At 34.9% G+C, this 72,089-nt stretch overlaps 1 protein-coding gene and 1 pseudogene across 1 annotated transcript; one reads left to right on the forward strand and one right to left on the reverse strand.

Annotated features, from left to right (window-relative positions):
• Positions 1-32,443: 32,443 nt before the first annotated feature.
• On the forward strand, positions 32,444-34,229 carry LOC149190898 (aspartic proteinase nepenthesin-1-like). Its single transcript, XM_089413463.1, has one exon. The coding sequence runs from the start codon at positions 32,577-32,579 to the stop codon at positions 33,930-33,932; it is 1,356 nt and encodes a 451-aa protein (XP_089269589.1). The 5' UTR covers positions 32,444-32,576; the 3' UTR covers positions 33,933-34,229.
• Positions 34,230-35,093: 864 nt separating this feature from the next.
• Positions 35,094-41,232, reverse strand: LOC149190899 (RNA polymerase II C-terminal domain phosphatase-like 3; annotated as a pseudogene).
• Between the last annotated feature and the right edge of the window lie 30,857 nt (positions 41,233-72,089).

The following is a 72,089-nucleotide window of genomic DNA, read 5'->3' on the forward strand; positions in this document are numbered from 1 at the left end:
GGGGCATCAATTACCAATAATAATGCTTTACTATGCCATTTGAATTCCTTCAAACCAATCTTATGCAACAATTTAAACAAAAAACTACACACCTTTTTTCACTTTGTAGAAGACTGATATTGAATATGATGTATCTCTGTAATTTCAAATCATCCAGTTCTGAAATTGTGACCTGTAGTAGCCTTCTGTGTCCTCTTTCCAATGCCACTAGTCTGATCCAAATTGGATTCTCCAAGAAATAGTTATGCGCAATCTCCCGCAGTGACCTGATTATAGACTAGTTCAATAGAGAGAACTTGTATGAAGTGCCACGGGTCACTGTTTTGACCTTTGACTCTGAAAAATATATACAAGAAAACTAAAGTCCGTCCTCTTTCTGTACCTTCTTATGAAATTTCAATCCGATGCTCAGAAAGAAAGTTATGACGATTTTCCCCAGGTCACCTGTTTGGAATGTAATTCAGGAGTCTGCAAAAAGACGAACTTCCTTAGATCATATCTCCGCAAATATAGTGCTAAAGGCTATGAAATTCGGACTCGAGTTTCAGCGCGATTTCTTCCCAAATGGGTTTTTTTTGCAACTTCTGAAACGTCGCAGAAAAAAGTTATAGCGAAAATGCCACGATGACCAGTTTGGAGCAGCATAACCTTAGAATCCAAAGCTCTGATACCAAATGTTATGAAACCAGCTCAAGAAAAGATAGAAAAGATAGATCAATGCCTTAGAATTCAGCCTCTTCGAGGGGAAACCTCCTTTACATTACATAAATGAAAAATTCTTGGATGATTCAAATGACAAAACCTTCTTTCTATATATAGGAGTCTAAGGAGTCACTGTATAATTCAGCCGACCTAACAATAATAATATAAAGCCACAAAAATAACAATAGAGGGATTCTATGGGGCACAGTAATAACAATATGGGGGCAATAGGGGCACAACAATATTAATAAGGGGTATAACTACAATAGTAATGGGGTAATCCTAGTATTATAGGGACCCAACATCTCTCCTGCCACTTGCATACTCTCATTACTAGCCACTTGCGAGTTCGTACTTGCCACTTTTTTATTCATAGGATTTGTTCATTCACAGAATGAGATGTAGATATATTTCTTTATCTAACACGATGGTATATATTTAAACATTAAATGCTTGAAAATTAATGTAACTTGCATTAGTTTATCACCAATTTACCAGTGTCTAAATGTGAAGAAATTTATAAATATAGCTTATGGTTTTTCTTGTTTGCCTCAGGAAGAGGCCAAATAAGATGGCGAATTGAAATGCGACGCAAATTTATAAATATAACCTATGGTTTTGCTTGTTTCCCTCAAAAAGAGGCCAAATAAGATGACAAAATCAATTGGGTCTAAAAACTTTGTTTATTAGTGATGGTTCATGATAATAAGCACCAGAATTAATAATAAGTCCTACCATTTCGATTACTAGAGTCCCAACCATACCTACCTCTAAGACTAATAAATACAAATATCATAATATTAAAAATCCAATAGGTAGTTGACAGATTTGCAATTGGTTTAAAAAATATAATGATTTTCTTTTATTATAAAAATAAAATTATGTAAAAGTCATTTAAAAAATTTATATATGTAAAAATCATTAAAATGATGATGACAACACTTTTAGAAATAGTTTGAAAAAATAAATACGGTCCTTTTTATTATAAAAAAAAGTTATTATATATATATAAGAACCGAATAATATTATGTACATATTACTCTTAAAAAAATAATTAATTTAATGCAATCGATAAACTTTATCAAATATGAAATAATTGTATGTAATTATGATTTTCTTTTATTTTTTTAGTAACGATTCTATTTAATATTTTATCATTGTTAAATAATAATGGTATATAATTATATGAAATTTTTAATTGTTTGTAACAATCCTCCTTAATCTATTAAATGGTTAATTTTCATGTTTAATAATAATGTATGTTAATTATTTGATATTTTAAATGTATAGTGAATCAATTTTATGCAGTGGGTTTATCTACCCACTACATATATACAATGGATATATATCAGCGTTGTGAAATCACATGTGCCTTCTTTGTTCAATGTACATGCACCTCTTGAACATTGAACATGACTTTTAAATATGTATTAATAATAAAAATTTAAAATATTGAGACCAAACAAAACATTGAGTGGATGGATATTGAATTTTCAGGATTAAAACTTGAGAACTTTAGTGCCTCAGAAAAAATAGCACCATACGTCATTTTTTTCCTAAATTATAGGTTATTTGTTTAGTTGCAGGTTTGCATTCATGGCTTAAATACCAAGAATTCCTTTATTTTTGCAAAATAAAGAGTCATATTTTAATTATCCCTTACCCCTAAATAAATTGAGAACCGTTTCATCCATATTTTATTAGGTTTCCTATAATATTTAACCACACAAGAGGCAACGATTTGGGTGAACCCTATCGTGAAAGTATTAAAGAAGACTAGATTTCCAGTTTTATTAGTGAACCATATGAAGGTTGAGGTCTTGTCAAATGGAGAAGCTCAATGTGTATAATTCTAAAGACTTTGAAAAGTGAAAGCAGTTAATGAAATTTCTATGGTCTCATTGGAAGAAATAATCATGCTTTGGTGTAGGTGAACTTGTACCAGTCACAAAATTTAGTGGGATTCAAGGAATGATAGAATAAAATGAACTACCCTCCCCTGTGCAATATAAGGAGGTCTTATACTCAATTGACAGAGATGAACACACTATTGTCACCAAGTTCAAAATGCTCAAGAGAGTTGGAAAATCTAATGAACTAGAACAATTTAAAGATATTGAAATGCTCACATGTTTATTAGAGAATAACACTTTAGTTCTATATATAAACCCTACCATATTTAATCATAATGGGAAATGAAGAGATTTTATACATGGTGGATCTCGTAACACTTCAAAAAAAAGTGGAACTTCTATAAATTTCAAGCATGCTGACATGTTTTCCAAACCTCTTCTAAAAATGCAAAGTGAACATCACAAAGAAATATTTCAATGAAGAAAATAAATTTATCAAATTTAAGTGCAAATGATGATTTGGAGAAATGAACAAGATGAAGATAAGATTAACAATGTGGGAGAATATTTAGGTGGATTTATTATGGATGACAATTTAGAGTTAGAGGCAATGCAGAAAGTTCAATTCAGTCAAAGGGAAATGACTCTAACACATCAAACATAGAAAATAAATTTTAGAAATATCAATGACAGAGTGATTCAAACCTAGAGGATCTAGATGAAACCTTTAAAAGGCTGAGGTGACAGAGAAAAACCATTTTCAGATGGGAATATGAAGATGACATGCATCCTGCGTTTGCAAAGGATCCTCTCCTCTGTATGGGGGTCATTTTTGCATTGTTCCAACAACAAACCAATGAAGCAAAATGTGGAAATATTTATTTCTATTAAAGTTGTCACGGATTTGACAAGTTACAAGCATTGAGGTTAGCCTACAACACCCTAGAGGATGTGAAATTAGAGGACTTCTAACAATCGAGACAAGAGAGGCCAAGCTAGAGACCTTTAAGGAATGTTAGCTTCAATATTATGTAGTAGTGAGTTCAATGTAGTGGTAACAATATTCACCATTATTTCACATGGGAAGAAGAGAGGTTGATTAAAAATGGTAACATTTAAAGGGATATTCAAATGCATAGACGAAAGCACACTGCTGATTTATGTGATTTGCTTGAATCCCATTTAGCTTAAATTTAGGATTTCCTCTATAGGGAAATTATTTCAAAGAGACGTCAAGAATATGTGAGCTAGTGCAATATTACTTTAAACCATTCTTTCCTAAATCAAGGTTGCTCTGCAATGGAGGAAGAGAAAGGAATTATAGATTTGGGGTTCCACAACAATTTTTTTGGATTTTGGTATGAAATTATTTCTCTTTTTAGAGTGCATTATCCTTAAGCATCCCAAGCCCAATAAGAAAAACATTAGAGGTGAGTAGGTCAAATAGATCAATCGAGTAGTGTGTAAGGCCTATGTGGATGCAAGTGTGTTAAAATTGAATATGATTATGCAATTTAAGAAAGGGGTTCTAACATAGTTCTAATTATTAATAAGTTTCTATTGATATGATTGAGGTGGTAGCATAATCAATCCAAAGCTAGATCTCCTTGATCAACAACATTTTGAGTGGATGACAATGATCTCTTACAACTTTGTCCCTTGTCATGGTACTATCACTTTTCAAGTTGGTGAGAATGATGCTATCCTTGATTTTAGCCATAGATGAAATTTTGGAAGGTTGATTAAGTTTCATTTTCTCCATTTCCTACCATAATAAGAATGGTCCTTATTTAAAAAAAAAAAAATTAGAGCCAATTCCTTAGCGGAGAGGTTACTGAGTGAAAGTTGCATTCATGTTATTGCATTCTTCTCCCTATATCTAGCAATAAAGTTTGAAAATTTGCATATAATAGTGCTAAATGGATGTTTAATATTAGTGAAAATAAGAAAATGGTTAGAAACACTTCTTCAGACTAACTTACTATCTATGAACAAAGATAGTTAGCAAAAGTAACCTCTAATTTCCCAACCAAATAAATCCTATATACACAATTCAATATGAACAAGGTAGGATCCCTTTTCTTTAATTCCCATTTAAAAAAAAAATTACTCAAAAATCATCTAGAAATAGTAACAAAACTCTACTAACTCCATTTCCACAGGAAAAAATTGGTAACCTTTTATTTAAAAAATGAAAATTTACACAAGCAGATGCATTGAAGCATTTCCATAAGTTCCCCATTAGGCTCAAGTGCTTTCGCACCCCATGCAACGTTACAAAATTAACGTGCATTTAGAAGGAGAAAAAAGAAAAAGAGAGAAGAAGGGAGAAAGAGGCAGAAAAACTGAATTCCGGTAGTGAGAAAAGGCTCATACTTCAGGTTTTTCTCCCCTTTTTCTTTTCGACCTTGCGCCACTCTCCTTGAGTGGGCTCGATCGAAGCTATGACTAACTATGTTTATGCTTTCTGTGAGGTTGTTTCCTTGTCTGAGTCTGAAGTATTTGAGTGGTGATGTTGTTTGATCCCTCCTATAATCAGATCCTCGCTTGCCTTCTCTGCCTGATTTGAGTGGAACTGTGAAGCCTTGCTGTCTGATGTGGTTTCCTTCTGAGTCTCCACTTCTTGGGAAACCTCAGCATTCTCTGTGGGGGTGTCTTCCTCTTCTGCTTCTGATTCTTCGTCCTCTGAGTCTTGGGGTGGGGAATTTCCATCCTTTCCTATGCTTCCCTTTCTGCTTCTTTTTACTGTTTGCTTTCTTGGCTTCTAGACATGTGCTTTGCAAGTGTACTGTCAGCCTACAGAGCCTACATCTGAAAGCAGTATTTTCATAGTCTAGTGCTTGCAGCCAATTTTGTTGTTTGTAGATCAGCCTTATGTTGTCCGGCAGCCCTTTACTTAGATCTACTTCCACACAAATGCGTGCAAAAGTGTAGACCCTTTCATCAATCCTTTCCAGATCTATTTTGATATATTTCCCTATTATGTTCCCAATTCATTCCGATACTTGTTCACTCCAAAAGTGAAGGGGAAGGTTATATAGGCAGACCCAGACCGGCACTTTGGATACAGTCATTTTGTTTGGATCGAAATCTGGAAACCATGAGGTCATAAACAACCCCGATGTTCCCCAAAACCAAGGCCCAACACTGATGATTGTATCTATGACTTCCGTGGATGCAAATCTAACTATAAAAAACCCCTTGGAGCATAAATGTATATCACATTCCATGGTCCAATTGGTGAAAATCCAGTGAAATAGATCCATTGGTTTTGGCCAAAAACTATTAAAACGACAGATTAGGGCCTGCGTTTCATAGGACTTAACAAAATCATCAAGCCTTGTAGAATCAAAGTTAAGGGCTGGAGTTTGCCCTAGCTGATCTAATATGTATGGCCTAGATGTATATCCGCCTTGATCTGGAGAGGACCCTGAATCTCTGTTACCCTGTAAAATGTTTTTGTAGGAGGAGCCTCCCTTGGGTTGATGCTGAGGTGCTGTCTTTTTCCCCTTGTCTCCTCCTGAGGAGCTTGGTTGTCCCTAAGGCAGAGCCCCTCCTCTCAGCCTAAGGTTTAAAACAATGGTTGTTTCTGGACTAATCTCATAGCTTTTTAGGGTTCTACTATCCTGGAGGGACCACCTACCACTGACCAAATGTTGGATCTGAACAGGGTATCCCGTCAATGCCCATATTTGTTGTTTCAGCTGCATGATGGTGCTTTCTGCATGTACCCACACTAAACAGGTTTTCCCCTCAGGGGTTTTAATAAAAATCTGAAAACGAGTTGTTGTTACCTGTAGCCGGGGTTTTGACTGAGTTCTTGATCCGCCTGAACTGGTGACGTGACTAATTTCCGTGTGCTCTGGCTGTAAACAATCTTCCATATCTGACCTCGTATTGGGTCGTTCTTTCATTTGCATGTCTCTACTAACTCCATTTCACATCAAGAAAAATGAACATTCTTCTAATAGTTTTTAAACATGTAATTAATGGAAATGGAATGAGATGATTTTTGCAATGGCACCTTATAGCTCACTTCTTGAGAGTGTTCTAGTGACATAGGAAAAGAGTACTAAATATTATCAGGGAAAACTTTAAGAACCACCCTAAATTTATATGTATAATAAATGCGTGAATCCCCATGATACATAGGAAAAATGGGAGGCGATTTTATCAATAATATAATATGTATATATAATTTTTTTTGGCGAATCTCTCACCGTATTATATTATCTTGTAAAGTCATGGTGAATATTTCACTAAATTATAAAATCTTTTACGATCTTGATAATAGGAAAAAATATTCATTAAACTGTAATATACTAACATACATGTTTGGAAAAAAGAAACATAATTTTCTCTTCCTACAAACAATGTCACAAGTTTCAGTGGCCATGTTTGTCAAGGTTCTTACTGTACACTCTGCATATCCTTCTATTAGTTTTGATAATATTCCACAACAAATTTCTTGTTGGTGTTGATCTTGACCACCAGTTCTGTCAACGTAGGAGAGATTAATCTTTTCTCTACCACTTTTGTCAAGCTATAAAATTTATTTCTTATTCCATAGACTCCAATTGTGAGATAAAAAAAAAACACATCAAGTCTGTTTACCCCAACACACCAACAAGTAGCAAGCCCCAGCTATATAATATAAGAAATTAGTAGGTATCCCAAAGGCCTAAAGGGGATCTAATGGAAAGAAGAAATCATTGTCAGAAGCTTTCCAATCAATATATAAATGCATATTTATTATCATTTTAATTGGAAATCTTCTATTAAATAATAAAATTTAGTTTCATCTCTCCTAATCTAAATTGCTTATTAGCATAATTCACTACCTTCATATGTATTTCATTTTTTAACATCGTTGTAACATGTGAATTAATTTCCTTTTTGGTGGACCATAACTGAAGACACTTGAAACCACCATAATGAACACTGGGCGAGCCCATCCTTAAGATCTTGGGAAGCCTCACCACTCTTCAGGAGCCACTATATGGTCACTAATCACCTCCAACAATAGAAAATCGACCTGTCGCTTGGAGAACATGTATTAGTAGACTTGACTCAGTTAGACACCTATTAGAGAATATCCATAAAAAAAAAATTCAGAGAGAAGACCAGTGAATAAAACAACTAGCATGAAAGATATCACATCCAATTACCATTAGATCAATCAACATCTTGAAGTGACATGCAGACATTGAAGCAACTCAAAAATCACCAGCTAGGCACAAGTATGGCACTCCTTGCCTCTTTTTTTAAGTCCATAATGGGTAAAAAGTGTTTTTAATGAATGAGGGACAAATTTTATAGGATGGAGGTGGCGAGTAAAATTTCTACCCTCAAATAGTTAATGTACAATTCACTAACCCTTCCATACAACGTGGAAAATTCAAAACGAGAGGGTGATAATTACGAGGACTGGGGCCAATGGTCTGGAAAATGAAATTTGTGTATGGGCTAGCTCACAAAGCATGCTAAGCGCACTATCATAAGAGGAAATAAAAAGGAAAGCCCTAATTTCATTTGTATTGAGAATCTCATTCCAAAAACAGTTAGAGAGGCCTACTAAGACATCAAGAATTGAGATATCTACAACTAGGGGTCATCTAGGGTGATATAGAGAAGCTATAGGATTGGCTAGTAGTTACTACAAGATATTAGAAGTTGCTACAGGATAGCATAAAATGCTACATGATTGTAGAATAGTGCTACAAGATCGGGCTGAGAGGTGAAAAAGGGTTCAAATCGGTAAGAATTTTCCTCCAAACTCCCATAATATTAAAGAAATAATATATGGAAGGGTAAGTAATGTTTTCTCATCACTTTCCATGGTAAAAAAGATGAAATATTTTGGTTGTAATTCTACATGTACAAACATCTTGTAGCAAACCCTTGTATAATTGAATTTCTTTTAAAAAAAGGTCCATTTTCATATGAGGGAGTATAGGTGGAAGTAAATGTATTTTAGTTGAAGTTTGGCATATAAATGTCCTCCCTCTGACTAGAAGAAGAGTACCAACCCTCTCACCCCTATCTTGAAAGCCTAGGTTGCTCAGAACACAACCCTTCAAAGAAACTTCTTTGAGAAAACTTGAGGAAATAGCAGTAGGAAACATGGGACAATGTTTCAATAAAATAGATACCAAAGACACTAACAGAGTACGTCAACATCCTCCTGTCAAAGATATCTTCCTAATCCACTAATGTATTGGGTTCTTCGAAAAATTAAAGGGGTCTGATGATGAGATAACCCATTAATTTTCCATGCCTTCTCACTCTCAAGGGGAAGATAGTGTCACCACTGTTGTAAGGGGAAATGCCATCCATTTGCATGCAAATAACATTAGCCTAGTTACCACCATTCCTTCAGGAGTTTGAAGGGGTAAGGAAGATAGTACAAAATCCATCCCAGCCAAAAAAAAATCTTCCGCCCTCAAGAAAAGCTAGTTGAAGTAAAAAATGAGTTAGAAGGGAAAGCCTTCCTTACCCTTGGGATGAAGTGGCCTATAACATCCTAAATTACATATATTGTGAAGGAATGATGATATTTTTGTATTCCTATCAGTTTATACTACTCTGGGCTGAGGTTCAAAAAATGGTTTCCCACCCTAAGTACGCTTAGTATTCCACATTTTCTTCTTCAGTCCATGGTTGAAATGAGCGACAAGGGAAGAGAAAGGAAACACTAGTACATTTCCCATCATGGTCACACAAGGCTCATTATTATGAATGGCTTATGTCACCTTAAGAGCTCTGTTTTATGGATTGGTTTTTTGGGCATGGATAGGGAGGCCTTCATCGAGACAGAAGCCCAATCTTTGGTAGAACACGAAGAGACCACAAAATCTAGTTTTGGTAAGGAAGAAAATGAAAAAGAGGAGGAAGAAGCGGTTGAAAAATAGGAAGAATAAGTTGAAGATAAGGAAGAGTAAATTGAAGAAGAATCTAGAAAAGAGAGAAAGGAAAAGGAATGGAAAATAGAGGTAGTAGAAGAGACCCTTGGGGAGCCTTCTAGACCTCAGAAAAAGAGAAAATAAAAGTAGAATGTAAGCCTCTCAGGAGGGGATGCAAAAAAATAGGTGGTTGCTACCCTGGAAGCCCTTAGCACACCCATGAAACCCAAAAGGAGGCATCCAAAGCATGGCCCCTTATACTTCAAAAGCCGGAAAAGAACTAGGATCAAACAAGGGAAGCCTCAACCTCCTTCAATAACCCCAACCACAATTGAGGAATCTATCAGCCACCAAGAAGGAGAATTGGGATTAGGAAAAGGAAAAATTGAGGAAGTCACCTCCTTCAAATCCAATGGAAAGAAACCTTAGTCATGCCAAAGGATGCCAACCACTAGGGTAGCTAAAGTTAAGAAGTCACAAGAAGAAACTACCCTGCTACAAGAAAAACCATAATTGCTACAGGATATGGAGAAACTGTTATAGGAAGTGACATCAACACCCGAGGAGGGAGAAGGAGGTCCATAATGACTCCAAGAGCCTGATCCACAAACCTAACTTAGATCTTATTATATGTTTATTGAATTAGGAATAATTAAGTCGAATAGTTTGCAATTACCCTCCCATTTTAGTTAGAAAAGGAGAGAATTTGAACTCACTGGTGGAAGTGAATTTCCAAATCAAAGAAAGTGGAGGATGTAGGCTTCATGGTGGAAAAGATGTAGAAAATTGGTCAGGAAATGAAATGGATGACTCGAGGTTGAATGAATAAATAATAAGGGAGCAATTGAAATTAGAAAATCAAAGGTTAAGAGAGAAGGTACAGGAAAAGGAGGAGCAACTTGCCACCATGGATATCTTATCCATGGAGGCAATAAAGTGTAGGAAGCCACCCAAATCATATGCCATCTTCCTCAAAAAATAATGGTTTCAATTTAAAATCAAGACATTCAGAAAATATGGCTCTCTCCCATTTTAGTATTATAGGAAGTTCATTGACTTTTTCCAACAAGCAAGCATTGAAGACAGGGCCAAATTGGTTGAATTCTACATGCACAACATTATCCTCACAGACATGAAATTTTGCGACCCTAATTCAAGGTTGGGAGATGCACAAATGATAGCCCTATCGTCTTGGCTTGTCCGTGAGGAATCAAGGGTTGAGGAAGTGAAACAAATTATGGCCAAGTAAGCAAGTGACCCTCTATATATTAGAGAAAAGCTAACAAGTCGCAAGTATACCATAAGCAACCATAGATCGATATTTGCAGACCCTAAACTAGCCCCTTGCTACTTGGACAAGTAAGAGCAAGCCATCCTTCATTTTGAAGACATTTTTAGGCATTTGGGGACTAAGAGTTTGCAGGCCTTTGAGAGGAGATTCCATGCTCTACCCCACAGTCTACAGATCAGGGAATACCACCCCTTTGAGAGGTGGAGTAATGCCCTAGAAATTACCCCACTCTACAAGAGAGTTGTTCAAAGAGTGAATATCAATTATATATGGATAAATCTCAGTCCTTTCTTTATCTTAATCTTATAAAAGAGAATAGATCAAGTAGAGGAACACAAGGAGTGGTTAGCCATACAGGAAAATTATTCAGCCTTTTATCCACAAGAGGGCACAGCATCTGAGGTGCCCTGGAATGTTAAAGAGGCCACCAGGGCCATGCATGAGCTACGAATCATTGATTAAATTTCTCAGAGGCTGAGATACACCTTCAACGATGGGTGATGATGGGACCCATCAATAGGTATATTAAAAGGCTCATTCATCTATCCTCCAGTTTATAATTTCTTATTTTCTCACATTAATTAACATATTTTTGGGCTATAATGTTCTTAATAGGAATATTAAAGGATGCTTGTCAAACTTTGTGGCCTAATGTGTTTAATGTGTAGGAAAAAGCGAACTTTTGAACGAATTTACTATGTAGAGGCATGTTGGAGGCATCTAGAGTAGATGTAGGAGGCTTGTCACCTCCATTTACTTTCCTTCAACTTGACTTGATCCCTAAAATCACACATAAACAACTCAAGGTCTACTAGCAGCCAATGAACTGAAGCAATTGTGAGGATCTAAGGGATCTAGATCCAATTTTTTCGATATTCTGGAGGGAAGTAGTCCTATTTCCAGGAAGACCACCCCTCAGTCATCTTTGTGTTGGGAAAAATAATTAGAGGTGGGGTGAATCAGTATTTTAAAATCAATAACTTTTTCATTTCATATTAATATTTCTATACGTGAATTTACTGAAATGAATGTGTGTGTGTACATGACTAGTCTTAAGACATCTAGCGTACATCCAATAAACTTATGTTTCAGTTAATTCATCATATGCTTGTCTTCAACGAGTGCATAAATACCTTCTTAAACTTTAGATAAACAATAATCATGTGCTTTAATATCAAAATAAGCCATCACACATAAGTAACACACATGAACACTAGGATTTAAGGTGGAAACCCAATGTAGGAAAAAAACCACATGTTGTTGTCGTCTCTGTCATTTTTTAGTATAAACAGTTTTTTTTTACAAACTTGTTTTGGTGTATACTTATACCAAAACATAAGCATCCACCTGTAGAAGGCTACAACCTTCGATCATTCTCCATCTCCTACTAGAAGGGACCTTCAACCCCCTAGTTCTTGTATTGGCATAAACTTCTATCAGTATGCAGGCACCAACCTACAGAAGGCTACAACCTTCACTTGTTCTCCAGATGCTACTAGAAGGGAGTTCCAACCCCATGATCTGATCACCAAATACTACTGGAAGGGAGCTTCGACTTCCTCACTGAAGGCTCCAACCCTCAAAAACATACATGGACCACGTTTCATGAATTTTCACATTGGATCCACCGATTCAACACATCATAACTTGTAAGCCACGTTCCATCAAATTTTTAGCCTTGACACATTATCCACACTTAAGTTAAATATAAATAATTAAACTGTAACTCATTATTGTAACACAGTCATCAATCTCTAACACAACTGATCAATCAATCACTAAACTAAATCATCAAACACTAAAATTAAATCATCAATCGCTGACATAACTGAAATCCCATCATCAATCTTTGACATAATTGAAACCCAATCATCAATCTCTAACATTTCTGAAACCCAATCATCAATCTCTTAATCAAACAATCACTAAAACCTCTGACATCAATCTTTGACACAAATGAATCCACTAATGAGTGAAAACCTAATCAACTGATACTTAATCAAAACTCAACCAATCAACTAGAATAATCAAATCACTGTAACCAATACATAGAACTGAACCCAAAATACTACATCAATACATAGAATCGACTACAGTCCTAACCATTCAAATTACGAAATGCATACGCTACTTCACTTTAGGCAACCTGCGTGCATATGCACTTTTTTATAGAGGACCCCACGTATAGTTCTTAAAATATTGACAACTGAAAACTTTGACTACTCCACTTCTAAAAATGAACACCGAATCATACTCATATCTACTACAACACTCTGAACTAATCACATAACTATCTCTCATATTCAACCACAATCGGCATGTAATCTTAACATTCTTCAATTAACCCGTAACCACGTTCAACTTCATCATTCAATCATTTCTACTTCAAATATTCTCACCTAACTGAGATCATCATGAGGAAATCATTAACAGGGAGTAGAGAAACAACAACATTGATTAGATTGATCAGTCATTTATGAACATAAACCCTTACTTTGTATACACTACTTTGAATAAGCGAACCCGGGTGTATATGCAATTTTCCCGAGACCAAGGAGCCTATAGATCTACATATTTTTCCCTAAAATTGTATAGATCTTCAAAACTTTGGAAATACCCAGATCATTATATTCAAAGATAAAAACATGTGTCAATACTGATATCTAGTCAATCTATGAGTAGATCATACAATGAAATCCATTTCAGGTCTCATGATCTTAGCCCATCATTGTATCCATTAGTGCATAATTATTTCAGATCTATTACATCTCATCCATCATCAAAATCTCAGGTGCATACTTATTTTAGATCAAGCAAAGCATAAAAAACCATAACATGCATATTTTCGTTTGATCTAGCTCTTCATAAGATTTCCATCACTTGCACACCCACACACTTTGATCTTCACCTCCTTATATAGTTTTAGCATTTTTCAATACCACGGGTCAAAACCATAGTTATTTCGATGATATTCTTTGACGAGATCAATGTTCTTTGTCGCGCTCACTACTATGGGCCAATATCATGGTAATAACCCATGGTGTTTAGAATACCATGGTACAGAAGCCATACGATGCTATTCTTCATTGAAATCATATGCATATGTAACTTGGCTTAACAGAACCTGCATACAGTTCTTGAACTTCCACCTTTACATCAAATGATATGCATGATATTTATAACAAATACCAAAGTCAAGAATCAACAACTATCATAGGCCATATATGATCTGCACCGTAAGCATTTGTCAGCAGCATCAAGAACAACACCCTGTATATGTTCATCATCAATTTGGAAGAAGAGACAATGTAGCTATAATATCATCAACCTATGAATAATTATGGCGCATATATATTTTCATATATATCTACTATGAAATTCATCCTCTTGACCTTATCAAGATTAACTTGCTCTTTTTCTTTGGTAGAAAAAAAAACTATATCTATGTTCATAAAAAACATAGTCTTTCATGAATCAACTAAGCATATGCCATATCTCCAAGAAGTAATGCCTATTTCTTCACAAAACTCATCATATCATATATGCATGAAAGAACCATAGTCATCATCATCATCAAATCATCGTAGCAAGAACTGCATGTTCTTTCCTGAATATATTAAGCATGTATCATCACTAGGAAGTTTTCCAACATCACATGTCTGATAAGAATCAACCATGATAATAAAAATATGTGAGAACCAAGCCTATAATCATAAAGTAAGAAGCCATTATGTGACTAGTAAGCCATGTCTCCAAATAGCCATGTCTTCAAATAGCTATGTCTTCATGAAACTTGCAATAACACCATTTTTTTGGCCAATTTTCTTCGTACAAGAAGATGTTTTATACCAACATCCTTTACCAATATGCAACTTAAATAATCATCCATGTGGTCCTTTCCTATAATGTATCCATCATACAGATAGTAATATGTATATAGCTTCTCATCAATGTAAAAAGAAAACCATGAGCTCAGAGTCATTTTTCAAACCTTCTTGATACCATCAAGGGCAACAACCCTAAAACGATATACCTTGTGAGAGCCAAGAACTATAGGAATCCTCATTCATAACTGCACCATATGAATTTTATGCATATTTGAAAGCATGATGAAAGTAGAATAAAAGAAATGATTGACCCTTATCAAATAATGAAGTTGTGTACTCAAGCATTTTTCTTCTCCTTGAACTTATGAAGATCACCATAACATATGTACTATATGCATCATAAAAAGAATCATCCATAAATATGATCAGTAGCATCAAAACAACTACGCGGCTCAAGAAATATATAAGTATCATTTATGATTTCATCATAAGCAACCCATGACCGCAGCATAGTAATGATGCATCTTTTAACCACTTCAGCAACATAAGCCTCATCACCATTGATAAGCCTCATTACATACCAAGGAATTCTAAAGAAAACATAATGCCAATAGTGCATTATTCGAATCATAGCAAATGCTCCCCCCTAAACCCGTGCCAAATGTTCACTACCGAATCTGATCATTGCATATATCAGTAAGAATCATGAAGGCATCATTATCATCAACTAGTTATACATCAAGTCATCAACAACTTATGAGGGCCAAAAGCACTTATGAATAGCTTCAACAAACTATAATCATCAACCATCAAAATAAAAAAGATAATTGGTAATTGACTGAACCATATCATACCATTTTTTTGAGTCTATCCCACTATTTCTTCATCAAATAAAACATATACGTGACTATTGAACTCGCGTATATAAGTGACTTGTCTTCATAAGATCAACATATGAAAAGTAGAATAATGAAATTTCATACTTTCATTTCCTCCTAAGTCTGTTCTGACTGTACCTGGTCTTAGAACTTTTTTTGAACCATTAGTTCCAAGAATACCATTACCATGATGGTTCTTCATCAGAGACTCCATTTTAATCTTGTCTCTAGTCATGTGATGAGAACATTAATCTTCGTTTTTGAAAGAGTAGAGAGCAATACCACACCTTATCCGATATTGCTTTTCTTTCTTTTTGGTGGATCCATCTTTTTCATATTTTCTGATGTCAATGTTCTTATTTGGTTGCTTACCATACTGTTTATGGCGATCCATAGATTTGTTCCTACATTCTTTTGCTAGATGTCCAAACTTGTTACAAGCATAACATCTTATATGTTTTATATTCCTTCTCTAACAATCAATGGCTTTGTGACCAAACATGTTGCAAGAAAAACAATATCCCTTAAATTTCATGGAAGTTTATGATCTTTCTGTGAGACAGTTATTTTCTTGAAACATTCTACTTCTTCACCTGGCTGCAACATGTCCAAAAGTATGACATACGGAACATTCAACATTATTGATCAAAGGAAAGAATCAAGTAACACTTTTATAGTTAGGAGAAAATGATTTTCTTTGAAGCCTTTCTTTCCTTGGTTGTTGATGGGGTTGACTTCTTATCTCCTTGTTGAGAATATCAGATTTTGCATTAGAATTCTTTTCCTCAACTTGTGAGCTAGATTTTCCTTTAACAATTTCATGAAAACCAAGACCAGATTTAATGGCAGGAGACCTTTGACTACTAAGAGTATTATCCAAAATCTTAGTATTATCTTGAAATCATAAAATTTTATCCTTTTCTCCTAATTTACTTTTTAGGATATTTACCTCAACTTGATATTTCTCTTCTGATTCTAGATACTTCTTCTTCAAGATTTCTTCAAACTTTATTCCTTCCTCCACTTGTTGTTTTAATTTGAGAATCTCATTTTCTTGTTCTTCAAATACTCGAAGTAGTTCTTCATTCCGCTTATTTGATTTTTCAAGATCTTCTTTTAAAGAGACGACCTCATCTTCAAGACTTTCACAGTAACTAGTTCTTTCTTTAAGTTCCTTGGTTGTTGTATCTTTTTCATTCACTTCATTTTTCAATGATGTTACTTCTTCCTACAGCCTTTGACATTTATCTTCCTTTTCCTTGTATTTATTCCTTATTTTGTTTCCTTCCTCCAATTGAGATTTCAAGCTGGTAACCTCTTCTTTGTAGGTACATTCCCTTTTATTAGATAGATCTTGTTGATATCTAATTTTATCTGTGAGCCTTTTAACTTCTACTTCTATTAGATTTGTTTCACTTTCACCCATAAGATCAAGTTTATTAGTTTCACTATCACATTCATTATCTTCAATATTGCATGAACAAAGAAAGGTATCACCATAGGACCAAAAATCAGTACCTAATAATTGTTTTTCTTGTTCATCTTCATTCTGAGGTGATTTTGAATCTGAATATTTTCTTCATCTAATAGCCAATCGTCTCTAGCACTGCCATTGTTTCTTTTAGATGTATTCTTCTTTTGAGGTGCTTTATTCTTTTGCTTCTTTCCCATTGTCTCGATGTATCTCCTTCAAGTGATCAAGCTTCTGCCAGAGGACTTGCTTTGATACCAATAGCTGGGAACAATACTAAGATGGTGGGTGAATTAATATTTTGAAATCAATAACTTTTTCATTTCATACTCAGATTTCTATATGCGACTTTACTGAAAGCAACCCGTGTGTGTACGAGATTGTTCTTACTACAAATAGCATACATTCAGTAAACATATGTTTCAGTTAATTCATCGTATGTTTGTCTTCATCCAGTGTATCAGTACCTTATTAAACATTAGATAAATAGTAATCATTTGTTTTACGATCAAAATAAACCATCACAAGTAAGCAACACACATGAAGACCAAGATTTAAGGTGGAAACCCAATGCGGGAAGAAAACTAGGTGTTGTTTTCATATTTGTCCTATTTTAATATAAAGAAAAATATTTTTACAATCTTTTACTAGTGTAGACTTATACCAATACGTAGGCACCCCCTACAGAAGGCTAAAACCTTCGATCATTCTCCAGCTCCTACTAGATGGGAGCTCCAACCCCCTAGTTCTTGTACTAGTGTAAACATGTACCAGTACACAGGCACCATCTTGCAAAAGGATACAACCTTCACTTGTTGTCTAGTTTCTACTCGAAGGGAGCTCCAACCCCCTGACCTGATCACTAGCTACTATTGGCAAGAAACTTCGACTTCCTCACTGAAGGCTCCAACCCTTAGAAACATCCATGGACCACGGTTCATGAATTTTCACATTGGATCCACCTGCTTCAACACATCATAATTTGTAGGCCATGTTTCATTAAATTTTCAGACGAGACCCATTACAACCACTTAATCTCAATATGCATAATCAAACTGTAACTCATCACTGTAACACACTCATCAATCCCTGACACAACTGAATCAATCAATCACTGAAAAGAATCATCAAAGACTGAAACCCAATCATCAATCTTTGACATAACTGAAATCCAATCATCAATCTCTGACATAACTAAAATCCAATCATCAATCTCTGACATAACTAAAACTGAATCATCAATCTCTAACATAACTGACACCCAAACATCAATCTCTAAATCAAGCAATCACTGAAACTTCTGACATCAATATTTGACACAATTGAATCCACTAATCACTGAAAATCCAATCAACTGATACTTAATCAAAAGTCAACCAATCAACTGGAGAAATCAGATCACTATAACCAGTACACAAAACTGAACCCAGAATACTACATCAAGACACAGAATCAACTACAATCCTGATAACTCAAATGCCAAAATTCATATGCTACTTCACTTAAGGAAACTCGCATGCATATGCGCTTTTTTTTTTATAAGCCCCTGTACATATCTTACAATACTGAAAATTGAAAACTTTGACTACTGCAATTCTGAAAAGGAACATTGAATCATACTCAGATCTACTGCAATACTTTGAAGCAATCACAAAACTGCCTCTGATCTTCAATGACAATAAACAAGTAATATTAACATTCTTCAATCAATCCATAAACACATTCAACTTCATCATTCAATAATTTCTACTTCAAAAATTATCACCTAAGACAGATCATCATGAGGACACAATTGATAGAGTGCAAAGAAACAACAATACTAATAATATTGATCAGTTACTTATGAACAAAACCCTTACTTTATATACGCTACTATGATGAAGTGAACTCCCGTGTATACCCGCTTTTCCCGAGACCAACTAGCATATAAATCTAAATATTTTGACCTAAAATTGTACAACTCTTTAGAACTTTAGAAAGACGCAGATCATAATATTCAGAGATAAAAATATGCGTCAATACTGAGATCTAGTCAATCTATGAGAATATCATACAATGAAAATTCATTTCAGGTCTCATGATCCTGATCTATTATTGTATTCATTAGTCCATACTTATTTCAGATCTATCGGATCTTATTCATAATCAAACTCTCAGGTTCATACTTAGTTTAGATCAAGAAAAGAATCAAAAACCCATAACATGCATATTTTCTTTTTATCTAACTCTCTATAAGGTTTCCATCACTTGCACACCCACACACTTTGATCTTCACCTCCTTACATAGTTTTATTCGTTTTCAATACCATGAGTCAAAACCATAGTTATGTCGATGGTATTGATTGATAGGATCAATATTCTTTGTTGTGCTCATTACTATGGGCCAATACCTTGGTAATGACCCCTAGTATTTAAAATACCATGGTAAGAAATCCATACGCTATTTTTCTTCTCTGAACTCGTGTGCATATGCAACTTGGCTTAACAAAACGCACGCATATTTCTTGAACTTACAACTTTATCATTCCTATGAACTGATTCCTTTGAACTACCATTCATTTTTTCACATTTGTAAACACAACTACCATGCATTCTGTAATATCAGAACTATCATGCATTTTGTCACATCTGTAAACACAACTTCCATGCATTCTATCACATTTTTAAACACATCCTGTTTATAAATTTAAGAAGTAGATCAATAGACAACTTATCAAGTAGCATTCCATTTCATAAAATAGGTTGTCATCAAGGACAACTCATCAGGTAGGTTTCCATCAAGGACAACACCTGATTCATAATGCCAACAATCTCCCCGTATCAAACTTATTATTCTGAGATGTAAACCTTTGACCCATCATTATATCACCTCTAAATTGACATATGGATTCATCTACTTACCATATGCTTTTTTTGTTAGGAATGAGTTTCCATCAAGGACAACACATGTATCATAATCCCAACACTTTGTATAAATAAACAAGCCTAAGGGATCACTAGGATTCAAATTTTTGGAGCAAGGGAAGAGATATTAAGAGCTAAGAGCTTAAGAGTGTGGCTTTCATTTTCATTTGCATGATGTGCTTGATCTTTATTTTATTTCAATGAAAGGTTTACTATTGTCTCACATATGAGCTTGTTTTATAGGGTTGAGTCCCTTTGGGTTAGGGCCCAACCCATAGGTTCTAGTGTCTCTTTGTGTATCCTATCTATGCATTATTTTTGGTAGTAGAATTTCCATCATTCTTAGTATAATTTTACTCACAAAATTTGTTGTTGTAGGTCTAGTCACCACCTCTCTTGTGGGAAGTATGGTTAAGGAGTCTACAGTAGCAACCACAAATAGGTGGTTGTTTTCCTTTGCATATTGTTGGATTTTCGATCATTGCTCTTTTACATACATTGTTTCTACATCTGTAGGAGTTAAACCACATTCTTCTTCAAGCTTTCATGTATGTAGGTTAGATGCATGCTACAAGATATATTAAGTTTTGATGAAATAAGTTCAACTCATCCTTTCTTGTCTAGTTCATTTTTTTGCAATTTGATCATTAGTTTGGCATTGTTTTCAAGTGAAAAAAGGGATTATTTGTTGGTATGTAGGTAATACTAGTAGCTTGTAGAGTTGACACACTCATCCTACATCTCTCTTGTCATCATTGACCTAATGTTTTTCATCTCACATTTCTCTCAAAACTCTTCCACGAAAACCATACGTTTAGGTCATTGAACGACACCATGTGTGTTTGATTTTGTGAATGATGGGCCTCTCATAGGTGTTAGGATTGGAAAAAGCCTCATATAACCTTCATATACCCTCATCTACCCTTTCCCACCTTCAAAACACCTTTTCCACCCTCACGATGGTCACGGATCCAATCCTATAGAAAAACAGGGCAATCATGTAGCATCTTGTAGCAATCCTCTAACATCCTGTAACAATCATGTACCATCCTCTAACACTATCCAAAATTTACCATATTTGATCTAAAAGCTATATTTTTATCTCTTAGGCTTGAATAATGACCCCCAAGCTTTGAAACCATGATTAAGGAGGACCGAAGACCACTTTAGACATAAGTTTTCTTCACTGCAACTACAATTATGCAATTAGAGTTAGAGGACCTATTTCCAAATTTGAATAGTAATGATGGTTTTCTTATGAAATGCACATAGAATCTATCACTAAATCTAAATTTATTTGAAAATAGTTATAAATTATGTGATTCTTCAATGCAAAGTAGATTAGGCCTGTTTCTTGAATTCATGTTTTCTTAGGGTTTTAGTTACAAGCGATGTTATTTGCACAAGTTAATTTCATTTTCAAAGAAATTTCTCACATTCCACAATTAAACTAGTGATTCATAATTTCGCAAGTAGCATAAGGTTTACATTATTCAAGTAGATGATTAGTTTTCATTTATGAAATTAGAATGGTATTTACATTCTTACAACTAGAGTTATTCTTTACATTTCTCTCTCTCTCTCTCTCTCTCACTCTCTCTCTCTCTCTCTCTCTCTCTCTCTCTCTCTCTCTCTCTCTCTCTCTCTCTCTCTCTCTCTCTCTCTTCTTATAATTTCCTTCCTTGAGGTATCTGAAAAAGTGGTCTTGTGTGCCTTGATCTAGTTCATTGCTTGAAGGTGGCATAAGTATAACCTGACCTATTGTGAATATAGCACTACCACGTCTTAATTTTGTATGAACCCCAGGTTGATAATTAAAGTTGGCAACCTTGGGAGTCTCTAAATTCTTGTTGTGATACTGAGGCTCATCACACTTGACCATCACCAGCTAGGAGTGACTACCCCTTTAAATAATATTTATGGCCACCACCATTTAGGTAGTCTGTACTCACACTTTGTAAGGCACCACTATTAGGAGCCACCACTTCCAATAAGCCTTTCCTAGCTACCACTAGATTATCTAGCCACCATTGGATGGAGATACCACTCCCAATATATTGTTTTTTTGGCCACCACTAACAAGGATCCATCACACCTATCATTTTCAACCACTACTAAATGGAGGACACAACCTCCTCAAACTCTGAAAGAAACACTTTCATTCATTTTCAAATTAGACTCCAAGGAGAACTACACAACTCAACAACAACACATCAGTCCTATGCAAAATGATAAATGTGATCAACAAAAACACTACATAAGATAATTTGATAAACACATCAACAATAAAAAAATACTCTTGGTAGATATTCAATACTCCCTCTGCAACATATCGTTGCTCTGTAGTCAAGATTCTAGCTAAAACATGCTTCTCCTACCTTCTACAACTCATGCAAACCACTTCATTTTTCTACATAATTTTCCTCATAGCTCACACACTCTTCTCCTCTGATACACTTTCTCAATCAACAATACAAATAACATCAACTCCTCAAAACATTCTATCATAGATAACTTGCTAAAGTTATTAAAACAATAATTGCAATCCGAGTAATGGAGCACCCAACATCTCTGTTCATATAATAGAATTGATCTCATAATTTGAAAATTTCTCATCCATTACTTGATCCTCCTTAATCTACAATGAATGAAGTATCCTTTCAACTTTGATCAACTTCTAGATGATAAGCGAACTATTTTGGACTCTTTGACAAAATACTACGGGCAAAATCCAAAGGAATTTCCCTTGGAATTGATTAGATGCACAGACATTCTGGAATTCCACTTACATAACTCTTCGCAGGGAAAATATAGGCATCCTAGAGAAGATCTTCACTTGGATAACATAGGAATCTTAGTGAAGATAAAAACATCTTCGCTCCATGTGCAACGACTTCCCAGAGAAGATAACGTGAGACTTGAAGTTTGTAACCTTCTTGTGCCTAATTTGCGGATCATCTTTAGGACATCAATAGGAAACCTTTAGACAATATTAAAAACATTTAGGACCATCAATTTGACCAATACAAGGCAAAGAAATGATGATTACAAAGTTGAGAATTGGTTGAAATCAATGGAAAAACTATAATGCCAATAGTGGATACTCATTGGATGTGGAATTTAATTCCACATCTAACATTTTTTTACATATGTTGGATGTTGAGCCTTATTATCTTCCTAATTCATAGGTCTTGTTTCAGCCATGTTTGGATCCCAATCCCTGATGGGGGGCATGGGACAGCGTGGGGCGGATTTATCACCCAGTATTACTACCTAGGGGATCTGGGGGGGAGGGCGGGGGGGGGGGGACTACATGTTTGGAGGCCCCCCCCCAGCAGGGGTTCAAGGGCAGCACTCTTGAATTTAAAAATAGATGAAAGTTTTCCTTCTAAAATATTGTAATTTCATAGTCAATCTAGATCGTTCATTAGGTGGATGATCTGACAGTATAATTTATGCTTAATTTAGGGCATTTTTTCCCTAGAAGGGAAGCCCTTAGTTTATAAGAGGGAATTGTATTATGAATGTGTATTATTATTATTCTGAGCGAGAAAGAGAGAGGATAATGTGTGAGACCGAAGAGGAAATTAAAACGGATCTACTATAGGTTGTATCTCTTCATTTTATTGGATAATATAAAAGGAAGGACTATTTGTTTCTCTATGGATGTAGCCCAAATTGGGTGAACCCCGTATATTTGTGTCTCTCTTGTCCTATGAATTTTTGTGTTTTTTTTTTCGCAATATTATTTGTATTTCATTTCTCCGTTAATTAATTTATAACAACATCGAACATTTGAGTAAACCTATAAGGAACTAAGCAAAAAATACAATAAAGAAAGGTAGATTTCACTCTTTAATATTAAAATTCGTAATTTCTATTTGATTTATTTTGACTATTATTTTATTATTTTCCTTAGGATGCCCATTTTAGACCATAAAATTCCCCTAAATAAAGTCTAATGAAAGCGGTTATAACAACTTTATATTTAGCACTTGATCAATTTGCATGGTGCCAATAAATTTGTAACCATAAAAAGGGAAAAACTATTTCATGGTCCTTCTTTACTAAGGAACTTATGCCACATTATGGAAATGGTTTGTGTAATACTTATTTAGTCAATAGACAAAGCAAAGCCTAGGGGAAAAATTATAAATTTGTTTCCACATTTTCAAAAGTCAAAACTTAGGGTGAATGATATTCCATATAATAAACTTATGGATCTATTTATGGGTGGATTAAAGGAGTGCATTCGGTCATATGTACACCTCTTTTAGCCTAAATCACAAATAAAAATTTCAATTTGGAAAAGAGAGATTAAATATTAAAAAATGGCTACTAGAAGGGTTTTCAGTAGCATAAGAACTACAACTATCACATTGTTCGCTCTCCTAAATTTAAGGAAACAAATAGGTTGACACCTCAACAAAGAATAAAGGGTCTATGTTAAAATTGTGATATAAACTATAGTAATGGATATGTGTGGTCCAAAAACTTATTTGACATAGATTTTTATGCATAAAAAGAGCAAGTGCTAGAACATTCTTAGGATCCATATGAATTGAGACTATACCTACCATATTTTTCATGCTTTAGATGTAATTATCACTCCATCAATTCTCAAAGTATATGACTATATCAAGAAACAAAGGGTAATTATATTGACTAATTGTTGTAATACACATAACTTCATTGACCATATTAGTAGTGAAGGTTCTCAATTTATTAATATATCCACCACCTAAATTTTAAGTAATGTTCATGGATGAAGGTACTATTAATTTTGATAATAAGTTCCATAATATTCATCTTACTATGGAGAATTATTTATTGTACAACCTAATTATTAAGAAGAGTCTTTTTGGTAGAAATCACATACGAGAAAATTTTGCGACGCATTTTCAACTAGCTAGTGTGGTTTATCATCAGGATGACATGAAGATGTAGATCATGGCACATGCTTAAATAGAGGGTGATGTAGAGACCAAAAGATCATATAATAACTAGCTTATGAAAATTAGTATTTTAATAATGATTATTAAGATCAAATAATATTCCTATAACAAATAGTTTAAGAATAACAATATTATAATTTATAATAGTAATTAAGATATATATATATATATATATATATATATATATATATATATATATATATATATATATATATATATATATATATACATATATATATATATAGATAGATAGATAGATAGATATAGATATAAAAAAAAATAAAAAATATTAATATTAGTATTAATTAAGAAAGATTGAAAAACGTAAACATTAATAAGAAATAAACAATCCAAGTCAACCAAATATAGGGAACAAAGTTAAAAAAAAAAATAGGAGTCAAGACTTGATTAATAAGTGAATGTCCAATAACAAAAATAATAATTAAAGGAGACTAAAATTAAAAGAAAGCAATCAAAAGGGAGGGTAAAAAATTTATATATATATATAAAAATGGCTAGTTTATAAAAATAATATTCTAATAATGATTATTAAGATCAAATAATATTCTATCACGATTAATTAAGATAATAATATTAATATATATATATATATATATATATATATATATATATATATATATATATATATATATATATATATATATATATCTCGAAAAACATAAACATTAATAAGAAACAAATAATCCATGTTAACCAAAGATAGGGAACATAGTATATATATATATATATATATATATATATATATATATATATATATATATATATATATATATATATATATATATATATATATATATATATATATATATAGGAATCAAGACCTGATTAATGAGTCAAGATCCTATAACAAAAATAATTATTAACTGAGACTACGATTAAAACAAAGAAATTGAAAGGGAGGGCAATTTTTTTTTTTAAATGTGAGAAAACAAATCGAAATAATATTAATATCAAATGCAAATACCTATATAGAAACAAAAAATTCATAAATAGAAATGCCAAACCCTAAGAAACAAAATAAACCACAAATAGAAACAAACTAGGAGGACAGGATAGGGACAGACAAGATTGCAATGGTCCTAAAGAAGCATAAGGTTTTCTTAACCTTTAAGCCTCTAAATACCATCTGAAGCTCCCTAAGATTATTTAAAGACACTATGGACCCCAAAAATATGAAAGATGTTTCTGTTATCCCTTGCTCGTATGGGACTCCCTACATCGGTGAGACTGGTCGCTCGATTAATCAAAGGATTCACGAGCATGCAACTAACATCAAGCATGGTAGGACTCGCTCCTCTACTTTGGCAGAAAAATCTTGGCATCACATATGCATTGAGGAAGCCCATGTCATTGCCAAGGTTAGTCATTTCCATCATTGTAAATTCATGGAGGCCCTAGAAATTGAAAGAAGACCCAATAATTTAAATAGAGACAATGGTTGGAATATTAGCAGAAGTTAGGTCCCTATCCTATTCTGTTTACACTTTATTTTTTTTTTTAGTGTTTGACGTTTCTGTTTATGATTTGTTTGTTTCTATATAGGTATTTTCATTTAATGTTAATATTCTTTCGATATGTTTTCCAAGCTTTAAAAAAAAATTCCCTCCCTTTTGATTGCCTTGTTTTACGTTTAGTCTCATTTAATTATTATTTTTGTTATAGGATCTTGACTCATTAATCACGTCTTGATTCCTCTCTCTCTCTCTCTCTCTCTCTCTCTCTCTCTCTCTCTATATATATATATATATATATATATATTATTTATTTATTTTGAATCTGTTCCATATCTTTGGTTAACTTGAATTGTTTGTTTCTTATTAATGCTTACATTTTTCGATATATATATATATATATATATATATATATAAATTACTATTATATATTATAATATTATTATTCTTAAACTAGTCGTTATAGGAATAATATTTGATCTTAATAATCATTATCAAAATATTAATTTTCGTAAACTAGTCATTATATGATCTTTTGGTCTCTACATCAGCCTCTATTTAAGCCTGTCCCATGATCTACTGGTCCTAATGATGAACCACACTAGCTAGTTCAAAACGTGTCGGCAAAATTTTCTCCTATGTGATTTCTATTGAAAAGAATCTTCTTAACGTAATATGGACCAAAGGAACCTAAATTTATAAACCTAGTTATCGTCTTCCAAATAGTTGTTTCTAATGTCGTATTAGGAGTTTAATGGCTAAAATCATTAGGCATAGTGGCTATGACCTTTCAGTAGCTTGTGATGATTTTTTTCTTGAAATGAAAGGAAATATAGGTAAGAGATATTCAATTGAAACCATTAAACGTGATAAGATCCAACAATTTAATGCAACTAATTAAAAAGAGACACTTAGAAGTAATTACATAATTGTTCTCAATATATTTTTAATCATTTCAGCCCTATTTATCCTTGGATGTCCAAAGTGATATTGAAAATCATATTGAGGATTTTTTTAATATTTTGAGAGACCTCCCACTTATTAAAGATAATGATCATGCTATTCATCTATTTCTAGGAGACTCCCTCCTAGAGTATAGCCCACAGATATCCCTATGTTCAAAATAATAACAATTATATCATCTTAAAAAGCCTATTAAAGGATGAAAGCTTCATACATAGTCAAAATTCTTTATATTATGTAGTGGTGATACTTAATAAAAGGACACTTCATGGTGTATATGTTTATATTGCTAAGAAGATATCAAGATCACCATTAAAGATGAGCTTCTTGTTCTATTTATCAATGAAGATAAATAAAGTGTTAGATGAATTATATGGAGCATTCTTCTTTATTAAATCGGTTATTCATTTAAAGTATCATCAAATTAGAACGAGATAAAAGTATGTCGAGTCAAAACAAGTTTTATAGCATAAGTTAAAGTCATTTTGAATTTATATTGATCCCTTTTTTTCTGTGTTAATACACCTTTCAATTTCTAAAACTCAAAAAATTATATTTTGAAGCCCTCCCTATGAAATTTTTATCAATAATTTTTTAGGATATATCGATTTACAACAAATATAGCGAGGGCATGTAGAATTTACTAACATGCTCTTGCAACTATCAGAGAAACAACAAGTATATGATATGGATTACATGTGTGCATATTTAAGGGTCAAGAAGTAGAATATCTAGGGTGTTTTAGGGTGTTTTGTAGGTCACGACACCATCAAGGTGGATGCTAAGGAAAGTAAGGTTATGGTAGACTTACCTATTCCAAAAACATTGAAGAATATTAAGAGATTCTTGGGATTGATGGGGTAGTATAGAAAGTATCTCAAGAAATATGTTTAAGTGACACCTTTTCTCACATTATTATTGAAAGAGGATAATTTTTTTTGTTAGAATTAAGAAGCAACCAAGAAATTTGAGAGGCTTATGGAGGCCATGTATAAAATTTTTTTTTGTTCATGTTTTATTTCATGAAAACCCTTATTGTTTAATGTGATTCTTTGGGGTATGGAAATTGGTGCAAATTTAATGTAACAGTGAATATCTATTTCTTTTGAAATCCACCAATTTTAAGCTATAAACTTGCTAAAACCCATGAGAAAGAAATGTTTGCTATAGTGCATGTAGTTAGGCAATGATACCCTTTCTTAATAAGAATAAAGTTCAAGACAACAAAAAAAATGCACTATTTCATCCATAACATATATGGTTATCTGTTCCATAACACACTTGTCATCTAAATTGTTTAGGATTTGAATATTTTCTCCACTTCATGCCATTAGTTCTTGGGGTTAGCATAAAAGATCAAATCTCAATTAGCCTAAAAATGCATTGCTAAAGGATGAACTATAATTATGCAAAGGTAATATGAATTTTTTTCTCCTTGCACGAGTGTTGAATATCCATCTTTAATGCCTTCCATGATAGAGGTTTCTCTTACTAAAGGAAAAAAATGTTCGTCGTATAATGGAACCAAAAATTTTATTCTTGAAGTATGAACCAAAAACAATTAAATATCCATCTTTGATGCCTTCCATGATAGAGTTTTCTTTACTTAAAAAAAATATTGCTTCATAGTAATGGAACCAAAAATTGTATTCTTCATGTCTGAGACAAAAACAAAGAGCTCAAATATATTGACAGTTTCAGTAAACTTTAAACAGGTAAGGTCATACTTAATATTCATTTGAGAATACAAAATAAATATATACATAACATAAAACTAGAATGCAGTGTGAGCCATAAAAATCATACATATATGCATAAAATGAAAAAACATAGATACATATATGCATAATAAAAAAAACTTATAAACATTCACATCACAAATATATCTTTTAAAATCAAAATCATTTTATATACATTCATAAGATCTATCATAATACATGCATAGGGGTTTTACTCAATAAATCTCTAACATACTATACAATACCTTTAATTTGACTACATGTTGGAAACTATCTCTAAAAATCATATTATTTAACCAACTATCAATATGAATCCAGTACACCTTCCCAATTTAAAAATCTCCTACTTTCACTAGATATTGTAGGTATCCATTTTTTCATTAACATTTTTAATACCCCTTTATTATTTTCATAACTTTGAGCTTTATTGTTATATTTGAGACTTTTGTGATCCATAATATGGATAAATGTCTTTCGGATTAATCACATTTTTAGCTTTACTCTTTATACCTTACAATATAACAACCCTTTACCCTTATTATATGCTCAATATATTACGTCATTTTTCCTTCAATATATATCCCCCAATATAAATACACATAGGATGGTATTTCTCCCAATAAAATTCCATAAATACATACAAACTCTTCTTATGATCACTACAAAATCATAAAACCAAATTTCTAAAAAAAAAAACATACATATATACCTAAAAAAAATAAAAAAAAAAACATATAAACATTTACACCACAAAATAAACCTTTTAAAACCAGCACCATTCATAAGATGTGGCATAATGTACCCAAGTTGTTCTTATGATCCCTGTCCAAATTCCTCTAACACAAATTGCTTAATCTCTGGCATGATAGTTTTACTCCTATAGTTTTTAAAACATAAATATATATAATAAGTTAGTTTTCGTTAAAGTAGTTACAAATAATTCGCAAATAGAAGGTGAATCCAAAATAAATATTTTTGATGTATTAATTCAAAAGGCCCATTAGCTTTGTTGGCAAGGTTCAACATGATACATGAAATGCAACATAAGACAATGAATTTAGGAAAATAGATTTATAGCGAGGTATATAAATAAAATATATTTATAAAAAAAATTAAAAATTCAATCAATATGTAATTAAATATCTATTTTAAATAATTATAATTAATAAGCTAAAAATAAGTCTCTTAAAACCACTATGGAAAATATATTTAAGTGAGATGGCAATTATAAATAATAACCTAAAACAAAGTCTCTTAAAACAACTATCGGGAATATAGCAAGGTGAGATGAAACAATTCTCTAGTGGAAATATAACAATCTCATCTCACTTGTTTTCACTATAATGAATAATTCTTCAATTTTTTTATACGCTTTTAACATGTTTTATTAGAAAAACCTACACAATAACTTATACTAATAGATATTTAATAAATCCCTCATATAACCATTAAAAATATTTTTATTTTATTATAAAAAACTTCCTGTATTTCAAAAATGTGTCATACTAAATTTAATTGTACTATTATTCTTGACCATTCTCACTTAAAATACCATGCAGTATGTAATTTTCTAAACTTAATGCGTCATAGAAGTCTTCACAGTGTCAGATTGTGTATTATAATCTTTGGAAACGTAGAAAGTCTCATAAAAATAAATTAAAAGATGGCAGCAAAAGGGATGAGTTGCATGGCTTCTCACTCATCACCAGGCTAGTGTGTACATAGTTTCAAAAATGTGTAATACTAAATTTAATTGTGCTCTTATTCTTAACAATTCTCACTTAAAATACCGTGCAGTATGTAAATTTCTAAACTTAATCATTCATAGAAGTCTTCACAGTGTCAGATTGTGTATTATAATTTTTGGAAACGTAGAAAGTCTCATAAAAATAAATTAAAAGATGGCAGCAAAAGCGATGAGTTGCATGGCTTCTCACTCATCACCCGGTTAGTGTGTACATAGTCTTATCAGTGAATTAAAGACGACAAAAAAAGACAATATTTCCGAAGTATTCTTTCAATCCCTATCTCGATGGCTACCACGAAAGATCGTGCTAGCGCTTTGCGTGACTTCTCACTCATCACCCGGCTAGTGTGTACATAATCTTATCAGTGAATCAAGACGATAAATAAATATTTCCGATTTGTTCATTTCAATCCCTACGCCGATTGGTACAACGAACTATCGTGCTAGTGCTTTGAAACAAGACAATGACACTATCTTTTGTTTATTTCCGTTTGCATTTTATTATTTGATGCTCATATTTATTTCTTTGGCTCATCATTGGTCGCAATTCTTTCGGCACTTTTTCTCAACATTATCTGAAACTATATGTCAATTAATGTGGCTTTTTGTCGGTGGGTTTCGTAAAAGAGTTTGATATGTAACCAGTGATGGTTGTTGGGCTTTATTCCCACTGCCTTCACACTTGGCTTTAATATTCTTCTGAATAAGTCAATTAAAACGGGCCTCGTCCCCATTGTAAGACACTCTAGTTTTCACACTCGGGATCAACATTATGCTAAGTAAGTTAATTAAAATAGGTCTCGTTCCCATTGGGAGAGGAATCTTGTCCAACTTTTGTCGGATTTTTCATGCATGAGTCAAGTCCACAGGTTCTTCCATGGACGATTTAATGATTAAATGACCTTTTCAGAATAAGGAGATTGAGTAATTTGAGAGAAAAATCGAATCAACGTACGACGCAGACATGACTCATAAAATATGCGAGAAAAATCGAATCAACGTACGACGCAGACATGACTCATAAAAAGAGGCGTTGTCTAGAGTCTATAATTGTGTCAGGACAGCTCAATTCTAGTTGGAATTTGGTGAAATTTTGTCATGAAAGAAATTTAATTACTAAAGTGTTTGAATTTTATCTTTGATAATAGAAATAGATTCAGTAATATCTAGAAACACTCAAAACCCTAAATTTTAACAATTTAACCTATATTCCTAAATTTTAACAACTTGACCTATACTTCCAACTTAAATTCCATTATTTCTGAACAAAATTATGGACTAATTAAACTACCTCATAAGAACATACCCGTCACATCTCATAATGAGGAAGACTACTGGGGAGATTTTTTAAATTCCATTATTTTCTGAACAAAATTATGGACTAATTAAACTACCTCATAAGAACATACCCGTCACATCTCATGACGCGAATAATGTGGAAGACTACTGGGGAGATTTTTTAGCTTCTATCCTGGCCGCGAATAACGTGGAAGACTACTGACGAGATTACTAGCTTCAATCACGGCTGCGAGACTAGGACTAGGGTTTTGAATTAACCCCACCGAACAGAGCACTTTCCAAATTGTACTGAATCAGATTTTTGCTCCTCAATTCACACTTGTAAGCGGAATAACGAGGAGTTCGGTGAAATTCCAGGACTGCGCATGCAATTGAATAATAAAATATACAATAGAGCAAGCCTCGTAGCTTTACCGAAAATACCGTGTGATTGCCGCGTAAGTCGAGATGATGCATGAGTTCCGAGCTAGGAAACGAGGCAAGCCATTCACTATAAAAGGTCTACTGGCTGGCCTCTTCACATACAAGAAAAGAGTTGGATCTTGTGATCGTTTGTTTAATTAATAGAACACCATGATGAAGATGAAGTTTATTGCAATCACCTCCTCTCTTATTTTGTCTCTCGCAATAACGTTTATGTGTGGAGTAACTGCGGTCGATCCTGTACTGAAGTGTCGAAGTAGCCACAAAATTTTGAATAGAAAAGTGGGAAAGCGGAGTCATAGCGTTAGCTTCCCCCTTATCCATATATATTCAGAGTGTTCACCGTTCCGTCCTCCTAACAGGACCTGGGAAAGCTTGTTGTTTGAAAAAATTAGAGCCGATGCTAATCGTCTGAAAAGGACATCTCGATTGTCCAATGAGGACGCGAGCGTCAATGTGCCTGTTAAGTCGGGATCGGGAGAGTACATAATAGAAGTCGATTTTGGCACGCCCAAGCAAAGCATGTATACACTCATAGATACTGGTAGTGATGTTGCTTGGATTCCATGCAAACAGTGCCAAGGCTGCCAGTCGACCACTCCAACATTCGACCCCACGGTATCTTCATCATATAAGCCCTTGGCCTGCGATTCACAGGCATGTCAGCAAACTTCTGGTACCAACTGCGGGGATAATTCGAATTGTCAATTCGAGCTTTTATATGGAGATGGCACTCAAGTGGATGGTTCACTAGCTTCTGATTCTATCACCCTCGGCTCTAAAGATCTTCCGAATTTCTCATTCGGTTGTGCGGAGTACGTAAGCGAAGATACAGCTTCGTCGCCGGGACTGATGGGATTGGGGGGTGGATCGCTTTCATTGTTGAATCAGGCAGCCACCGCCGAATTATTTGGCGGAACGTTTTCTTACTGTCTTCCCAGCTCATCTACATCATCGGGATCCCTTGTGCTCGGGAAGGAAGCAGCCCTTTCCACGTCCGGTTTGAAATTCACCACATTGATAAAAGATTCTTCAATCCCGACATTCTATTTCGTGAACTTGATTGGAATCAGCGTTGGTGACAAGCGGATCTCAGTCCCGGCAACGAATATTGCCAGCGGGGAAGGAACGATCATCGACTCGGGAACAACGATCACCTATCTTGTTGATTCGGTTTATACGGCTCTCAGAAACGCTTTTCAGGCGCAGCTCCCAAGCTTGCAGCCCACACCCGTTGGCGAGTTGGATACTTGTTACGATTTCTCTTCTTCTTCTTCACTCGACGTTCCCACCATAACGCTGCACCTGGATCGTGATGTCGACCTGGTTTTGCCGAAGGAAAATATTCTAGTGGAACAGGAAACAGGGCTCGCTTGCTTGGCTTTCTCGAGTACTGATTCTCGTTCAATCATAGGAAATGTTCAGCAGCAGAATTGGCGTATCGTGTTTGATGTTGCCAATTCTCAAATTGGATTTGCTCAGGAACAATGTGCCGCGCCTGCTTGATTATACGTCTATTTCCTTTCTCTTCTCTTTCTTCAAAATACTTCATCCATCCATTCTCTTATATGTTTCGTCTGCACCGTGTACTTCTATCTGCATTCTCCACTCTGGATTTAAAATAAATGCTGCTACGTCTTATGAAATGTAGTGAACGTCTGCAGCATTTGTGTGGTTCCGGCTCCGTTCCGTGCTTATAGTACTTTACTATTTCCATTCTCATTTCAAATGGGATCAGCTACGTAGTTGTTTGTTTCCTATTTTCCAATATGTCATAATTATATTCGTCTACATTATATCTGATGCACTTTGCTCTAAATCGAGACTTTATGAATTAGTATTCGTTCTGAAAAAATGAATCATGAAAAAATATATATTATTTCTATGGATAACAAAAGATATTATATAAGATATTACATTGGAAGTTTTTCATATCCTAATCGGGAAAATCATGACTGTGTACCACTATAAACGTAAATACAACATAAATTATTTTTAGCTAAAAATTGCAAAATGGTACTACTTTACTCGCCTACACTATGGTTGTGGACTATAACACAGTGAATCAAGATCCTCTAAATTCTTGTATCCATGAGTGAGTCATGCAGAAAGAGAGTTATAGTAGAATAAGTGACCATCATTGGTAATATTTACAAAACAAATTAAGATTATTAAACAAAAAAACAAGTTCCTTCCAACATAAGAGACTAGAACAAGTTGCTTGATGGACTTATTAGTCCAAAATGATGACTCATAAATGAGGACACGAGTTTGCATGGATAATATTTAGAGGTGGAGCATTGATGATGATTATCTTTTGAGTCAGTGTTTGAGTCTTAGACCACAAAACGTTCCACACAATTCAATCATACCACCTAATGTCCCTCAAGATTCTTTTAATCTCCTCATGACCTACAAAGAGTTTGTAGTTGTCCAATTGCTTGTCGTGAATTATCATGCTGAGTAACATTTCAGTTTGACAATTCAAGGTGATAGAGTGAAGGAAATGTAGCCTTATTATTTGAAACTTTCGTGGATCGGGAACCCATTTGAGGATACTTCCACTTATCTCCGAATCAAGCAAATATTTATGATCCCCGAGCTCCCTAGCTTCCAACTGTAGAATTTCCTTTTTGACATCAAGAAGAGGCGAATCTAAAAAAATTGCTACTCATTCCCACCTAACAAGGTGCATGTGTCTCGAGGAGGATGCCGCAAGGGCACCACCTGTGCAGTTGGGTAATCCCCTGCCGGGGTAATTGTTGGCGTGGAACCATAAAGGACCTGCAAACAAAACACATGATGATAAGAGTAGAGAACTAAACAACCACTTTAAGACTACCAACACGATGGTGAAGCCATGTATGACTCGAACCGTAAACTCAATAATAGCACAGAGAGAAATATATGTGGGCTAAAGAGGATTAATTGATGCCCACGACAAACCTAAGCTAATACCTGTCCAGACTTCCTAAAGCCCATAATTTTATGTGAAGTCGAAGCTACCAGAATTAAACAAGATTCAAATAGCAGAGATTGACTACGACCATGATATTTTTCAAAACGAAATAGAGATGGTACTAGGTTACCACACTCCACAAACTAGCACTAGGAAACTAAAGAAAATCCCGACAAAGTCAGAGGTATGAGGAGAGGGTAACTCTGCCACCAATTCAAAGGACGTACTAGTCCCCAAGTTGTGTAAAAAGAACACAAACTACATTGACATGTGATAAGAAAATAAAAACAACCCTCTAGAGCTATGGACCCCTGATTGTTAATGACCACAAGACACAATAATACCCAACAGTTAGAAAGACAACTACGCAACCCAACTATGACCAACCAAGGGAATAACAGAGAAAATAAACCTCCAGAGATTGTAACCCAATTATCTTCTAGCCACCATAGAAAGGATAAATCTTTAGCCTCAAATCCACCAGCAACAAAGCCACCACCTTTCTGTCACCCTTTAAGCAGAGTAGAGTATATATAATACATTACGAACATGATCAGATGAGTATGATGAGTGAGGTGAGCACCATAAAACCTCCATAACGAGCGTCAAGTGTACAGATTAAATTAGAACTCAACCATCCCAAGATGTTGCTACATGACGAGAACATAAATGAGATTTCCCTACCTCTCAAATAATTCCCCTTATGCAACCAATATTCCATGGGAGGGACAATCCATTTTTGAGCATACTGAAAGAAAATCCTTCCTAAAACCACCATTGTAAAAAAAACCCGATTGTCCCAGTCATTGACATTTAATTTGAATAGACTTAGGTAGGTGACCCAAGGCACATGATGCATGAAGTCGCCACGCATATGACATGTGAAGCCAAGCATAGAGCCTTACTCTATCATCGAGGGTCGCCACTCCTTTTCCCATAGGTGATATGTGCATGCAAATTATAGCTTTCGCACGGAAACCAACATTGGGGGAAGCATCATAATTGTTTTATGCCTCCTACCAGAATTTCATTGCCGTGAAATCACCCCATTGGGGAATATAGACAGTCCATCTCAGATTACCATGATATTTTCAGATAAGATTTATTTTCAAAAGTATTATCTCATTCGTCATATCAAAATTTTAAATAAATGAATACCATAATATATTTTCAATAGTGTAATTGTAGGCATTGATCAATTTACAATAACTCTTGATGATGATAATATCAATTATTGATTTTTTTTCATATGTGTAAAGGTTCACAATCCAAAATGCTTCATTGGTCATAGTTTTTAATGGCATAAATATCTAAATATAGTGGGGTGACTACAACTAACAAAGCAAGGTCATATATCAGTCGCTTCCTAGTTATTAGCATGAAGGTTCAAAGATACTTATGGTAATTTTATCCTAGTTGACTATGTTTCCTATGTTGTGGCAATTCCCCAATTGTCTTGTGATTATTATGGCTTCTAAGGAAACAATACAAATAAGTTATTCTAACATGCAACTTGTTTGTTAGTCTTAGTTGTGGAAGTGCAATTGGTTTTCTATGTGCCTCCTTTAACCTTTTGCAATGTCACCCTCTCCTCTTTGGAATATTGAATAATCTCTGTCTCCTCTTTGGCATATTGAATCATTCACTAGTACAAAATGGCTAATTAGTTACTAAAAAAAGACTAAAATTTGCATATAAACGATTATTTTTCAGTCGGTGACCAATAGTGGCTAATTTAGAATATCTTATAACGCGACTAACTTTTAGTCATATTTAGCTTAGTCATTAATTGGTTTAGTAGTATATTTAGTCATTAATTTTGTCATTAATTTAGTCATTGATTTAGCTATTAATTGTCACAATTAATGACCGAATACACAACAAAATATACTACTACATGATCACTTGAGAAAACCAATTAATGACCAAAGAAATATAACTAAATTTTGGTCATGTTATAAGTTACTGTAAATTAGTTATTAATAGTCATGTATATGCAAAAATTAGTCACCATTTGTAATCACAAAATTATCATTTACAGTAGTCATTTATCTTTTTTTTAATAGTTTCATATTCATCATATAAACGACTGATTTAGTAGTTTATATTCATTTCATTTAATTTTATTAATAATCATTATAAATGACTAATTTAGTCATTGTATAGTCATTTTATTTTTGTTCATCATTAGTCAATATAAACTACTAATTTAGTAGTTTTAGATTGATTTTATATAATCAATATAAATTATTAAGTATTATTTTGTGACTAAATTTAAAAAAAATGTCATACAATGTGCATGTTCATCTAATATGAAAATGAAAAATTACATGTGTTAATTACAACACTAAATGATATCAAGTACAACTATAAATAACTTCAACCACATAAATTATATTATATGAAATTTCAAGTATTACAATATGAGTTTCCAACTTAATATTGGTTGGACTAGAATTTACAAATGAAATATTGTTTCATCACTTCAAAACATTATCATTGCTTTTCCAAGGCATTGCAGATGAATTCACCAACCCTAAAGACTGACCATTAGTCTGTATGTGTGTGTCTCATGTAGGATATTAGCTTTGAGGGTATCACTAGACTGGTTCTCTTCTTTCTTTCTTTCTGTATTTCTCGCTCGAGTGTTATTAGTCTCCTCTTTCTTCAATTCCTACTTTGATATCGTGTGCAAGAAGGGTCATGCTCCTATTTTCTTCCATATTCCATAGCTGCAATTACCAAATAAGTAATAGCTTTGAAGTCAAATATTGAATGTGACTAATCTGATAGCATCCAATTACCAAAAGTTATCAACTCTTACAAGGAAACAAACCCATATTAAATAAGTAATATTTTTTAAGTCAAATACTCAATGTGACTACTTGATAGCTTCTAATTACCAAATATTTTGGATAGCTTGGATGAAATCCACATGAATGAAATTTATTTCCACTACAGCTCAGTTCATGTACACATTTACCACCTTTTCTAGCATGAAAAGCCACACCCTAACAGAATCCTCACTTACAGCTGCAAAATATTCTCCACTTGTATCTGAACAAACTGAGTGTACAAACTTTGTATGCCTCTAAAATAATAAATATATTAAAGATATCACTCATTTCTTTATCTAAATCTGATAAATGTTTATAGCCACTGAAAATATTTCTAGAAAATATTTTAAAAATTAGAAGATATGGACATCACATGTGGACGCTGTAGATACCTTAAGTATACCAATTTAAGAAAAACTAGAAGAATCAAACAACTCTAAAGCTTCATCCAATATTACTTAAAAGTCTAGTGTACATAACAAAAGAATGAATGTGAATGAAAGATAACACAAAACATACCTATAAAGAATACAAATTGTAGCTCCTCCTGGGAAGAGGAATTTCTCCCATTCTTTCCTCAACCAATGTTGATTTGGTTTTCCATTATTGATCCATTCATTGACCAATCTATAATGCTAAGTGATGAATGCACCCTCTAGATTCAATACAACTTTACACATATGCACACCATAAGTGTTTTGATACATTACCCCTATGATAATTAGCTACTAAAAACATGGGAGAGATGACACACTATCAAACTGAGTTAGTCTTGATGTTAGAGTAATGAATGACTCAATATTGAATGGTTGGAAAAATAAATTTGTATGATTTCAATATTTTTCTTACACACACCTTCGTTGTGTAAACTACAAAGTAAATATTTGAGTTTTCAAGTGCTCAATTGAATTAAGCCTGTAGATTCAAGTGATAATATTCAACACTAAAATATGTGTACATGAAATTTCAAAACAAAAATAAACACTAAAAGGCTGTAGAGATACACTATTATATCTGCCTGTCCTCAAATAGAATGTATGGAACCCAATTCATTTTTGTTTCCTTCATTGGTACTATTGTCTCACCTTCCATTTGAACAGACTTAATTCCAATTTTATCATAGGGTAGAAATGGGAATGTAACCTATTCAAATACATGTCATGCTTCTTTGAAAACAAATACTAATTTTAAACCCCCTTCCAGTGTATCTTACCAAATGTATCCACTTGATTTTCTTCTTTCATATTCGTTTACATCTTGAAAAATATCAGTTTCAAAAACCAAGACAACGCCAATATCTCTACATCCTAACAAACATCCATATTTTCCACAAACCATAGGAATTAACACTCTCTTACAAATAGACCACTAGTTTTAATACATATTTTTTCTTCTTTCCATTCTTGATGCACATATAGTGATCTTCTATTAGTCAGTAAACAAGCATGCACATTCAAATACCAACATTACCTGGTAAATGATTTTTCATTTCTAATGTTAGTATTCTTTACAAAAGGTAAAATGCATACCTTGTCAGTACTAGGGGCAAGGGCTACAACATGATACACTTTTCCATCAATTTGTGTTGTGCATAATGCACCAAATTGTTCATCCATATGCCACAAAGGGTGAAGATGTGGCTATGCTTCTCTAAATGGAAAAACCCTATTGAAAACCACTTTACAATTTTTTAAAACTTTTTGTTGTTCAACTACAACAAATTACAAGACATCCACTTCATGCAACTTTTATTTGAGAAAAAATTGTTGTGAATTATCTCAATCACCTATGTTTGAATTAAAGGTACATGTGTTAGAAATGCAACAATACAATGTCAAAGTCAAGAAATATCTCTAAATTTTGTGTCGCGAACACAAAATGTGTTATATTTTTATTTTTAGCATCTCACCGCTAAAGAAGATGTCAATGTTCCATCCTCTGGCTTCTCATCGAAGTATACTTCTAACAATGACAACCCTAGAAATCCAAATTGGCACCTACCACAGGGAAAATGCATGTATATATGAATTGGAGTCTCTTAGTTTTAGAAATAGTAACATATATCTTTAACCACCACTTTTGAAAGAAAAAAATTAACAACTATAAGGTCTTGATTGGATACTAAAAAATAATTGAAATGAACTTACCTTTCGACCACAATTAAATTATATCTATGATGAGGCAAAAATCATTGATAATTACTACTCCATATTCCATTCCAAAAACGCCATCTAGATATTTACTTTTAGGTAGCCTATCATCTCCATCTAGATCAGCCTCATCACCCTTCAAAATAACACGTCATGCAAATAAAGTTCTTGTGGGATCAAGTACTTTGGCCATCTCTATGGCATAAAATTTATTGCCCATTGTCTAAACATGTTGTTCATACAACATTCTTTCCTGGAACATAAATTATCAAAGAATGAATTAGATGAAATAAAGAATAGATCCATCTATTGGCATGCATAGAAGTTTCCAATTCCACATTGTAAATCAAATGATGCATGTAAGAACTACAGTTTGAAAAGATATTAATAGTTCAATCCAAATTATAGTAACCTTGTCCAAAACATTTCAGATGTTAGGCCACAATTTAGTCCACATTCCCATATAAGGAAAGCAAAAAATCTAATGTTAAGGTTTCTCTTGGTCTTGCTCCTCCTCCTTGGAATTTCCTCGCGCACATGATCTATTTCAATAAATTGTTGGACAAAAAAAATAACAAATCAGCAACATTTATATACCCATATTACCATGAATCAATTCATTTGCTTCACATCTCTCTTTTCCTAGGAATCGCCGGAATTATAACAAGATGGTTTATATTTAATGAAACCTTAGCTAAATTTAGTAGTGTCTGATCATGGCCCAAAACAAGGCAACGTTTCTTGGCACTAAATATCTTATTTCTTTTTGTCAATTTTCCATGTTGTTCCTGTTGGATTGCAACTCATTTCTCTTCACTTAGCCCTTCCAAGAGATGATCCACATCAACCCAAGGATTCAAATTTTTTTGTGTGAAGTGGTATTTTCATTTGAAAAAACTCTATGAGGGGTATAACCTTGCTAGAATACTTTGGAAGTGTTATGTCTTGTGTAGTATCTTCTTTTCAAAATTTAGAAGATTCAATGAATTCTTGATCCATGTCAATGGGGTCAATTTCTCTAATTGATTGCCCAAAAAACATCTGTGATGATAGAACTCATAATGTTTTCATGTTAGAATTTTTTAGCATTTCAGCAATTCTTGCAAGATTTTCCATGAAATTATGTTCAATATTAGCCAAATAAGGAACTTGTTACAAATTTGGACCCAGATTTGTAGTTGCTGGTCCTAAAGCCATGCGTATCTACCTTCTCACTAGGATAAAAAGTTTACCTCTCCCACTCAAGTTCACATTATCATTACTCGAATTCATTTGATTAATATGACAAGGATCATGAGGTTTCATTTGAGGCTTCCAAGAGTCTCCAACTTGCCCAAACAACAAATAAAATAAATGATGAATAATTCATCCGAAGGAATATTAGAAAAAAATAGAATATATAGTTAAACGATGCAACAAGTTACATTTGAAATGCCTTAGAATTGAATTCAAGGGTTTCTCTTCCAACACAGAGAAACAATGATCCAACTTCCAAGTCATATTTTCTAAGACCACCAATTAATCCAATACAAATCACGAAAGCCACATGCCTTGGGTCACTTACTTCAACCCACATATATGGAATGAAATGAAAACAAAATAAATATATTTTCCATTGTTACATCTCTCAAATAGTCATTACACACAGGATACAACTCAATTAATGATGTTGAATCACCAACATGTCTTACTATGGAAGTTCCCTGAGTGTCAGGTTTGGATGAAATTGCTAGTGCTAGCAATGTCTTTTTATGTTGTACATTTGAATTCTTTCCCAGATGTAGAAACAAATTCTGTACTAGGACCTTACTAGGGAGGATTTGTCTGTTGACATTGATAAGGATTTTGTGCAAGCTATGCTGACAAACTTCTATTGTTCTTGCTTAATGAGGTGTATAAGCATAGTTGGGTTTACCATTATATTAATAAATAAATAAGGTCTATTTTGTTTCTCTTCTCCCTTCTTCACTGACAGATGGAATCCTTTGATTTAAATTGATATTTGTACTCTTTGGTTGAATTTGATTGGCTTCAAAAACAGGGTCTAGTGAAGTACTTTCCTGATAGAATCATTCAGTTTTTTGTCTTTTGTTTCTATTTTCAATAGTGACATTTTGTGTGTGTAGAAAAAATACTATTACTATAACTTCTCAAATTAGTGAACCTTGATTGGTCTCCATTGTTGTCTATTTCCATTTCTGATTTATGATCCCAGGTAGTAGGCGTTGGAATAATGGTATTATGTTCAAGCCAACCACCACATTTAGATGTCATAACTAAATGGGCCATGGATAAACAAGTGTGTTCCTAGCATGGTGTAAATAGAGTAGTCACACATCTGGGGGTTTCATACATCCTTCGTAAATAGTTTGAGTAGCAACATGGCCAATGTATCACCTAGCAGGATCTACTAGCGAAGGACAAGGGACCACAGATGGAGACCAACTTCGATAAAGAAGAGATCATCATGTAACCCCAGTAGGGAACTTCCACACCATGGGTCCAAATAGTGGAGTTGCCCATCACCCCTGATGAAGCCACCTTCATTAGCAATTATTTGAAACACATGTTGAAAAGGGTACTACCAGGTGAGAGTCCTCTCAAGAAGCTGCAGATGGTGAAGCCACTCTCCCAGAAGGCTTATTCTCTTCTAGTAAAGGATACTTTGCCACCAGAATAAACAAAATAAAAAATTCCAGTTGCAATGCCCTTGGTGACACAAGTCTAGTGGTCTTTCCACCTCCATGGAGACACCTTGCACGCCCACCTGACAGAGTTGCCTACTAAGACTCTATCCTCGGTTGATGGAACACTGCCAGAGCTTGGATTTCTAGAAACCATAGGGGCACATATTCCCCTCGCACATATAGAGGATGACCCCAGAAAACAAATCTTGCGTACAATAATTGAGTAGGAGGGCTAGCAGTATATAGGAACTTCAACATGTTAGGGGGATTATTTCTTGTAGCATCACCAATAGTCACTTGGAAGGATGGACATGGACTTAACTGAAGAACAAGAATGCACACAAGAAACAGACCCTATACATGAGCAACAACAACTAAGATAAATTCAGACCCATGAGCTATGCTTTTTAGGCCCCACTTCCCCTCTGAAGTAGTTTTTAGCCATGGCACATATTCAACTAGTGGTCAATGATCCAAAATACCAGCTAAGAATCCTATGGGTTCGCTAGGAACTGGATATGTCCCCATAACTTATTGAAGAAACATGGAAGTCATCTAATAGTACATAAAATCCCAATTACAGTCTCCTTTTCTATTCGAGCAATCATTCACAAGTTGCATTCCACTGAACTAGAATGCCCCTAAAGGCATGCAACAAAGAAAATTCGCCCTAAATGTTATGCCTTCAGCTGACTTGATGTATCTCATCAAAGTGAGCACAGAAGAGGCTCTAGTGAGGATGGACCAAACAGAGCAGTGTATCACAGATCTACAACAAGTAAATAAAGATCTCAATATGTAGTTCACAGTGGTCACAACAGATCAAGATTCACAATTTCAAATGCGACAATAGGTGGAAGTAGAGTTGGAGGCAGTGAGGGGATGATTAGAGTATATGTGGTCAGATTTGTGGGTAACCAGTCTAGAATTTACACCTTATTTCTCCAAAATGGAACAATTTGCTACCCTCTACTATGCATGGGGCTCTATGAAGAACCACACGGAAGAATACACAGAGAAGGAGCAACATATTCAACAAACCATGCCAAGGATCACTCAATGCTTAGAGGAATGTGTCATGCTCTAGTAGCAGTTAACATAAGTAGCCACTAGTAGGATTAATAAAATCCTACAATCGTCCCTTCGGAAGTGTTGCCTTGTGTAGTATCTTCTTTTTTAAATTTAGAAGATTCAATGAATTCTTGATCCATGTCAATGTGGTCAATTTCTCTAATTGATTTCCCAACAAAAATATGTGATGATAGAAATCATGATGTTTTCATGTTAAAAAACTTTATCATTTCAGCGATTCTTGCGAGCTTTTCCATGAATAGGGAACCTGTTACAAATTTGGACCCAGATTTTTAGTTGTTGGTCCTAAAGCCATATGTATCTCCCTGCTCACTGGGATAAAAATTTTACCTATCCCACTCAAGTTCACATTATCATTACCTGAATTCATGTGAAGAATATGACAGGGATCATGAGGTTTAATATGAGGCTTCCTAGAGTCTCCAACCTGCCCCAGCAACAAATAACATAAATGATGAATATTTCATTCAAGGGAATATTGGAAAAAAATAGAATATATAGTTAAATGATGCAACAACTTACATTTGAAATGGATTAGAATTTAAGTCACGAGTTTCTCTTCCAACATAGAGAAACAATAATCCAACTTCCAAGTCATATTTTCAAACACCACCAATTAATCCAATACAAATCACAAAAGCCACATGCCTTGGGTCACTTACTTCAACCCACATATAGAGAATGAAATGAAAAAAAAAAATAAAAGAAAATATATTTTCAACTGTTACATCTCTCAAACAATCATTACGCATAAAATTCAACTCAATTAACTTTGTTGAATCACCAACATCTTACTATGGAAGTTCATTGAGTGTCAGGTTTGGAAGAAATTGCTAGTGCTTGCAATGTATTTTTATCTTGTACATTTGAATTATTTAGTGTGCTTTGGTCAAATGTTATTTCTTTCCCAAATGTTGAAAGAGATTCCCTAATAGGCCCTTACTAGGGAGGATTTTTGTATTCACATTGATCAAGATTTTGTACAGCAATTGTTGACAACCTTCTATTGCTCTTTGTTAATGAGGTGTATAAGCATAGTTGGGTTTACCATAATATCAATAAATAAAAAAGGTCTATTTTATTTCTCTTCTCTCTTCGTCACCTATAGATGGAATCCTTGGATTTAAATTGATATATGTACTATTTGGTTGAATTTGATTGGCTTCAAAAACAAGGTCCACTGAAGTACTTTCCTGATAGAATCATTTAGTTTTTTGTCTTTTTTTTCTACTTTCAATAGTGACATTTTGTGTGTTTGTAGCAAAAATACTATTACTAAAACTTGTCAAATTAGTGGACCTTGATACGGCTCCATTGTTGTCTATTTCCATTTTTTATTTCTGATCCCAGTTAGTAGGTGCAGGAATAATGGTATTTTGTTCAAGCCAACCACCACATCTAGATGTCACAACTGAACATGCCATGGATAAATAAGTATGCTCCTGGATTGATATAAATAGAGTAGTCACACAGCCAGGGGTTTCATACATCATTCCTGAACTCTTTGATTAGCAACGTGGCCAATGTATAACCTACCAAGACCTACTAGCAAAGGACAAGGGACCACATATAGAAACCAACTTCGATGAAGAAGAGATCATCATGTAACCCCAGTAGGGAACTTCCACACTACGGGTCCAAACAGTGGAGCTGCCCATCACCCCTGATGAAGCCACCTTCATTGGAAAATATTTGAAACACATGTTGAAAAGGCTACTGCTAGGTGAGAGCCCTCTCAAGAAGTTGCAGATGGTGAAGCTACTCTCCAACAAGACTTATTCTCTTCCAGTAAAGGATACTTTGCCACCAAAATAGACAAAATAAACAATTCCAATCATAGTGCTCTTGGTGAAACAAGTCCAGCGGTCTTTCCACCTCCATGGAGACAACTTTTATGCCCACTTGACAAAGTTGCTTGCTAAGACTCTATCCTCGGTCTATGAAATATTGTGAGCATTTGGATTTATGGAAACCACAGGGGAAAATATTGCCCTCGTGCAGATAAAGGATGATCCCAACAAACAAATCTTACATACTATAATCGAGCAGTAAGGCCTGTAGTTTATAGGAACTTCAACATGCTAGGGGGAGGATTTCTCGCAGCATCACTAATCGTCACCCGCAAGGATGGACGGGGAATTAACTGAAGAACAAGCATACACACAAGAAAAAAACCCTATACATGAGCAACAACAACTAAGATAAATGAAGATGCATGAGCTATGATTTTTAAGCCTCACTTCCCCTTTGAAGTAATTTTTAGCCATGGCAGATGTTCAACTACTGGAAGATGATCCAAAATACCGGCTAAAAATCCTATGGGTTCACTGGGAACTGGATCTCTCCCCATACCTTATTGAAGAAACATATAAGTCATCTAATAATATAGTAATGTCCAATTAGAGTCTCCTTTGTGATCCTAGCAATCATTCACAAGTGGAATTCCACTGAACTGCAATGCCCTTGAAGGAATGCAGCAAGGGCAAGTCACCCTGAATGTTATGCCTTCAGCTGACTTGATGTGTTTCATTAGAGTGAGCACAAAAGAGGCTTTGGTGAGGATGGACCAGACAGAGAAGACTATCACGAAGCTATAATAAGTAAATAAATATCTCAATATGCAACTCACTCTGGTCACAACAGATCGAGATTCACAATTTCAGATGCGACAGTAGGTGGAAGTAGAGTTGGAGGCAATCAGGTGATGATTAGAGCATATGTTGTCATAGTTGTGGGTAACCAATTTGGAATTTACACCTTACTTCTCCCAAGCGGAATAGGTCAATACCCTCAATGGAAAGGATCCCTCAATGCTCAGAGGAATGTTCCATGCTCCAGTAGCAGTTAGCACAAGCAGCCACAAGTAGGATTAATATAATCCTATCGTTGTCCCTTTGGAAATGCTATGTCTTGTGTAGTATCTTCTTTTCGAAGTTTAGAAGATTCAATGAATTCTTGATCCATGTCAATGTGGTCAATTTCTCTAATTGATTTCCCAACAAACATCTGTGAAGATATAAATCATAATGTTTTCATGTTATAATTTTTTAACATTTCAACAATTCTTGCAAGCTTTTCTGTCAAATTTTGTTCAATATTAGGCAAATAAGGAACCTGTTACAAATTTGGACCTAGATTTGTAGTTGTTGGTCCTAAAGCCATGTGTATCTCCCTACTCACTAGGATAAAATGTTTACCTGTCCCACTCAAGTTCACATTTCATTACCTGAATTCATGTGAAGAATATGATAGGGATCATGAGGTTTCATCTGAGGCTTCCCAAGGTCTCCAACCAGCCCAACCAACAAATAACATAAATGATGAATAATTCATCCAAGGGAATATTGCAAAAAAATAGAATATATAGTTAAATGATGTAAAAACTTACATTTTAAATGACTTAGAATTGAACTCACAAGTTTATCTTCCAACACAAAGAAACAATGATCCAACTTCCAAGTCATATTTTCAAAGACCACCAATTAATCCAATACAAATCACCAAAGCCACATGCCTTGGGTAACTTACTACAACCCACACATACAGAATGAAATGAAAACATAATAAAAGAAAAATATATTTTCAACTGTTACATCTGTCAAATAATAATTACACACAAGATACAACTCAATTAACTTTGTTGAATCACCAACATGTCTTACTGTAGAAGTTCCTTGAGTGTCAGGTTTGGAAGAAATTGCTAGTGCTTGTAATGTCTTTTTATGTTGTAATTTGAATTCTTTAGTGTGCTTCGGTCAAATGTTATTGCTTTCCAAGAAGTAGAAACAAATTCTCTACTAGGACCTTACTAGGGAAGATTTGTCTGTTGACATTGATCGAGATTTTGTGCAGCCTGTGATGACAACCTTTTATTGTTCATGCTTAATGAGGTGTATACGCATAGTTGGTTTTACCATTATATCAATAAATATGAAAGATATATTTTATTTCTCTTCTATCTTCCTCACCTATAGATGGAATCCTTGATTTAAACTGATACCTATACTATTTGGTTGAATTTGACTGGCTTCAAAAACAAGGTCCACTGAAGTACTTTCCTGATAGAATCATTTAGTTTTTCATCTTTTGTTTCTATTTTCGATAGTGAATTTTTTTATATGTGCAACAAAAATAATATTACTATAACTTGTCAATTAGTGGACCTTGATAGGGCTCCATTGCTGTCTATTTCCATTTCCGATTTCTATTCCCAATTAGTAGGTGCTAGAATAATGATCTTATGTTCAAGCCAACCACCACATCTAGATGTCACAACTACAGGACATGGATAAACAAGTATGCTCCTGGCTTCATATGAATAGAGTAGTCACATAGCTCGGGGTTTCATATATCCTTCCTAAAGCGTTTGAGTAGCAACGTGGACAATGTATCACCTAGCAGGACCCACTGGCGAAGGACAAGAGACCACAGATGGAGACCAAATTCGATCAAGAGATCATCATGTAACCCCAATAGGGAAATTCCACACAACGGGTCCAAATAGTGGATCTACCCATCAACCCTGATGAAGCCACCTTCATTGGTAAATATTTGAAACACATGTTGAAAAGGATACTGCCAGGTGAGAGCCCTCTCAAGAAGCTGTAGATGGTGAAGCCACTCTCCAGCAAGACTTATCATCTTCCCATAAAGGATACTCTACCACCACAGTACACAGAATAAACAATTCTAGTCGCAGTGCCCTTGGGGACACAAGTATAACAATCTTTACACCTCCATTGAGACACCTTCTAGGCCCACTTTACAGAGCTACCTACTAAGACTCTATCCTTGGTTGATGAAACATTGTGAACATTTGGATTTCTAGAAACCATAGGGACACATATTCCCCTTGTGGATATAGAGGATGACCCCAACAAAAAATATTGTGTACTATAATCGAGCAGGAGGGACAACAATTTATATGAAATTCAACATGTTAGTGGGAGGAATTCTCTCAACATCACAAATCGTCACCCGCGAGGATGGATGGGGACTTAACTGAAGAACAAGCATACACACAAGAAACAGACCCTATACATGAGCAACAATAGCTAGGATAAATGCAGATGCATGAGCTACGCTTTTTAGGCACCACTTCCCCTCTGAAATAGTTGTTAGCCATGGCACATATTTCGCTGCTGGCGGGTGATCCAAAATACCGGATAAGAATCCTATGGGTTTGCTAGGAACTAGATATATCTCCATACCTTATTGAAGAAACATTGAAGTCATCTAATAGTACAGAAAATCCTAATTAGAGTCTCCTTTGTGATTCGAGCAACCATTCACAAGTGGCATTCCACTGAACTAGAATGTCCCTGAAGGCATGCAACAAGGACAACTCACCCTGCATGTTATGCCTTCAGTTGACTTGATGTGTGTCATCAGAGTGAGCATAGAAGACACTCCGGTGAGGATGGACCAGACAAGGCAGTCCATCATGGAGCTACAACAAGTAAATAAATATCTTAATATGGATCTGAAAATGGTCATAGCAGATCGATATTCACAATTTCGGATGTGACAGTAGGTGGAAGTAGAGCTTGAGGCAGTCAGGGGATTATTAGAGCATATGTGGTCAGAGTTGTGGGTAACCAATCTGGAATTTAAACCTTATTTCTCTCCTGCGAACAATTCGATACCCTCTACTACTAATGGGGCTATATGAAGCAACACATGAAAGAATGCACAGAGAAGGAGCAACATATTCAACAAACCATGCAAAGGATCACTCAATGCTTAGAGGAATGTGCCATTCTCCGGTTACAGTTAGCACAAGTAGCCACAAGTAGGAGTAATATAATCCTATCATTGTCCCATTGTCAGATTATAGAATTGGTCCACCATATCATTGTCTAAATCAATTTACACCTATTCAATGAATCTATATCCCTATGAGGGGTCCAAGGGTTGGACTACCTTCTTTTCAGGTTTCTTAAAAGAAATCATCCACTATTTTAGATTCAGAATAGCATCATTTTCAAAATACCAATCAATCCCTAGCAATACATGATAGAGGTCCCTAGCAATACATGATATCAATTACTTTGAAATCCACATAGGTCTTCACTCCATCTAGATTCACTTCCATATGTTCCAGCCCATCGAACGAGAACTTCCTTGAGTAGTTCGTTAGATGTAGCTGAATCAATGAGTATACAAGCCTCAAATTCCTTATGAATTCCCATGATTTATTATTTTTTTATTTCTCTTTTTCATGTTCATATCTAATCCCATATCTAGCATAACCTCTTGATTTTTGTATCCACCTATCAGAGCAGTGAGGCATAACACCTTTCCAAATATATTCTTTTGAACCCAGTACAGAGGTAATTCATCATCTTAAATGGATGGATTAAATATGTGTGAGCAAAGACATTCACTTTATTGTTGAGTTATAATCCTCCAATATTATGAGGAAATTATTCAACCAACCTTGCACATCGTCCTATGTGGGGTGCAAAGGGGTATTATGGCACCTGCTCAGTAACCTTCCCATTGGTATTTGCGACACTAGAAGAGTCCCAATTCCCATATCTCATGCCAAGATAGTGTCCTTGATCAAATTCATTCCATATTTGTAGTAATCCTTCCATTGAAATACACCAAATGCAACAACATCCAACTGAGATTTTTGGATCTGTTCAAGAACCACATTGCCCACATATACACCCATTTTAGCACACCCTCTGGCAACACTTTTGGTGAGGCCTTGAATACAATAGCTCACTCTACTACCATGTTGTGGCTACATTCTATAAATAAATAAAGAACAAACTCTTGGATACTTAATCAAGAGACCAAATTCACAAGGTACCCACTATAATTTGTTTTGTCATTGTCCCCATATGTTGTATTTCAAAAGTCTAGGTGCATTATAAAGCACCTTAAAAATAGAGACACACATTAGGTGCCTAAAGATGATATGACACTAAATCAGTCCATGAATCCAAGTTGTATAATAGCCTTGCTACAGTGTATCAACACCAAGACAGAATGAAACTCAGAACCGACCAACCTCATTCTAATAGCACGTTGAAAATTGAACAGACCCAGAAAGAAACCCAGAACCTATCCCAGGTCAATGAGTTGGTATACCTCTAAGTCATATGCCATTTATGATGGGATTCTCTAAAATGATGGGTTTCTTTCAATTTATTATATGCATTTTGTTTTGAGAAGTGTAGCTTGCTCTCTCTAATGAGGAATAGGACCAATCAATTTCCAAAGCTCCACAATTTCACTATGGTGATCAGTATGATTCCTAAGTTGTTTAGAATTATGGGAATCTTGCATAAGATCATCATCTGCCTTGTGCTTCCTATCAAAAAATATTCCTACAACATGTTCCTTGTGATAACATTAGAATCAACAGGGCAAGGATTTCAACAACCTTTCACCTAGGATCTCTATTCTTTGGTTGGATTTTCCGAGAAGACCTAGTCATTAGATTTATTAACTTCCCTGTCTCAACTGAACCCTTAATACTATGGATAACTGGTACTTCTAGCTCCTCTGAAGAATTGGTTTGAATATTTAACCCCACAACATTGGATTCCATGTATGAGTTTAATTGTGGAATTCTGGAATCTACTGTTCATACATTCATTGATCAAGCTAAATAAACAAACACAAAGTTCAGACATACAAAATATTTTGCACAACAAAACCATTGGCAAGGACCATATATTTTCACTTAAGTTCGAGCTTTATTTAACACTTATATCTTACAATGGCTTCATATTATCTAATTTCATATGGTACATTAGGATCCTTCCTGATACAAAACAATTATAGCACCCAAAATTCCATAGTTCCAACCAGATACTGGAACAAGGACAAATTTAGAAGAAGAACAAGTGCGCCAAAAGAGTATTTTGTTTATAACATCCAATGACCCATCCAATTAAAAATGGCTAATTAGTAGATCTCGAACAATGCTTGTACCATACTCAGAATTGTCATTGTTGCTAATTGCAATTGGAGATTCATGTATACTAGATTTCTTGCTTTTGGTGGCTCCTACTCGGATAGTATCCTTAGATGAGTTTGACATGATGATCATATGAGGCTGGAAGCTACTTGGTCTAATTTTTTTTAATCCTAAAATCAACAGAGCAGAAATTTCATTATTTATCAATTTTTATTGAAGCTTCTGCATATAATAGATGTTCTCACAATTGCAACACAAACATGTTCCATCAGTATGAATTATCAAATTTTGTAGGCCAAATTGCAAGGTAGATTGCATTCATTTTAGGCAAAAGAAGAATATGACATTAAGTTCCATGCTAGGACAAATTATGTAGACAAGGTTGTTGAGTCAATACTTACCATGTGTTTCAAAGCCATAGCAAAGGTTGAATTTGAGAGTGTCCTCCCAAAGACAGTGCTCTCTTGAGATGACATTGAATTCACTCTATTAGGGTTGTAAGGTGGCATTGAAAAATGAGTTGATTACTTTACTATACCTTGAGAGAGAGATCTCATTTCATCTATACATTTATCTACCATCTTGCTGCCAAGTGAAATGGGCATTGTCACGCTGTGAATGCCATTACCATGTATTTTGGTATTCTACAAACTAGACCTATCACCACTAAGGTTGTCATATCAAACTCTCTCTTGCTCTGTTCACTAACCATGAATGTCTTCTTAGACTCTTTACAGTAGGAGCTTTAGTTGTACATCACACAAAGTTGGGGCCTATAGGTCTACACATATTAGCTAAAGTTGTATTTTCTAGCATTGTGGTTCTTAAATTTGGACGTGTTCCACCTGAAAAAGTAGGCATTAAAGAAGGCTTCAAAGGATTTGCTTTCACTTTGAGAGAAGTTCCTTGTGGAATTACTGAATTTCTAGATGACATGATGCTAGCTTTTCTCACAGAAGAAGGCTTTGGCAGAGGAACTAAATTATTCTGACTTAGTTTTGTCATGGAAGATTGAAACAATGGTTTCGATAACTGCATGTATGACCTTGGTTAGGACTTTGATACGGACAATACTACCTTTGAAGATGTGTTAGAAGACCTTGAAGAAGCTACAGAGCTTAGTGTTGTCACTGAAATTTTCTATGCTTTTGGCTTTGATCCAAACACAATTGACCTTGACGAGTGGATTGAAGACCTTGAAGAAGCTTTATATTTGGTTTTTATCTCTCAAGGTTTTCGTGTGGTTGTGTTTCTTAAACCATCATTACCATAGGATGTCTTTTATGCATATATTCTTGACCTTGATGAGGGGATGGAAGACCTTTAAGAGGCTACAGCTTTTGGTGACATCACTGATGGTTTCTCTATTATTGTGTTTGTTAAATTTTTTATCCTAGAGGAGGGTGGTATCCAATGTGAATTTGAAACCCCCCTCACAGACATCCCAAAACCTGGAACAACATATTATATGTTAAAATATTACTGTTTTGGTGTGGCTCATTGTTGTTTCTCCAAATGTCAAGAGAGTGACAACAGAGTGTCCATAATGAGCTATCATCATTCCCTTCACAGGTCTGTAATCATCAAGAATTGAGTTTATTCATATTGTTGTCTCCCAATAAACAAAATCACGCCTAGTAGATCGAATTTGTGTGAGATGAGAATCTTCCATATCGACAAGAAGCCCAGTTCTTTGACTACAATAGCCAAAGAGAACATGTCTGATAATCTTAGTAGGGCCATCACTTCTAGCCTTTAAGGTTGATGGATCTACACAAATCTTAAAAACAAAGCCCTGAACCAAACACAAGATTTCATGACTTGAACACCACAAAACTTATTTATTCAAACCAGAAATGAAGTAGAAATATAGCTTCTAAATTCATAAAAGTGTGGATTCTGTACTTTATCATGAATTAAGTATGAATGTAGGCTTTCAGGTAATTGGGTAATGAAAAACTAATAAAATTGAACACTGCGAAAACTAAAATTTGGCAATAGGTAGTGTGTAATTTCATAAAAACTAACAAACACATTCTAGATATCCTAAACATATAGGAAATATTAAACACATGATCCATCAAGTTCTACTTTGGCCAGGTTACAAAAATAATCATTCCTATAAAAGACCAACAAGAAACATAGGTTTTAGCACCTATCTAAGAGTTGTCAATTAAATAAATAGATCATAACCTAAAATTAAAAAAAATCATCTCAAATATGGCCTGATTGAAAAAACTAAATCTATTAAAATATGATAAAATATAAAATTACCCAGAGGACCACAAATAACAATACAGTAGAGAAAAAGAATAGTATCTCAACAACTATAATTGCAAGGCATAAATTAGTATCATATAGTCCAATTGCAGCACTAAAAGCAAATTCAAAATAACATAAAAGCAGAGACAACATTGTATTATACAAGTAATCATTGTTAATGGAAAGATGCAACACGGATTGGCAGAATCATGTCTTTATCAGTGAAATTTCATCAAATCGTTGAACAATTTGATGTTGACAATCAAATGTAATCTGTATTCTGTGACCCGGGGGCATATGTACACTAATCATTTGTATTTTTCAGTGCTGAGGTAGATCTAGAATGTCTAGGACGCATATGACTAGTGCCCGTATGATCTACATTATGATTTTACCACTATGGTAGCAGGTTTCGCGTTGTTTTCAAGCTACACTGAGCTGGTAATTAATTCACTTCAGACTACTGTGATTTTGGGTAAAATCAGGGCCTAATTCAATCACCAGCTATAAAATAACACTGTTAGTTAGTGCCATGGTTTGGTAACTTGAACAAGACGACATTTTTGCAAACTCCCCAAGCTTTCCCAAGCTGCGAATAGCTCAGAAATCCATGTTCGCATTACTGTCATTTTGAATATGCTCAGGAGCATATTGGGCAGTTGGGTTACCTATAATTTGCATTAGACATTCCAACAAGATTCCAATTTTGATCAGACTTGGAGGAGGTCCCCTCTTTGTTAACATTTTGATTTTGATTTTTTGAGCTGTAAAGCTAGGACTCAAACATCTATATGTTTATTAGGTACCCAGTTTCTCATTTTTACTTGGGAGGTCTATGTTTACCATCAACACTGCCATATTACGAAAAATTACCATAGCATTGTGTTGCATGTAGGAATTTCCAGCTGAAATGTTGCATTGGGATGAATGAAACAGTGGAAGGATGTCTTTCTAGTGCTCCAAAGCTCAACCTCATGGCCACATTGTTAGAACTGCCCAATTATTCATGTATGACTACATAGTTTATTTCATGAGATTTTGATATCGATAACCCAACGTAATTTTCCTAACAAACATATCAGACTTCCTCGGACATCTCATTCACATAGAGCTCGAAGCAATATAATAGTCGCATAGGTTCTGAGGGATTGTCACAGTGTTGATGAGAACAAATCGTTTTTTTGTCTGGAGGGTTTGTGGCTTTGGATTGATCCCTTAAACGTTTCTTTTCCAAAATTTGAAGCAGGATGTTTAGGGTAGCGAAATGGAGGGTTGAAAGGAACAAGACCAAAGCTGAGTTCAAACTCCAGTTCCACAACAGAGATATCACAATTTGTGTATATCCTTGATATCATTAGAGACAGGTAAAATCGTAAGCAATACAAGAAGAGCTTCCATTAGTAATGGAACTTGTCAATGGGTTGATGCAATTTTTGTAACTACAATACTTGAGCAAGAGGCAAAAATTGGAAATTATCATGAAAAAATGTACAACCTTGTTGTATCAATGGGCTTTTCTCAATTTGGTTTCCTTGGTGAAACAACCATCAACCTCGCAGATTATGTAGGAGCCATCACTCCATTATCTATTTCTCTGTCCCTCAAAAGGCGCACCACTAGTACTATTTTACGTGTTAGGATTCAGCGGATCAGTGAAAAAAATGGATGCAGAGATTTTGAGCAAGAAAATGATGTCTTGAAAAGAGAGCATCAAAACATGGATAATGAAGTTGTTGCTAATGACCTTGATGAAAGTGATATATTTTTTGAAGCAACAACAAATTGCCATGGCAGCGAAGGAAAATCCTCTACAACCTCGAGAGTACGCTTCAGCTCCAATTCTCATGAACTTGCATCAACACCTGTTGAAGTCAATGGAAAGTATAGAGGACATACTGTGTTGGCATTATGATACATATGTTGTACTTGATGGAAACCCACTCATCTCAGATGATAAATTATAGTGCAGAAAAGTTCACGCACTTTTATGTAGAGAAAAGTTTATTTCATGTAGAGAAAAGTTCATGCACTTTCATGCAGAGAAAAGTCCCTTTCATGAAGAGAAAAGTTCACGCACTTATATGCAGAGAAAAGTTTATTTCATGTAGAGAAAAGTTCACGCACTTTTATGCAGAGAAAAGTTTATTTCATGTAGAGAAAAGTTCACGCACTTTTATGCAGACAAAAGTTTATGTCATTGAGAGAAAAGTTCACGCACTTTCATGGTTGGTTCATGGTATTAGTCTGACATTTTTTGATCCTATGGTTTTGGCTCGTGGTATTGCATCCAAAAGTGTTGATCTCACGCACTTTCATGGTTGGTTCATGGTATTAGTCCAACAGTTTTTTGATCCTATGGTTTTGGACCGTGGTATTGTGGAAGGCCTAAGACTATAAAAGAGGAAGGAGATCATTTGGCAAAGTATCATCGAATAAATTGAATATCTAATAAGTGCTAGATCTGAAATATTCGTGATTGGGTTATGGTGCAGATCTGGATCTGAATGAAGGAGGAACCTTAGCGCATAAAGAAGGATAAGTTCTATTGATGGGTCATAATCTTTATGCTTGAATAATAGTATCTTTGCATGATTTTGATCTGTTATATGAGGCGCATGCTTGATCTATAAATCTGACAATCTGGGTTAATTAGTGTCTGAATATTTGAAAGAAGGAATTATCCTTTATAGATCTGCACGCAGGTTTCAGGTTGTTGAAGTAGCGTATATCTTTAAATTATGATCTAGCTGCCTCTGTCTATTGCTGGAGTATTCTGGGTTCAGAATTTGGTGTGTGGTTACTGTTACTGTGTTCTGGGTACAGTTGTCAGAGAAGTGTTTACTTGATTCAGTGCTAATTGGGAAAAGGATATTGTTTGATGCAGATATACTTGATGATTGATTGATGTTCATGGATCCAGTCTGAAAATTTATGAAACGTGGTCCCTGGAAGAAAGAGAAGGTTGTAGCCTTCAGTAGGCCAGCACCTACGTACTAGTATCTTGGCTAGTACAAGAGCTAAGGGGGTTGTAGCTCCCTCCCAGGAGAAGCTGGAGAACGAGAGAGGGTTGTAGCTCTCTGCAGGTTGTAGCCTGCGTACTGGTAAAGGACTGCACCAGTACAAAATCATTGTAAAAGGAGTTTATAATTGAAGGAAGATAGAGACATATTGCAGTAGGTAGTTTTCACCCACATTGGGTTTCCACCTTATATCTGGTGTTCTTTTGTGTGACTATTTGCTTTTCCTGTTCCTGCTCATTATTTTATGATACTGACATACAAAGTAATGATCAATATTTGAAGAATTATTCAAAGTATAAATAAGGAAGATAGATTGAAAAGAATTTGATAATACTGATTCACCCTCCCCCAGTATTATTTCCAACAATTGGTATCAGAGCAGGTCCTTCTAAAGAAGCTTGATCGCTTGAAGGAAGATCTAACATCATGAGCAACTACGAGAGGGAAGCATCAATCAGGCCACCGATTTTTGATGGAAAAAACTTCGTATATTGGAAGGTAAGAGTTACTGCCTATCTTCAATCTTTGGGTACAGAAGTATGGGACATTATAGAAAAAGGGTATACTTTTCCATCAGCTACTCCTACAGATTCAGCTGAGAAGAAGAAATATGAAACAAATGCAAAGGCGGTTAATACTCTTCTAGGATGTCTATCTCAATCTGAATTCATGAAGGTTATGCAATATAAATCCGCAAAAGAAATATGGGACAAGATTGTTTTGAGCTACGAAGGAGATGAACAGGTAAAACGTGCAAAACTTCAAACCCTCAGGATTCAGTATGAGAATCTCAGAATGTATAATGATGAAAGTGTGGCTAACTATTTCCTTTGGGTAGATGAGATTGTTAATTGTATGAAAAACTTGGGTGAAGAAATAAAAGAGGCTGTTGTGGTTGAAAAAGTCCTAAGATCATTGTCCCCCAAGTTTGAATCTAAAGTGTCTGCAATAGAAGAAAAGGAAAATCTACGAACTCTTACTATGTCTCAGCTACACGGAATTCTAATTGCTTATGAAATGAGAAAAGGAGGTCCATCAGATAGGAGAGAAGCTACTTTTAAGGCTTCAGGCAAAGGAGACTACTATGAATCAAGTCACGTGCCAAAAGAAGAAGAAGAATCAAGTTTTGCCAGAAATCTTCAATGGGGTACTGGAAGGTTCAGAGGTAAGCTACCTTTTAAATGCTTTGCTTGTCGAAGAGTAGGTCATTATGCTGCCAAATGTCCTCATAAGGATAAGATTGACAAAGGAAAGGAACCTGCCAGATGGAACAAGAAACAGAATGCAAATAAGAAAAGCTACTACACTCATGAAGACAGTGATGGTCTATCAAATAGTGATGAAGATGAACGAGGTAATGACTATAAACTTTTAATGGCATTTGAAGATGATGATTACATGGATGCTATAGATGTGGATAGTTTTTATGAAGAGATTTCTAGACTTAAGACATGTATAGAAGAAAAGAATATGATCATTGATACTCTACAATTTCAAATTGATGAAAAATAAAAATATCTTGAAAAGTTAGAAGGTGAAATTGTTGGCCTTAGAAAAGAAATTGAGAAAACAAAGGCTATTAATCTTAAGTTTGTCAAAGGATCTGAAACTCTGGATGAGATCATCAATGTACAGCGTTCTCCGCTAAACAAGATAGGTCTGGGGTATAATGGAGAAACATCTCAAGCATCCACCTCAAAGAGTTATCTTGATGCAGCAAGAAGGGATGAGAAAAAGCACAATGGAGATCACCAAGTAAAGCATGGACGAATTACATCAAGAACGAACAAAGACTATCAGGTAAACCTAGGGCAATCTGTCTTAAGGATGAACAAAAGTTACAACCAGCCACAGGTAAAATCTTCTCAATTTGCTTCAAGAATCGATGACAATAGAAATTACAATCATTTGGCTGGTAGATTTGATAATCGCAAAAGTTTCTTCAATGGGCAATGTTTCTCTTACCATAACTTTGGTCACAAAGCAGCTCAATGTGTTGCATATAAAACGATCATGACTAGAGAAGCTCAAAAACAAAGAAGTATGATCGATATTACAAAAAGGACCTATAACAACTTTTCGGCTCTTGAAAATGAAGTTGAATGTTCTATTTGCAATAACTTTGGTCATGAAGATTCTGAATGCAGGAGCAGGTTTCAGCAGACAAAGGAACAAGCCTCAAGCACCAGAACATGGAGAATAAAGGAACCACAAACAGAAAGATGTGGGATAGCATTTTATGTAGAAGGATAAGAAAATCTATGGTACATTGACAGTGGATGTTCGAAACATATGACAGGTGATAAAGAAAAACTTGAATCATATTCTGCTTTAGAAAAGGGAAAGAAAGTCTCTTTTGGAAATGATACTCCTGCAGCTATAAAAGGAAAAGGCACTGCTTAGTTAAAAGAAAAGGTCAAAGCTGGAAATGTTTTGTATGTTGATGGATTGAAGCATAATCTTCTAAGTGTCAGCCAGATGTGTGATCAAGGAACCGAGGTGATATTTAGATCAAACGGATGTCGTGTTCATGATCTTGATACAGGTGAAACAGTGATCAAAGGTAGAAGAACTCCAAATAATCTATACATATTTGAAGAAGGACAACAACAATGTTATTTGAGCAAGGATGATGAACACTGGTTATGGCACCGGAGGTTGGGGCATCTAAGTTTTTCACAAATAAGGAAAACATGCAAATATCAGGCAGTTCGTGGTCTTCCAGATATCAAAATTCCAGAAAACACCATATGAAAATCATGTCAGTTTGGAAAGCAAACCAGAACTAACTTTCCAGAGAAGGAAGGATCAGCTAGCATGCCTCTTGAGCTAGTCCATACAGATGTATGTGGTCCATTTAGGAAAAGGACACCTCGAGGAGAAGAATACTTGATATTATTCATTGACGATTTGTCCAGGTTTGTTTGGTTAGGACTTATGAAGCACAAAGACGAAGCATTCGAGAAATTCAAATCCTTCAAAGCCTTGGTTGAAAATGAATCAGGTTACAAAATTAAGTGCCTCGGGTCTGACAGAGGTGGGGAGTTTACCTCAAATGAATTTTTCAATTTCTGTTAAGAACATGGGATAAGAAGAGAATTCTCTACAGCTAGAACTCCTCAGCAAAATGGAGTGGTGGAAAGGATGAACAGAACAGTCCAACAAATGGCTCGTGCTATGCTGGATGTGTCTGGAACTCTCGCAACTTTCTGGGGTGAAGCCGCATATGCTGCGGTTATTATTCTCAACAAAACAAATGTCCGAGTGAACAGCACTCAAACCCCTCATGAGCTCTGGTATGGTGAGACTCCTTCGGTAAAGCACTTCAAAATCTTTGGGAGCAAATGCTATATTAAGAATACTGATGAGCAACTTGGCAAATTTGAACCTAGAGCAGATGAAGGCATTCTTCTTGGTTATTCTCCACACAACAAAGAACATAAGTGCTACAATAAAATACTTGGAAGAATTGTTGACAACATTGATGTAGTGGTTGATGAAAAGGGATACATTCCTAGGCAAATAAATCATGAAAATATCGAAGAAGATGAAGACTACCCTCAAAGACAGAATGATGAAGAAGAAGAACCTCAAGAAGCACCAAAGGAACAGATAACGATAGAAGAGAAGACTCCATCCGGTACATTCAGAACAATCATCCAGAATCTCAGATTTTGGGGCAGAAAGAAGCAGGTGTACAAACAAGAAGAACAATTGCAGAAGCTTCAAGCTATTTGGCATTACTCTACTCCACTGAACCACAAAATGTAAAAGAGGCATGAAAAGATGAATGTTGGGTCAAAGCAATGGATGAAGAACTTGAGCAGATTGAAAAGAGCAACACTTGGGAGTTGGTTCCTAGACCAAAGGATAAGAATGTTATAGGGACAAAATGGGTCTTCAAAAATAAATTGAATGAAAATGGGGAAGTAATTAGAAACAAGGCAAGACTTGTTTGTAAAGGGTATGCGCAGCAAGAAGGAATAGATTTTGAGGACACTTTTGCTCCTGTTGCAAGACTTGAGGCCATCCGAATGTTCCTTGCTCTCACAAGCTTTCAAAAGTTCAAAGTATTTCAAATGGACCTGAAATCAGCCTTTCTGAATGGAGACTTAGAAGAAGAAGTATACATTGAGCAGCCAGATGGCTTCATTCTTGGAAATGATCCAAATCTTGTATGCAGACTGAAAAGGGCTCTCTATGGTCTTAAACAAGCTCCAAGGGCTTGGTACTATCGTTTGGACAAATATCTTCATCAACAAGGTTTTTCAAAAGGATCAGCAGATAGCAATCTTTATATAAAAATTGAAAATGACAAATTGCTAATACTTGTTGTGTATGTAGATGACATTATCTTTGGCAGCAATGAAGAATCTATGATTCAAAGCTTTGCCTTGGTGATGCAGAAAGAATTCGAAATGTCCTTGCTTGGAGAATTGACATATTTTCTTGGCCTGCAAATCCAACAAAAGGAAGGAGGGATCTTCTTGTCTCAAACCAAGTATCTCAAGTAGATTTTGAAGAAATATGGAATGGAAGATGCAAAACTAGTATGTACACCCATGGTCACAGGATGTAGCCTCAGTGCAAATGATGAATCAGCAACAGTACATCAGCCAACCTACAGATCAATGATTGGAAGTCTACTTTATTTGACAGGTACCCGACTAGACATCATGCATGCAGTGGGAATAGTTGGAAGATTTCAGGCAAATCCAAAGGAAACTCATCTTCAGGCAGTAAAGAGAATATTCAAATATCTTCAAGGGACTCAAAATTATGGCTTATGGTATCCTAGAGATACAGATCTCACACTTCATGCTTATACTGATGCAGATTGGGCCGGAAGCGTGGATGACAGGAAGAGCACAAGTGGTGGTGCATTGTTTATGGGTTCCAGATTAGTGTCTTGGTTCAGCAAGAAACAAAGTTTGATTACCTTGTCTACAGCTGAAGCAGAATATGTTGTTGCTGCATCTTGCTGCACTCAACTCCTTTGGATGATGCAGACCTTGCAGGATTTTCAAATCACTTGTACACCACCCATCTCCATCTTATGTGATAATACAAGTGCAATCAGCATTTCAAAGAACCCAGTCATGCATTCAAAAACCAAGAACATACCAATCAAGTATCACTTTCTCCGGGAACAAGTGCTTGAACAAAAGGTCAAGTTGGAGTATGTTCCTTCTAAGGAACAGGTTGCTGATATACTCACCAAACCATTGCCTAGGGAGACCTTCGAATACCTCAGGCAAACCATTGCCAAGATTGATGCATCATCTTGTTGTTGAATCTCTTCTGATTGTTGGTTGTACGCAAGGTTCATCTGAAGTATATGCGTACATGTGCTGGGTTGCGGATTAGTCAAAGATCGAATGGCACAGGCTCAGGGGGAGCATATCATGCATTGTTGGCATTTTGGAGGAAGTACAGAAGGAGGTCATGGATGCTGGTCTGAATATTGCTGCAATACGTCTCTATCTCTTTCATGGTCATTTATGGTGTTTGATGGATTATGGTTCTTCTTTGGAGATCTGGTTTATAGTCAGCGGGAGCATGTTCTTAGGGGGAGCATAACCCTTTGCCCTTGATGTCAAAGGGGGAGAGTGATTGGTTGTTGTTGCCATCAAGTCCAAAGGGGGAGATTGTTGCCATAATGATACATATGTTGTACTCGATGGCAACCCACTCATTGCACATGATAAATTATAGTGCAGAAAAGTTCATGCACTTTTATGCAGAGAAAATTTTATTTCATGTAGAGAAAAGTTCACGCACTTTTATGCAGAGAAAAGTTTATTTCATGTAGAGAAAAGTTCATGCACTTTCATGCAGAGAAAGGTCCCTTTCATGAAGAGAAAAGTTCACGCACTTATATGCAGAGAAAAGTTTATTTCATGTAGAGAAAAGTTCACGCACTTTTATGCAGAGAAAAGTTTATTTCATGTAGAGAAAAGTTCACGCACTTTTATGCAGACAAAAGTTTATTTCATGTAGAGAAAAGTTCATGCACTTTCATGGTTGGTTCATGGTATTAGTACAACAGTTTTTTATCCTATGGTTTTGGCTCGTGGTATTGCATCCAAAAGTGTTGATCTCACGCACTTTCATGGTTGGTTCATGGTATTAGTCCAACAATTTTTTGATCCTATGGTTTTGGACCGTGGTATTGTGGAAGGCCTAAGACTATAAAAGAGGAAGGAGATGATTTGGCAAAGTATCATCGAATAAATTGAATATCTAATAAGTGCTAGATCTGAAATATTCGTGATTTGGTTATGGTGCAGATCTGGATCTGAATGAAGGAGGAACCTTAGCGCATAAAGAAGGATAAGTTCTATTGATGGGTCATAATATTTATGCTTGAATAATAGTATCTTTGCATGATTTTGATCTGTTATATGAGGTGCATGCTTGATCTATAAATCTGACAATCTGGGTTAATTAGTGTCTAAATATTTGAAAGATGGAATTATCCTTTATAGATATGCACGCAGGTTTTAGGTTGTTGAAGTAGCGTATATCTTTAAATTATGATCTAGCTGCCTCTGTCTATGCTGCAGTATTCTGGGTTCAGAATTTGGTGTGTGGTTACTGTTACTGTGTTCTCGGTACAGCTGTCAGAGAAGTGTTTACTTGATTCAGTGCTAATTGGGAAAAGGAGATTGTTTGATGCAGATATACTTGATGATTGATTGATGTTCATGGATCTAGTCTGAAAATTTATGAAACATGGTCCCTGGAAGAAAGAGGAGGTTGTAGCCTTCAGTAGGCCAGCACCTACGTACTAGTATCTTGGCTAGTACAAGAGATAAGGGGGTTGTAGCTCCCTTCCAGGAGAAGCCGGAGAACGAGAGAGGGTTGTAGCTCTCTGAAGGATTGTAGCCTGCGTACTGGTAAAGGACTGCACCAATACAAAATCATTGTAAAAGGAGTTTCTAATTGAAAGAAGATAGAGACATATTGCAGCAGGTGGTTTTCACCCACATTGGGTTTCCACCTTATATCTGGTGTTCTTTTGTGTGACTATTTGCTTTTCTTGTTCCTGCTCATTATTTTATGATACTGACATACAAAGTAATGATCAATATTTGAAGAATTATTCACCCCCCCCCTCTTAGTATTATTTCCAACATACTGCTGTTGATTCTTCATCAACTTCAAGTTTAGAAAGAAATCACACAACAAAGCAAGGGATGTCTGTTGCTCATGAAATTGATTCGTAAAACATTGGAATTAAACAATATGTAGTAAGCTTCTTATCTTCTCTTGGTGAAAATGCCAAGTCTCCAAAAGCAGGTAACAATGGACATTAACTTGCACATAGAAGACAACCAGAAACTAAAATCAGTGAGCAGACACATGGATGGAATTCAGATTGCTCCATGGAAATTAATAAAGAAAATATATATAAAGAAAATGAAAGGCTGAAAGCAAATCTTCAAGCGTCTGAAGCAACCATTGAGGAACTCCATAATGGTGTTTCATCACTAGACAGACAAGCAGAAGAACTAGCCATGGAAATGGAAACACTAAAGGGACAGCTCACAAAGGAGACTAAATAGGGACAAGAATTTGCAATTGAAATTTCCTCTCTCAAAGTAGAGCGAGACAACATGAAACTAGAACTTGAACAACTCAAGGGTTCTAAGAACAGGAACAGAGGGCCAAAAGGGCAGAAGAAGCACTAAGAAAGACTTAATCGAATAATGCTACTACAATAGAAAGACTTCAGGAAGAATTTAAGAGGCTTTCTCAACAGACGTCATCAACATTCGATGATAATGAGAAACTAGCTACACAAGCACTTAAAGAAGCTTCTAAATTCCGCCTACAAAAAACCAATCTATGAGAATCACTACGAAAGGCTGAAGAAGAGATTGCATCTCTGAAAAATAAGTATCAGGATAATCTGCAAGAACTTATAAACCAGTTGGATCTATCAAGGAAAGAGAGTTAAGCATTGTCATCAAAGCTACAAAACACATTGGATGAGATTGAGAAACAAGACAAGAATGAACTTAATTATAGGAGTCAGATTGAAGAGCTGTCTCTGAAGCTAGCCACATTACAAATAGAAGTTCAAACCCTTATGAATGAAAAGAGTGAAATTATTCAAAAGTCTGATGAGTATGGGCATCTAAAAGCTATCCTAGAAGATACTAAAATAGCCTTAGATGGTTCCAAAGAAGAGAAGATAGAGTTAGAGGCTTCTTTACAAGAATCTTACCCAAAATAAGTCAAACTTGATAAAGAGCTTAGATTGTTACAAGAAAATTGGAGAAATTTAGAGGTAGAATTGAAGGAAAAAAATTGTTGCAGGGATGATCAAGAAATAATAATTGTATATATTTAGTACAAATTAATGGAGCAGACCATTCAGATATCAGTTGAATGTGACAATGTTGATGAAGTAACATAGCTCAAAAGTAAACACAGTGAACTCAAGCACAAGCTATCAAAAAAAAAGTTCGAGACAGAGGATCTACGCAAACAAATATCTTATTTGCAAGGAGAGATCCAACGAAAGGAAACTTCCCTTGCTGTAGATGAGAGAAAGCTTAAGGAAGAAAAATCAAAGGTTCATGATGTTGGTGGCCCAATAAGGCCAACTTCTAAATTAGGGCCAAATTCTCACAATGTTAAGGAGCTGTCTGATTTGTGAAATAAAGTGAAACTTCTTGAGGATGACATTATGTTCAAAACAAAGGCACTCGAAGCTTTAAGGCAAGAATTTGATGCAAAGGAAAAGGATATACAGATAAAGATTGAACAACTCAGAGCTGATGTCAATGATCAACTTCAAACAATGATTTCTAGGTCTAAATAACCTGCAAAACATGAAACCGCAATAGACAGGATTGTGGCCTTGGAGATAGAATTGGAGAATGCATTGGATGAAAACAATGTCTCTAAGAAATGGCTCTAGAGTGCCATGACAAAGAAAAAGGAGGAGCGAGAAGCAGCCCTGAAGGGCATCAGAAACATGACTGAAATAATGGATGATGCAGAGGCACTATGGAGAAAAAATTCTATGATGGAAGAAGAACTGAGAGAGATGCAAGAACAGTATTCTCAGATAAGTCTCAAATTTGCAGAAGTAGAAGGGGAAAGACAACAGCTCGTTATGACAATCAGGAACCTTATAAGTGCGAAAAATAAATAGACCCGTTTGACATACTGTTGTTTTTAAGGAATTTAGCAAATGCAGAATGCTATAAACGAATTTTTTCTTTAATTTTTTCCATAGCCAATAGTGAAGTACATACATACCTAGAGTTCATTCATGGAACCTCCACTCAGTGGGAGAGAGCAGAGAATATACACTGAAAATTTAATATATTTCGACATGTTAATGCTATCACTATCAACACTCCCTATGGGGTGTTTTGTACTTGTATTTTTTAAGGGTGACTCGCCCCAACCTACTTCATATGCTTCTTTAAGCATCTACAACATGTAATTTTAAAATTTTAATGGAAATTATGATTTTTCCTTAAGGGAAAAAAAATGATGTTGACAATATTTAAATAAGTTAAAGGAAACCCTTGACCTATATTGTACAGTTTATGGGATGGAAATCAATATGTAGAAATCTTCACCTGGTTTTAATTTGGTAGAGGAGGAATATCTTAGAATGATATTGTATGCCTTCTCGTTTTAGAGCTCAACTTTTCAAGAAGGCTTTAAGTATCCACATTTGAAGAATCACTGGAATTAGTTGATAAAGAATATAGGAAAAAAAAAACCAGCGGTGTAATCAATGGCTTTCTTGGGAGGTAGATTGACATTGGCCAAGGCAGTGTTGGAAGCAAGTCCAACCTATTGGCATATTATGGCCTACATCCCTAAGGGGTATTGAAATAATTAGAAGGAAATTATTTAAAGTTTTTTTGGACAGGTAAGAGGAAGAAAGAGGGCATTCCACTTGTCAGATGCTAGACCTTGTCTAAACCAAAACGAACTAGAGGTTGGGATTTCAGATACATTCACTTCTTTGGAAAATTTCTAACTACCAAAAGTCCATGGTATATTATTTCCAAATAGGGACTCTGGAGGCATGTGATATACCAAAATAAAATTGAACACCTTAACATGGAATAATGAGATAGGAAGGAAAACAAAACTATCCAAAATGGGTCTATAGTCTGGAAATCATTAGCATTGACTTTCACTTTGGTGGGTGTATGGTTAATATGGGGAATTCGAAAAGGCGATCAAATCAGAATAGGGGCTAATCCACATGTTCGATGTGGATAAGGCTACATATTACCATTAGATTTGATTACTACTTTACAACGTCAAGGAATTCATACCTGGGTTAGGGAGCCGATCCAATATCTGCCTCATTTTGGTAGAAAATATGGAAGAAAGGAAAGGAGTTTGGTTTGAAAAAAGATGGAAATACACCACTGGAAGGTACTTGTGGATCAACATAATAATATTCATATTAGAATAAGCAAGGAGGATTTTCTGATGTACTCAAGGAGCCCTTTCCTGGGAGGATATACTCCTATATTAGGGTGCAAAGAAAAGTTTGTAGATACAACATAGGAAGGGGAGGCCTGGAGGTGAAAGATTCCACGGAAGTCTTGCTAAGTGTGGAGTAGTATGATGTTCATATTTTGGTTTACTAATTTCTAGAATTTTTGAAATTCAAATTGTTTTTTCATGAAAGACTTATGTATATAGACTATAATGTGTTTTTGAGAACAAGAGAAATAATTTATATTGCTTTTGTTTTGGAAAATTTGTTTGTTGTGAGACTAAATTAAGGGATGTTTGGGTATAATTATCAAAGGGTTCTAGTATTCCTTTGGGTTTTATGAATATGGTTATAATAATGTGAAAAAAAAATAGAATAAATAAGGACAGTGTGTGTGTGGGAGAGTGTGAAAATGAGAACGCAAATAGATATACATACCAAGGTGTTATTAGGGGTGCCATAGTAGTTTGAATTTGTTCAAACTTGGGGAAAACTAATTGGTCTTCCACTACTATACCTCTAGTTAGCTTCTCGAGTTCACCTGAACACCTCCCAGATACTCACTCACTAGCTGGCGAAAAGTAAGTGTCATCTAGTTTCCTTGTTTTGGTAATTTATTGAACAAAATGTCCATTTGTAGTTTCTTGATGGTTCAAGACTAGTCCATATTGTCTATTCTTTCCACTAAATGCATCATGATTCTCATTTAACATTGACAACAGATATTCAAACATTACCTTACTAGGCAAGAAAGGCAAAGATTCCATTGGTTGAGTCGATTTTAAAGGGGGGTCAACTCTAGTGATACCTTGACATTTACTAGCCTCCATAAAAGTATTATTACCATTAATCAATTGAGGTAAAGCTGAATATTATTAACATATTTTAGGCATCAACTCTTATTTGGACATATATTTAGTATAGATCCTGCATTTTGTAGTGAATATGGAATCCTATGAGAAAGACAAAAGCTATGAAATGGAATGTACAAAATAAAACCTCAACCCCGAACTTTAAGCTATGTGAGTATACAAACAAGTATGAAAAGCATTGCAATTGATATTTCTTATGCATTTCTCCTTGTCAGGATTTTTCACATTTGTCAAAAATAAATGTTTGTTTCCCATCCTTGCAAATATTTGATAGTATAGTAAAAAATTATCAACTTCAAAGGAAATTAAAAATAATAGAATAATGTTGGTTTCCAAACAGATCCGCGAATATCCAACACCATTTCCAATGGGATTGTGAGCCAATGGTGAGGGTGGTGGCTTCTCAAGCCATCCACTAGGGTTCCAATCACTGAAGGGCATGTGCTTAAGAGTTGCCCCTTGTGGGATGGTTTGCATGTGCAGGCAAACAAAATTAAGGTTCAACCCTCCTGGGCTAGTTTAATCTATGAGTGGGGCCAAGGGAAATGATAATTTCATTGTTTAGAGGTTTTCCTATGCAAGCCAACAACATTATGGTTCAACCCTCCTGGGCTGGTTTACTTTGTGAGTGGGGTCAGGGGAAATGATAATTTCATTATTCAGAGGTTCAAAATTAACATCAAGAAGAAAGTCAATATGTTTAGCTTCTGACAAATTAAGGCAAAGATATAGTATGTGCACATTTCCACTCATTTCTCCTGATATGTTCCTCATCTCGAATCTGATGGAATCATTTCTCATACCTTCTGCAACAGATTGTAATTCCGTGGATGGATGTCCATAAGTTGAAAAATATCATCTCTTATTGCCTTGAGGAGATCATGTTTTATATGATTCCGTTTCTTTTTTATTTATGTGACTTAACGATTAACATCTAAATATTCTTTTCACACAAAAAGCTGAAGGCTCCTTTAGGCCATCTCGCATTTAAAAATCGAGTCAGAAAGTCCAACTTTCAGTACAGTAATTTGACTCTGTTATATTTGATGGTGTAGACAAGGACAAATTTAAAGCCAAAAGAACCAAACATTACAACCTGCCTATGCATGTAAAACCCTCAAACTATCATAGAGGAAAGTTTAAAAAATGAAAAGGAAAACTAAAAAACGGTATATCTATGTCTGTTGACATTTGTAACCTCCTATACCCAAATATGGAAAAATCCCTAAGATTCAGAAACAAAACTCATTTCCAGAGGCACAAAATATTTGTTAATTCATTTTATCAACCAAGTTCAACATTGTTTCCAGCACAGAGACTCAATTAACCAAAAAGACTAGATGTAGGTTATTTACATTGTCTAATGACAAGCTAGTTTGGTTAGGAATTAGTAGAATTTTTTGCCTCTAGCAATAACTAGTTTGTTTCCTACTAAGTCACCACAGGGCCCTAACAATGTGAAATGAAACCACTAAATCAATTCATCCCACCAATGTCTTGATCTAGGTCATGCTATATAATTTCTTTTAGATTAATTTAAAAACATGTGCAGACTATATCCATTCTACAAATATCTGAATCTATTGTGTTACCCCCCAATGAGATAAATTTTATAGTTAAGTTCTGCCTCGAGTTATCGCAAGGCATGAAGAGGTTAACTGATTGATTTCTAGAGTTTGTAGGTGCTACACTAAAACTGTTCAGAGAGATTTTTTGAGAGTTTCCTAGGCACTGAGACCAACAAGTTTTCATATCTTGGGGATAAACAAAATGTACAATCATCGTGCAAACCATAATAGAACTTCGGTGTCTAATAAATGCTGAGCTTGCTCGAACACTAAACCTCACCAACTCATAAAAAATAAGACAATCCCATCAAAATCCAAGAATAAGTAGCCAACCCACCAAAACACCATACAAGAAAATAGGAAAAAATACAGAAGGAAAAAAGAGATATTTTATATTGCAGAAAACAAATCTGAAACATATGTTGATTACTTGGCCTCCTACCTCTGAATGCCTCTAAACTCAATTAAGGAAGTGGGCCTTGATGACAGACTGTGTAAGAAGTGCCAATCATGGCCTAAAAATGTTTCATCCTATGTAATCTGCTTCGTCAAGAGAATCACATGTCTGGTCCTATGTAATCTACTTCCTCAAAAGAATCACAATCATGGCTCGGATTTTCACCTTCACAAGTGATTGTAAGAATGAATGAACTTTAATGCCCAAAGATCTAGGTTCTTCTCCTTGCATCACAGTCATGGCTCAGATTTTACCCTGCACGCATGACTGTAAGACTGAATGGGATTCAGGCCTGAGCATCTAAGTGCTTCCAGATGTTTAATAATACCTTGGCTTGGCCTCTCTGCTCATTTCGGCTTGCCCAATTTTGGGTATTCAAGAGGTGTATTTTTAAAGCTAACTATAAACTAAACATCAAAAAATGGGTTTTATAAACCACTTCTGCAGTCTTAAATATCTCTTAAGTGCCGCCAAAAGCAAACACTAATTTTTCTTTTCTTAAATCTCTCTTAACTACTGCCAAAAGCAAACAATATTATTGTTTTATTTATTTTGGATTAGGTTTAGTTAAAAGTTTCTTGGGCAATTTAATTTTCAATTTTTTTATAAGAATATTTGGATATTTGGATTTTCAATAGTTAATCTATTTTTTATATTAAAAAAATAAAAATATTTAATCAATTTAGATTATGTCTTTAAATTAGAAGTATTTTTAATATTTAATAAGCTCCTGTATGGAGTATATTGTTAATATTGTTTAATGTTCATGTATTTGAAGGATACTACCAATTCTATTGAGTGTCTAATTTAACGTAATAGAATGAAGAATTATTAACTTCCTAGGAGCACAAGAGGCCATGATTATGTGACATTAATGATGAGCAATGTTATTAGAATATGCCAAAATAGATATAATAATATGCCAATAAATCAAAAGGTTAGAACTCCTTACTCACCTACAATGTCATGATCCTCCTATAAAATATAACAAAGGTATTTTCATCTCCACACATACATATAACAAAAGGAAATGATAAAAATGAAGGAACATATAAACCTAATTACGATATAGAAGATTTCTTTGGTATTTGGTAGAATGATATCAATTTCACACCTCATAGGTATAATTGAAGCATTCCTTTGAGGTGACAATTTAAGGTGAGGATCAAACAAGGTGTGAAGAAAGTATGATTCTCAACACTCTGATAAGCATGTGAGTGAAACATGTTACATTAGGCTTGAATATAATCATTTCATTACTTACAGGGTTTAACAAAAGAATGTAGCTCGTTGATATAGGTTGGGCATCTATGAAAACCATCACAAAGTATCTC

This window comes from Pinus tabuliformis, chromosome 3_1 (assembly GCF_031772625.1).
Source record: "Pinus tabuliformis cultivar Carrire ecotype Pingquan chromosome 3_1, CPIR1, whole genome shotgun sequence".
NCBI classification, from domain to species: Eukaryota; Viridiplantae; Streptophyta; class Pinopsida; order Pinales; family Pinaceae; genus Pinus; species Pinus tabuliformis.

Excerpts from the sequence above, each read along its gene's own strand:
- LOC149190898 (XM_089413463.1), top strand. The coding sequence starts at position 32,577 with ATGATGAAGATGAAGTTTATTGCAATCACCTCCTCTCTTATTTTGTCT.